The 71,766-nt window shown below is 46.6% G+C and overlaps 1 protein-coding gene and 2 pseudogenes across 1 annotated transcript; all 3 read right to left on the minus strand.

The window, feature by feature from the left end:
• Window positions 1–16,272: 16,272 nt before the first annotated feature.
• Window positions 16,273–16,391, minus strand: LOC120604007 (uncharacterized; annotated as a pseudogene).
• Window positions 16,392–24,418: 8,027 nt separating this feature from the next.
• Window positions 24,419–56,141, minus strand: TGM2 (transglutaminase 2). Its single transcript, XM_039864315.1, has 13 exons — window positions 56,029–56,141; window positions 53,447–53,626; window positions 48,696–48,938; window positions 45,211–45,329; window positions 42,390–42,518; window positions 41,202–41,379; window positions 37,391–37,526; window positions 36,640–36,743; window positions 34,761–35,003; window positions 33,099–33,371; window positions 28,277–28,437; window positions 27,046–27,182; window positions 24,419–26,362 (listed from the first exon to the last, which is right to left on the minus strand). Exons 1-13 carry the CDS (start codon window positions 56,036–56,038, stop codon window positions 26,212–26,214), a joined length of 2,064 nt encoding a protein of 687 aa, XP_039720249.1. The 5' UTR covers window positions 56,039–56,141; the 3' UTR covers window positions 24,419–26,211.
• A 13,941-nt stretch (window positions 56,142–70,082) lies between these two features.
• LOC120604180 (uncharacterized) lies at window positions 70,083–70,201 on the minus strand (annotated as a pseudogene).
• Window positions 70,202–71,766: the final 1,565 nt, after the last annotated feature.

Consider the following 71,766-nt stretch of genomic DNA (forward strand, 5'->3'; position numbering starts at 1 on the left):
GGAGGTGGACTTCTGACTTGCCATGCTGAGAGATGAGCAGAAAGTAGAGAGCCAGAGACACAGGCACCATCGCTGCGAGATCCCTGGTGATGGCGGACAAAGGTGGGATGACTGGGAGGAGGGAGAGGATGAGCCGCTCTGAAGAGCGTTGGGGGAGCCCACGTGAGAAAGGATTAGTTAAACTCTTGCCAAGCCAGGGCCCAGTCGCCACAGCACCTAAATAAGGCTATTCTCTTGCTTTGCTTTCCTTTCCTCATTCCCATTGTCCTAAACCTTACTAAACAAGGAGGCCTCCCTTCCTGATGCCGGCTGCCCACCTGCAGCAGGCCGAGAAGCCTCGGCTTCAAATAATAAGCCATTTTGATTATAACATGAGAGTGGACATTTTCTGAATTGAGACTATTTTTTACCTTAAGTGACTGGGATTTATTATTATTAAATAAGATTGACTAGAGAAGTTGTGGAGGCCTGAGTTTTCTTCTCGAGTTAGGGGATGCACTGCTCCCACAAACTGGATTTTTCAACAGGCAGTAGGAGACTCGAAGGTGCACTGTGAATCCAATTCCACAAGCCTGCTTATTTATCGCGATGGTTACACATGATTTATTTTAGAATCTTTACTTCTCGCGTCACTGTTTTAGTTTTAACTTGAAAAGTTCATTTCCACAACTTTGAGTTGTTTGTTAGTGAATTCATGAATCATCCTTCTGTGTGTATGTGAACAATCTTTTTTTTAATTGTGGCAAAATACACGACATAAATTTACCATTTTAGCCATTTTAAAAACATACAATTCAGTGGCATTTAGTACACACATCATGTGCAACCATCACTACAATCTAGTTCCAAAACGTTTTCATCCTCTCAAAAGGAAACCCCATATGCACTAAGCAGTCACTCATTACCCACCTGCGCCTCACCAGCGACCACTAACCTGCTTTTTCTCTTTGTGACATTGCCTGTTCTAAATACTTGATATAAATGGAATCTACAATATGTGACCTTTTGAGTCTGGCGTCTTTCACTCAGCATAGTGTTTTCAAGGTTCATCCTTGTTTGTCAGAATTTTATTCCTTTTAATGGTCGAATATATTTCAGTGTATGGATAATCCACATTTATCCATCAGTTGTTGGACATTTGGATTGGTTCTACCTTTTGGGTAGTGCTGCTGTGAACATTCTTGTACAAATTTTTGTTGGAACACCTGATTTCAATTCTTGTAGATATATGTCTAGGCGTGGAATTGCCAGGTCATATGGTGACTCTGTTTTACTAATTAAGGAACCACCAAATGATTTTCCACAGTGGCTAGATCACTTTACATTTCCACCGCCAATTTCTCCTCGTCCTTGCTGTGTTAGTCAGGATTCTTCAGAGAAAGAACCAACAGGGTGTTCATATATATAGACAGATTTATTTTAAGGAATTGGCTCACGCAATTGTGGAGGCTTGGTAATTCCAAAGTCTGCAGGGGAGGCCAGCAGCTAGAGAGACCCAGGAAAGAGTTGCAGTTCACATCTAAAGGCAGTCTGCTGCCCAGAATTCCTTCTTGCTCAAGGGGGATGCCAGTCTTCGTTTTAAGATCTTTGACTGATTGGATGAGGCACATCTACATTACTGTCATCCAGAAAACACCTTCACAGAATAACGTTTGACCAAATATCTGGGCACCATGGCCTTGCCAAGTTGATACATAAAATTAGCCATCATGCTTGCCAACACTTGTTATTTCCATTTTTAAAATTGTACCTGTATTAGTGTCCTAGGACTCTAATAACTCTGTAAGAAAGTTCCACAAACTGGGTGGCTTAAAACAATCAATTTCTTGTCCTAGTTCTGGCAGCTAGAAATATGAAATTAAGATGTTTGCAGGGCTGTGCTCCCTCCAAAGCCTCTAGGGGAGGACTCTTCCTTGCCTTTTCCAGCTTCTTGCAGCCCCAGGCATTCTTTGGCTGTGACAACTACTCTAATCTCTGCCTCCACCTTCACGTGGTCATCTTCTGTGTTTTTGTCCAAATTTCCCTCCTTTTTATAAGTACACCAGTTAGGTTAAGGTCCATCTCAATAATCTTAGCTTAATTAAATCTGCAAAGACCTTATTTCCTAATGTCACATTCACAGATACTAGTGGTTAAGACTTCAACATGTATTTTTGGGGGGGAGGGGACACAATTCAGTTTATAACAATAGCCATCCTAGTGGGGATGAAGTAATATCTCCTTGTGGTTTTGATGTGCATTTTCCTAATGACAGAGGACATTGAACATTTCTGTGTTTATTGCCTATTTGTGTATCTTATTTGAAGAAATGTCTATTTGAATTCTTTGCCCATTTTTTATTTGGGTTATCTCTTTTGTTGAGTTGTAAGAGTTATTTATCTATTCTGGATGCTAGACCCTTATACATACATGATTTGCAAATATATTTTCCCATCCTGTGGGTGTCTTCATTCTCTTGATTGGTTTTTTGATGTATGAATTACAATTTATTTTTTTTCTTTTGTCACTTATGCTTTGGGTCTCACATCTAAGTAAACATTGCCAAATCCAAGGTCATAAAGATTCTTCTATTTTCTTCTAGAATTTTATACTTTAACTTTTATATTAAGGTGTTTGATCTATTTTGAGTTAATTTTTGTACATGGTATGAGGTAAGAGGTCAACTTTATTCTTGCATGTGGGCATTTAGTTGTCCCAGCACCATTTATCTCAAAGAGATTATTCTTTCCCCTTGAATGGCTTTGGTATTCTTGTCAAAATTCTTAACACTTTAAAAAGTGAATTTAAAAGTTAAGTACAGGCATTGTGGTGGGAAAGTAAATACGGCAAAGTGAGTCACACAAATGTTTTGGTTTCCCAGTGCATTTAAAGTTATGTTTACACTACACCATAGTTTATTAAGTGTGCAATAGCATTGTGTCTAAAAAATAATGTACATACCTTAATTTAAAATATGCTCTATTGCTAAAAAATGCTAACCATCATCTGAGCCTGTTGGAAAAATGACACTCATGGACTTGCTCGAACCAGGGTTGCCACAAAACTTCAATTTGTAAAAATTGCATTATCTGTGAAGCACAGTAAAATGAAGTGCAATAAAACAAGATTTGCCTCTATCAAGTTACGTCTTGATCAGTCAGCTAAGCTTTGAAGATTTCTTCCCAGATCAGCATTTCGTAACAATCTTGACAGAGCCTGGCTTACTGGTAGAATTGTAAAACTCAAAAATATTCATGAACTAACTCCAAATACAATTTTCTAACAACCTTTAATAAAGTCGCCATCTATTAGTTAAATGATATTTTAAAATATAAACCAATAATAAAAACCAGTGTAGAATTCCACCAAAGGATTAAGTGCTATGAGAATTGCCCTCCACCGTAAACAACTAGAAAATATATTTTTAAAATGTTTGCAGACATTGGACATCAGGAAGCACAGAACTGTGATCCCCTGAGAGGCAAAAACTAAACAGAGAGAAGTGATTGCCCCATCTTACTCATTGAGGGTGCTTTCAGTCTGCTGCACAGAGATGAACCCAGAAGCCCACTATATCACTCAATTGAGGAGACAGAGATCAGAGTTCAGGAAGACCGAGGCTAGAATGTGCAGGGAGAAATGACAGACGAGAGGTAGCTGCCCAGAGACAGAGCTCAGAAAATCTTGACTTTTAGGTAAGTTCTGTTCAGGACATTTGTTGGATGAAACTCCATGAGAGATATGAGGGAGAGAACAAACAGAAAGCAGTAGACCAAATAATTCTCAGAGCTCACATAGATCTGGGAATCATTGCAGTTTCTGCTAGCTGGAGTGGAGAGACCTTGTAATACACAGAGCATTGGGTAGAATCCCCAAAAAGGTTTTATGCTTTTGTAGTGGGGCTAAATTAGCCCTAGTGTAAAGGTTGCTCTTAGTCTGTCGTAAAAAAGCTTAATAGTAAGCCTCAGACTGATCTGCAAGTAACTTAACTGCTTGGAGGAACAAAGTCCAACATTGTTTGAAGAAATACAACAAAACCCAGAACTCGACAATGTAAAATTTACTGTTTTAGCATCCAACAACAACAACAACAAAAGTCACTAGGCATGCAAAGTAGAAAAGTATGACCAGAGCCAGGAGAAAAATAAATCAATAGATCCAGAATGACACAGATGATAAAATTAGCTGATAAAGACCCTAAACAGCTATTATTCATATTATAAGTACTCAAGAATATAACAGAAAACATGAACATAATAAGGACAGACATAAGATACATATTTTAAAAATCCAAATCAAATTTTTAGAGAAGAAATTACAACAAATTAAACTGGGATTAACAGCATATCATATATTGCAGAAGAAAAGGCACAGTTATAGAAATTATTCAAAATAAAGCATGGAGAGAAAATACTAGAAAATGAATGAACAGAGCCACCTGTGATGAGAAATATAAAGCCATAAACCCAAGAAGCTCAGTAAATCTCAGGAAGAATAAACATGAAAAAACTATCCACGCTAAGATATATCATAGTCAAATTGCTGAACTAGTGATAATAAGTTAAAAAAAAAAAATACACAGAGGAACAAAGATCACAGTGGCAGCAGACTTCTTGTCAGAAACTATGCAAGCCAAAAAAGAATGGCATGACCTCTTTCAAGCATTGAAAAGGGAAGAAAACTCAATCTAAAATTCTGTATTAAGCAAAAATGTCTTTCAAAACTGAAGATGAATTAAGCTTTTTCAAAGCACCAAAAATGGAAAGAATTCATCACCAGTGGTCCCGAACAATAAGAAATAAAGTTTTTCAGATAGGAAAAATGATATCAGATGGAAATCTAGATCTACACAAAGGAATGAAAATTACTGAAATAATAACTACATGCAGAAGTATATAATATTATTTAAATCTCTTTAAACAGATAATTGACTTTAAACAGAAATAGTGTATTTAAGATTTATAACACTAAAGCAAAATGTATGACAATAATAGCATAAAAGTCAGAAGAGGGGAAAATAGAAGTATATAACCATAAAGATCTTATAGTATTTGTGAAGTATTATAATGTCACTTAAAAGTAGAATGAGATAAGTTAAAGATGTACACTAAAAAGTCTAAAACAACTACTAAAATAACAGGGTTGTTTTATAAACCAGCTGATAAACCAACAAAGGAGAGGCGATGAAATTATAAAAATTATTCAACTATTCCAAAAGCAAGCTGGAAAAAAGGACAGATGAGACAAATAGAAAACAAATAGCATGATACACTAAAACATGAATCATATCAGAAATCAAATGTAAATAATCCAAATATTTCAATTAAAAGGCAGAGATAGTAGGATATTTAAAGTTCATAGTTTCAGGTGTCGAAGTCACCAAGGAAGACACGACTCACATAGGCACTGGACAGAACGATGCTTTACTTACAGAAAGAACTGTGAGAACAAGATCAGCTTCCACAGTGAGCATCGGTACCCTGTGGCCAGCGGGTCCCATCCCACAGCTGACATAGTGAGATGGTCTGCATGTGCCTCTCTCGTGCTGCAGGTGGAGGACCCTGTTTCCCACTGCTGGGAACAGATACAGCAGTAGGGTTGGACAGGTGCCATATAATGCCCATGCTTAAGCAGAAACAAAGAAGTACACAGCAAATCCGTTAGTGGGGAATGATATTTCCAAATGAGGTGATACACCCAGCACAGGCAGTGAGGACTCCTCATTTTCCTATAATGTTTCAGGCCCCACATACACTCTATGCAACGGTGCAAGGGTCACCAGGCTGTGCATGACTGCCTTTCCCGACATATTTACTATCTGACCCTACACAAGGAAGATTTTTCCCATCTCTGGGTTAAAGTAATGTGTCCTTCTGCCAAGCAAAGACCATAATGACTTCTAACTTACTGGGCTATGAATTAATGAGGCCTCCATGTATTTCCTTACGTGTGCACTTTCAACATATCAGATGCCTCTAGGTCAGGCAGTTCTATCCCTGGCCCAGGGACATGTGGCCTGTCAGGTATGCATGTGGCTTCAAGCCAGCCTAGAATGCACTTCCCTAGATAGCATCTTTGCTGCCCGGAAGGATTCCCCTTCAAGTAAACCAGATTCAGCCACTCAGCATGCTCTAGGCTAGAGCAAAGAGCCCTGAATTTGGAACCTAGTTGCAGTTCCAACTTTATCACTGCATAATGGAGTGCCCTTAGACAAGTCACTTCATGTCTCTGGGTGGGGCTGACTTACCAGAAAGACTTAGTATTTCCAGATCTCCCCGGAGGCCTTCATCCCCACGTTTAACCTTGCCAGCTCCTTGCCAGCTACCTAGAAAGGCAGCAAGGGTGACGAGCACCAGCTCCAGACTCCAGTGATCTGAATTTGAGTCCCAGTCTCTTCATTTAACTGGCACTTTGACCAAGTGACTTCACTTCCCTGTGTCTTGGTGCCATCATCTGTACACTAGGGATGATGATAATGGACTCTCTCTCTCAGACGGTTACAGGGATTTAATGACTCTATTGCTAAAGCAAGCTGAGTTATGTTTTTATTAAATAAAAGCTGTTTGCTGATACAGAACCATCTGTGCAAACTCTAGCCATGTGAACCTAGGATGTGGCACAGCTGGACAGAGAAGAAAGTTCCTGGAGCGAGAACTGTGTCCTCTTAAAGTCACAGCTATTGTGAAGCTACTGAAGAGGGACCCTAGCTGATTGCAGGAGGGTGGTCAGGCCTCAAAATCAAGGCCTCCCAGGAAGGAATAGATGCCCTGGAGTGGTTTAGTCCGCAGACAAGGGGAGGGCAAGTACGGTGGTGCCCAAAGGCTATAGATGAAGACGAGCGTAAAAATGGTTCTTACCTGGAGAGCAGGAGATGGATGTTTCAGTGGAGAGGGCTTCTGACTCATCAGGAACACTTGTTGCCTCCCAAGGCCGCTGGCCCTGCGTGTCTGGGGTGCTGTAGGGAGCCTCTCGATGAAGGTAGAGAGTTGAATGAGATGAAACATACAAAGCCTCCCCCCGGATCTGATAGTTCTGGACTCTGGCATTTTGTTGGCTTTGAGATTTGACTACTGATAAGTGTGGTGGGAACAAAGCCATTGCTATTTTAAAATTCCAAAGTTTGAAGCTTGCCAAGAACTCTATAAAGACGCCCGGATTCCCTAGGCCGCCTCTTGATGAAGTGTTCAGCGGCCCAACATTGCTGGAAGACCCTTCCCCCCTACTCCTCCCATAGATTATGAAACATGGGTGATGGCGATAGCTCCTGGCAAGGTCACAGAAAGGCAATTTGAGAGCTGTCATTGCTCAAGAGCCCAGAGATAGACCTCCAAACCTTGTTTTGATATCAGGGTGGTTGCCTTTGAAACTTCAAAGGAGCCTTCCAGACCTGCCCCTACTTCACCTGGAATGCAGTGGCATCTGGACTTCATTTTAATGGCCTGGAAATCTATGAAGTCATTCCCAAGAGTAGCTTTCTTACCTGCCTCAGCCAAAACAAGCATGGAGAGTCCTGGTTATGAGGCGATTAAAGTTTATTAGGCTCTGGAATTACATTATAGCATGACCTGTCAAACACGGATTCAGATTCATCACATTTCACATTACGCTCTCCCTCCCCCACCCCCATCTACTTGAACAGCCATGGAACACGTTGGTAGTGAACTCTTTGTCCCTGGAAGCATCAAACAGAACCAACAGGACCACTTAATCTGGGGAACAGCTTATAGAGGGAATTCACAAATCCAGCGGAATAGATACTGCAAGCTCTAATGTATTCACGGCCTGGGAGGGCAATGGAAAGAAGGGAATTTGGCCAGCTGTGGACTAGCGAGTGTGACAACTGCTGTGCAGTTCAGCCAAGTGTTGGCATGCCAGGAGGCAGGACCACTATTACCAGACTGTCTGATTTTTCTATGAGAAGGTGGAAATCTGGATTTGTATGTCAAAATCTCTCAATTTTTTATATACTGGCAAATAATTTGAATACCCATTGGGAAGGTTTTTTTGTTTTTGTTTTTGGTTTTTAATACTAGTGTTTTTGTTGGTTTGTTTTTGCAATACCAGTTTGTTTGCAGTATCTCTTTGCTCGCTCATTTGGTTGTTTGCTTGGGAATGCCACTTTTGCAAGTCGAGAGTTACTCTCTGCTGAGGACCTGTGAAAGGAGTTTGCAAAGCTGACCACAATCTGAGGAAGGCTCCCGGTTCTGAGAAGAATCTGTTAGCCTGGGAACAGAACTTGCAGGTGGCTTCAGGTAATCCAATCCGGCTATTCGCAGCCCACCACAGAGACAGGAGCACTGGCCTGAGAGTGGGGAAGCCTGGGCTCTGGTCCCTGCCTGTCACTGATTTGTTGTGTGATCTTGGGAAAGTCTCTGGCCTTCTCTGGCCTCAGTTTTCCTTTCTGGAATTGGCCCAGAACATCTCAGGTCCCTACCAGCTCAAATGGTCTAGGGCTTCACTTGGGAGGAATCTAAAATGGAGACTTTTCAAAAGTAGGGCTGGTTTTTTATTTGGAGTCAAACAGCTGTTTTCAGAACTGATTGTGCATCTTTAGGTAGATCCAAAACCAAGAAAAGAATTTATCAGAAAGGAGGCTTTGCAAGCGGCTTCTAGAGTCTTCATGCCAAGGTCTTAGGGCTGACGGAGGTGATTTGTTAGCATTTGTCAAACACCAATGGTGAAGTTTAAGTGGTTATAGAAGGCGAATGGGTCTAATGACAGATGGAAAATGGCAGATGAGGGGTCACCAGAGGCCTGGCTTCTCCTCTCTGTTCTCACTCACTCTGCAGCCTGGGAAGTTATTCCCTGTCTCTGAGCCTCAGTTTCCTCTTCTAAAAACAAGGAGATTGGCTGGCTGGTTTCTGAGTCCCTTCGAGCCCTGGAGTTCTGTGATTCTAATGAATTTATCTTTTCAAAGTTGTGCCTTCATCATCTGCACAAGAACTTTAATTTTTCTTTAAGTCGACAGATGTTTCTTAAGCACCCACTGAGGTTAGGCACTATAGATACAGCTAGCAAATCCAGATACGGTCCCTCCCCTTGTGACACTTACGGCAACGGATCAGAGAAAGGAACAATGTGCCAGCAAAACGCTATGACAAGGGGACAAGTTTTCAACAGGACTGGAACAGAGTCAGGGCTGATGGGGACAGGTTTTGGAGGAAATGATTCTTGAGCCAAGATCCAAAGGGTGGTGAAGGGTCAACTAGGTGAAGGAGACAAGAAAAGCATTCCTGGAAAGGGAACGCCATGTGCAAAGCCTGTGCCAGGAGGACACAAGGCATGTTCCAGGCACCGGATGCAGCCAGCGTTGTCGTGAAGTCAGGCCATTGAGGTCCTGGATGAGCCAGATACTGCAGAATCTTCTTGTCCCTGGAGAAGACTTGATTTTCACTCAGAGAATGTGCGAAGCCTCGGATGGGTTTTCAGCGCAGAAAGACAGGATCATATCTGCGTTTTGAAAAGACTCCTCTGAATACTATTGGAAAGAGACAGGTGAAGGTGGAAAGGATTGATAGATGCAGGGGGACCAGTGAGGAGGTGGTGATGACTTCCTGGTGAGATGCAATGGAAGCCTGGCTGGAGCCGTGGCAGTCAAGAGTGAGTGGTCAGACTTGAGGGCTAGTTAGGTGTTTGAATCAACAGGGCTAGGAGATAGATAGAATGAGGAATTGAGGCCAATTCCTGCCTCTCTGGGAAGGTGCACCTGAAGGTGAGCCGGCCTCAGATTTATGTGTATGTCCCAGCAGCAGCCCCCCGAGGTAGGCAGAGGCCCCCAATGATCCTCTGCTTCCTGGTTCTCATACCCTGTATGACTTCCTCCCGAGTGTGGACTGGGCTTAGTGACTTGCAGTGAACAAATAGAATGTGTCGGGAGTGATGGGTGAAGATGTTGGGTTATAAAAGAACCGTGTTTTCCATCTCGGGTGCTTTCTCTTGCTCTCTCTTCATTGCTCGCAGCGGGGGAAGCCAGTGAGGCAGCCTTGTGGTGAGGCCCATGTGAGCGAGCTAAGGAACGGATCTTCGGAGGCCTGCCAACAGCTACGTGAGTGAGTTTGGAATCTGATTTTCCCTGAGTCAAGCCTTGAGTGATGACTGCCACCAAGGCTAACGTTTGAGGGCCTAGTGAAAAACCTTGAGTCCGAACCACATAGCGAAACCACTTTCAGATTCCCGTCCCACAACATCTGAGAGGTAATATTTGTTATTTTCAGCTGCTAAGTTTTGGGTTTGTTAGGTGGCCATAGTTACTCAATACAGCCCTTCCTCACACAAGCTGTGCTCTCAGTTTCCCTGGAGCTGGGAGGGGAAGGGTTAACCCAGGGCCCAGGCCTCCAGGTAGGCAGCAAGGTTAATGCCTCCAGCTTGAGGGACAGTTCATCACAGAATTATCTAGCTACTCAGCCAACATTTGGTCTGCTGCCAGCTGGGCCTCAGCCTTCTTGTGGTGCCTGTCAGAGCAGGGGCCCTGGAGTCGGGGCATCCTGGAAACTGACAGATTTATTAGCAGCCTGGCCTCTCTGCATCTGCCTACGATGTGCCAGCTGTAAGTCGAGCCAGCGAGGCTCTATGGCTGTGTCCCCGAAGGAGTCAAGGCTGCCACAAATCCTGGGCTGCAGCATCTTCTAGGATTCATGGCTCCAGCTCTACTAGGTTGAGAGTTCAGAGGTTGATGCTGGGAGCGGGGTACCCCAAACCCCAGAGACTGCCAATAACCACAGACAACATGGATGGAGCACCTCCTATGTGATGAACCCTTACGTTCACCATCTTGTTTAATCCTCACAATAACCCTGCAAAAGAAAGAATGCCTATCAACCCCATTCTGCAGGCGAGGAAGGTCGTGTTGCTGGAAAGGGCAGAGCTGGCCGACTCCAAAGTCTGCGTGCTTATCCACTCTGCCTCCTTGGCCCCTCTATGGGGAGGGTTATGGCTGTGGTTTGGGGGAGTTGCTTGGGGAGAGGAGGTGGGGGAGTGCAGGAGGCCGGGATGCTGTCCTCCATCCCTGCTCCAGAGAAAGCAGCTCTACTGTTCCGTGTTGTGCCCTTAAGGACCATGTAAAAGTTCGTTTGAAAAACAGTTACAAAAACAAAACTAAACCAAACCCGATAGCATGGTGTTTCAGGATGTGTGGTTTGAATTGAGAATGTTCCATTCCCAAATCCCTACTTACTGTGTGACCTGAGGCTCTAATAATAGACCCTACCTCATGGGGATGGATGAGAGATTAGGTGAAGTCAAACACATACAGCTCTGAGCCCAGTGCCTCCTCCTTACATTACCTAGGAAGGATTTGCCTTTGCAAAGGGGTCTGAGGTGCTGAAGGAAAATACGACACTTGGCCATAGGGAGCCTTTGAACAGAGTGACCTTGCTCCTTTGCACTGGAGGAGAAACCCCCAGCCCAACACCCACCACACTCAAGGAGCCGTGCACCCTGCTGGAAAACTTGAACTAGGAAGATAAGTCTGGTGGGCCGGAGGCAGGGGAAAGAGGAAGAGAAATAACCAGTGTGGCTTTTCTCTGAAAGCAGAGCCTAGGAGCAGGGAGTGGACCCTAATAAGATCAGAGATTGTTGCAGACATTTCCCGGAGCTGTAAATCCTGGCTCATTTTACTAGCGGGATTAAGTTGACTGTAAGAGGAGCCAAAAGAGAGGACAGGCCACCTCCAGGGTTGAGTGTAAGAAGAGCTGTGGACCAGCCTGGGGAGGGCCCAGCCTCTTACTCTGAGCACGAGTTCTTTCTCCCGTCTGGACGCAGCCCATCCTGTCCTTGCTTGAACCGTTCCAGTAACAGGGAGCTCACTCACATATAAAGTAGCCTGTTTCCACAGGTTCATCCTTGAATGTTCAGAAGAGCCTCTTGCCCCACCGGATGCAAATCTTCTCCTCAGCAGCTTCATTCAATCAGGTTGTTATGTAGAAGTAATGTAAGGAGGAGGCAAGAGAATTAAAATGTTAATCAAGCCACAATTGGAGACTGCAGTATTCTGATCAGCCCTGCACTATGCTGATCAGCCCTGTGGCCAGGCCAGGAGGACACCTTCAGAACACAGGAAGATTTCCCCTGGAGTGCTAATCCATTTCCAATGGATCGCTAACAACCCATTTCCCACATCTGTGAAGGGGATCCAGGAACCAAGAGTCTTCTCTATGGCTAAAACCAATGGGAATCTATGGATTAAAGGCTGGGAACTGCCAGCAGGCCTTTCGCTCTACATACTCTTTCCCTTCCTCACTGTCTGTCCCTATCAAAGGAAATGGGAACTAAAGAATGACATATAAACTGAATTCCCTGAACACTGAGACACGGAGAGTCCCTCTCAATGCCTTTACTTCTCTGTCTCTCTGTCTCTCTGTCTCTCTCTCTGTCTCTCTCTCTGTCTCTCTCTGTCTCTCACACTGTCCCTCTCACTCTCTGCCTCTGAGAGGAGACCACACTCTGTGGAGTGTTACACCTTTTCTAATAAACTTTTCTGTCGACCCTAACTTTGACTTGTGTGTCGAATTCTTTCTACATCCTCTGCCAAAGAACCCTCTCTCTCTGCACAGGTCCTTGTCTCCCCCTACTTGGGGGAAATTTGACCTGTCCTGCATCAGAAATATTATTTATTTTGCATCCCATAAAAACACTGAATTTTCTTGTTAATTTAAATAACACAGTTGCAGATTATTGTGCGTTTTCTCTATACATAATTTTTTCACCTTTGTCGACATAAGAAACATCTAAACCTGTAGACAATTTTTATAAGAGTTTCTTTGAACCCGAACTAACGACAATTGCCAGGAAGCAAGATCTCAAATACTCCGGAGAGTGACGACTTTGCAGTTTCCCCTACGCTTTTGGAATTGAGGACAGAACGTAAAGATTACACAAAGGTGGGAAAAAGCTAGGTGGGGATTGGATTATAAAATAGTTAACAAGATTATGTGCTTTCTTGAGGGTAGTTGCTTCCCAGGGGTCTGTAAAAAGAGAATTACTCTGGTATTTTAAAGGCGTGTTACTCAGATGCACAGAACAATGGACAGGGCTCGCTTAAGGCAAAGATAAGCCTTTTACTAAATAAATTATAGGCCTGGGAAGTGACTTCTCACCATGACCCACCCAGGTAGGAATTTATGATCAGATCCCTGTGAGGTTACTTTCTGTAGAACCCCTTTTTCGTCCACACCATTGAATGAGGACTGCTTTATTTCTTCTTCAAATCTTGTCCCTTTTCTTTCTTTTTCTTGCCTTACGATACTGGTAAGACCTCCAGTAAAATGCTGAATGAAATGGTGTAGTTGGCATCTTTGACCTGTCTCTGGTCTCTAAAGGAAAAGCTTGTAACATTTTACCATTAATTTAACTGCAGACATAATCTTTATCAAATTACAGAAATTCCCTCCTGTTCATAATTTTGTAGATTATCATTTATTTTAGTTTTAAAATCATGAATAAATATTAAATTTTTATCATATGGTTTTCGGCATGTTCATTTTTATTCTTTAGTTTATTCGCTGAATTACATTAATGGATTTTCTAATATTTAAATCAAACTTAAGTTCCTAGAATTAGCCCATGTTGGTTTGTGGCACTATTTTAGAGATTGATCAATTTTTGTGGTTAACACTCTATTAAGGATTTTTCGTTAACGTTTACAAGCAAAATTGGCCTCATATTTTCCTTTTTTGTCACATCTTTGTTCTGTTTTGGTATGTAGGTTATATTAGCCTCATGAAATGCATTGGGGATTATTCCTTTTCCATCCTCTGGAAGAGATTGTCCAAGACTAAAATTGTGTCTTCTTTGAATGTTGCGTGAAACTTGCCAGTGAAGCCATCTAGAGCAGAAGTTTTCTTTATGGAAAGGGTATCTCAATGTCCTTAAGTGTTAAGAGTATTGTTTAGTTTTCCTGTTTTGTCTTGAGTCAGAATTATACCTTTCTAGGATGTTGTTTATTTCGTTTAAATTTTCAAATGTATCGACTCAACGTTGTTTAAAATATTCTTTTTTCTTTAATGTTGGCAGCATCTATAGTGATGTCTCACTTTTTATTCCTAATATTATTTTCCTTGTGCCATTTCTGTTTTTCTCTAGAGAATTTCATTCAGGAGGGTGTCAATTTTACTGTCCTTTCAAAGAATAAATTTTTGGCCTTGTTAGATTAGCTCTTTTAATTTTTGCTTTGTTATTTTATTCATCTCTATTCTTGCCCTTATTACTTACTTCCTACTTTTATTGAATTTCTTTTGACATTCTTTTCCCAACTTTTTGAGGTCAATATCTACTTTATCAATTTTCAGCTTTTATCTTCTCTGACATATGCATTTAAGACTATAAATTTCCTTCAACATACTGATTTATTTGCACCTACAAATTTCGATATGAATTTTCTTCATTATCAATTGATTCAAAATATTTCTTGGCTTCATTTATGAGTTCTTTAACCCATGGATTATTTAGAAATGTATTTTTAAGTTTCCTAGCATATGGAAAATTTTGAATTATCTCATTATGATTTATACTTTAGTTATAAGGAATAGCCGTTTAGATAATATGTCCTATGTGGCTTGGGTTCTTTGAAATTTGGTGAAACTGGCTTAATAGCCAGGTTAGAGTCGCATTTTATAAACTGTCTTATGTGCTTGAAAATAAGGTGTTGGATTCTGAGTTATCTATATATGTCTCTTAGGTCAAGTTTATTCATTGTTTTGTTGAAATCCTTTGAGTAGAGACAACAAATGCTCGCTCCTGCCTGGTTCTTCTCCCTTTTCTGGAAACACAGGCAGACTGTACTTCTCAGTACTCTTAGAGGTAGGAGAGACCATGTGACCAATTCTAGCTAAAGAGATGTGAGTGGAAATGACACATGTAAATTCTGGTCTAAGGCATTTAAAGCCAGTGTGCCACTTACACACTTTCTCTTCTTGAGAAGCATCAGTAGAAACCACACATTGAAATGTCAGATGCATGTGATGAAAACTTGGATCCATGGGTCACTGCCTGGAAGAGAACTCCCCTGAGAATTACCTAACTCCACGGGACTTAATGTGAGTGAGAAATAAACCGGTGTTATATTAAGCCACTGAGACTTTGGATCTTTCTTTACTGTAGCATAACCGATCTCTATCTGATAAATACATCTTCTATAATCATACTGACTTTTTATTTTCATGTTCTGTCAAACGCTGAGAGAGATGTATTAAATCTTTCATTACGTGTATTTCTCCTTAGAGCTCTATCAATTTTCGTTTTGTACATTTTGATCCTATGTCATTAGCTGTATAGAAAATTAAAATAGTCATTGTTCTAGGAAATTAAAACATTTACTATTAATATTGCCCTTCTTATCTCTAGGAATACTTTTAATGATAAAGTCTGTTTTATTTTATATTAATGTAGTCATATCACTATGTTTTTGCAAGTTATGTTTTATTCCATCCTTTTGCTCTCAATCTTTTTATATTATGTTTCCTGTATGCCTCTTATAAACCACATACAATTGGACTTTTCTAATCCAACCTATCAATCTTTGTCTTTTAACTGGAGCATTTAGTATTGATATTTAATATAATTTTTGATGTATAGGGGTGTAAATCCACTCATTTATTTTGTGCTTTCTCTCTATTTCACCATTTCTATGTTATTTTTTAATCCTTTTGTGCTATTTTGAACTGATTTTTTAAATTCTATTTTCCCTCTCCATTAGTTTGGAGATTATACATTGTTTCTATTTTTTTTTTAAAGATTATCCTTGAAATTACACCATGAATATTTAACTTACCAAAGTCTTAATAATCAGTACCTTGATATTTTTTCAAGCTTAGAACACAGCAATGCTACTTTGACATATATGTCATAATTTTCATATACTCTAATTCTATCAAATAGAAAAGAGGGAGAAACTCTATAAAACATTCATATTAGTGTTTATCTAGCCAATGCTCAAATAGACGTGCAGGTGTATTTATCAGTTTTTTTGCTCTTCATTTCTTTCTTCTCAAGCCTTTCAGCACAGTTCATATTCCCTCTACATGAAGTATACCCTTTAGAGTTTTCTTATACCCTTTAGAGTTTTCTTTAATGAGGTTTCATAAGCAGAAAGCTCTGTTTTTGTTTGTCTGAAAAGTCTTTATAAGCCTTATTCTTGAAGTACGTTTTGGTGAGTGTAGAATTTCAGTTAGGTTGTTCTGTGCTTTGAAGACAGCATGTCACCACCACCTAGCTTCTATCATTGCTTTTTCGAGGTCAGTGTCACTCATTCTTTTGAAAGTCCTCTAAGTGGTCTCTCTCTCTCTCTTTTTTTTTTTACGTCTGCAGCACCTGGTCTTCCTAGGTGGTCTCCCATCCAAGTACTAACCAGACCTGACCCTGCTTAGCTTCTGAGATCAGACAGGTTCAGGCGTGTTCGGGGTAGCATGGCTGTAGACTAGGAAGGTGGTCTCTCTTATTCTCTGATTGCTCATTAGATTTTTCTCTTTGTTCTTTGTTCTTCGGCTATGCTATGTGTCTAGATGTGGGTTTATCATTACTTTGCTTAGGGTTTGTTGGGACTTTTCATTTTGTGGATCATTAACTCTCATTGAATGTGGAAAGTTCTCAGTCATTATCTCTCTAATTATTGTGTCCGTCTTTTTTCCTCTCTTCTACCCTTCTGAAACTCCTAATAAAAATTTTTTGACTTTTTTCACCGTCTTCTATGTCTGTCCACTTCTTTTATATATTTTACTTCTATTTTTCTGTGCTATGTCCTTGATCATTTATCTTCTACTTTACTAGTTCTCTCATCAGCTCTATCTAATCTGCTACCAAGCTCAATTATTGAATTTTAAGTTTAGTTATTAGATTTTTCCTTTCTAAAAGTTCTGTTTTGTTCTCATTTAATTCTTCTTGGTGCATTTTATGGTGTTCTGTTCCCTGCAGATATTTGCAAGATCACGCTCCTTACTTTCTGCTGTTCCCTATCTGAAATACAAATTCTCACTTATCCCTATCCATATTCCAAACCTGGAGGTACCACTCAACTCCTTTCAAAAACTTTGACTGGACAGTTATTGTGGGAACTAAAGCCATTTTCATCATCTAATCATTTAGTGTTTACTCAACAAAAAAACCTACTAAGTGCTAAGCTATTTCTCTGGGGGATACGATGATGAATCGGACCTTGAACCTGCCATTGAGGAGCTGTTTCCTGGGAGAAGGCTAATGTGAGAAAAAGAAAATTTAGAATGAGTTCTGCATACCTCCTTGAAAGATGTCTGTGTTCCTGTCACATTGCTGGGGTCTAGGTACACAGAAGGGAACAAGATATAATCTCCTCTTTCCAGAAGGTTACAAAATCGTACAGAGATGAGATGGGTCCTTAAACAATCATATGAAATGTAATATGTGCCAGACACATGATAGGTACATTATAAATCATCTCTGAGTAAATGATGTGAATTGCCATGGGAATTCAGAAGAAAGAGAAATTACTTCTGATAGGAGTGGATCAAGGAAAGCTTTGGAATAGCATCTGAGTTGGGCATTAGAAATCAGGGGTTTTTTTGTTTTTGTTTTTGTTTAGACATTCAGAGAAATAGGAGAAGGTAGGGGGCAATCCAGGTACAACATGAAAAAAGCATGGACTGTCTTTTTATTTTTAAACAACTTTATCCAGACATAATTTACAAACTATAAAGTTCATCCATTTAAAGTACGCAATTCAATGTGTATTTAAGAATTGTGCAACCATCAACATAACAGAGTTTTAGAATATTTTCATTTTACAACAAAGAAAGTACCTGTTAGCAGTTACTCTCTACCCTCTATACTTCGCCCCCACTGTTCCCCTCCCCCCTGGCCCTTGGCAACCACTATTCTACTTTCTCTTTGTCTATTCAGAACATTTCGTATAAATGAAGTCATATAATATGTGGTCTTTTGTGACTGGTTTCTTTCATTTAGCATAATATGTTTTCAGGTTTCATTCATGTTGTAGCAAGTATTAATACTTTATTCCTTTTTATTGCTGAATAATATTCTATTGTATGGATATATCACATTTTACTTATCTATTATGAGTTGATAGACATATGAATAATGCTGCTATGAGTTTTGTATACAACTTTCTGTGTGGATATATGTTTTTATTCTCTAATTTCACTAGGAGTAGAATTGATGAGTCAAATGGTAACTCTTATGTTTAGCCCTTTGAGGAACTGTCAAACTGTTTTCCAAAGCAGCTGTACCCTTTTATGTTTCCAGCCACAGAATATGAGGATTCCGATTTCTTCACATTCTTGCCTACATTCGTTATTATCTGTCTTATTGGTCATAGCCATTTGGTTGATGTGAAGTGGCATCTCTCTGTTTTTTTTTTTTTTTTCCATTTCCCAAGGACTAATGATGTTGAGTACCTTTTCGTTATTAGCCATCTGTATATCTTTTTTGGAGAAATGTTTAATTCGAATCCTTTTCCTAATTTCAAATTGGGTTACCTGTCTTTTTATTGAGTTATGAGTTCTTCATATATTTCAGGTACTAGACCTTTCTCAGATATATGATTTCAAATATTCTCCCCATCCTGTTTGTTGTCTTTTCACTTTCTTGATGCTGTCCTTTGAAACACAAAAGTTTAAAATTTTTAAGAAGTCCAATTTATCTGTCTTCTCTTTTATCACTGATGCTTTGGGTATTATATCAGTTGTTCTATTTTTTAACCTGGGTGCTGCTCCCACGGGCTGGTTCAGTTTGTGAGCACTCACTGGGCTATTATGATTTGTGCCTATTTTTGCGTATGTATGTAAGACTTCTTTAAAAAAAATTTTAAGGGGGTGATAATAATTGTAGCTTCCTCCACTGGGTCTTTGTGAAGACCGAATGGGTGCGTGAATGCATGCACAGTGCTTAGCACGGCATCTGGCGCCACTTAGCATTAACATGTGGCAGATGCTTTTGTCGTTATTGTTAAAATCTAGCTCTGCCCCTTATTGGGTGGGTGATCTTGGCTCCAAGTCACTTTACCTCATCAAGTCTGACTTTCCTCATCTGTAAAATGGGTTAGTACCACCTCCTCCACAGGGTCACCAGGGGTCTCAATGACACAAGATACACATTGTCAAGCAGGAAGTCAGCCCCAAAGGCTTGGGTCAGGAAAGAGGAAAAACAAAAACCAGAGTCATGACTGAGAGAGACAAACTGTTAGTGCTGTAAAGACCTGGATGATTGCCAAGATCTGGCTGTGGGCCCCTTAGAGTTTCCATGAGCAGGGCTGGCCAGCCCTGCAAAGGAATGATGGGGGAGTTGGCTAAGAGACAGTTGGCTTCCAGGTAGAGGAGGGCCTGGTAGTGCCGGGGCGCCTGGCACATTGTGAGATAATCAGAGACCATACCTCCCTCTATCCCCAGCCCCCCACACTCGTTGCCCCTATTCCAATCTCCCCATCTTTGCCCAAATAATCCTCTCCACCCATCTCCGCCTCCTCTATACTTGTCTTTCCCTTGAGGTCCCACCGAGGAAGACTTCTCTGCCCTTCCCCCTCACTGGGCCACTCCACAGCCCCTCCCAAGCTTCCCTTTACCTGGGTGCTATTGCTCCCTCTTTGGGGCAACTTCCTAAAGCATCAGGAGATCATATCACCTGCCGCTCACATCCCTCCAGCGGGAACCACTGCACAAGAATAAAATCCAAATCCTTCTCTGATCTCAAGAGTAGGTCAAGGCTTTGAGGAACTCAAAGCTTATATTATTGAGGAAATTTTTATTAACGTATACCATGCGTGTAGATAAGGCACACATTGTAAGTGTACAGCTTCATGAATTCCCCCAAACTGAACACGCCCACGTAAACCAGCTCCCAGCTCAAGAATCAGACAATCCCCTGGGTAGAATCAGTTACTACCCAACCCCTAAAGGTAACCACGATCTGACTTCTAACATCATAGACAAGTTTTGCCTGGCATTGAACTTCATATGGATAAAGCCATTCAGTGTGTACCTGTGTCTGGTGTCACTGGCTTAACATGTTTGTGAGATTCAAGTAATTGTTACACATAGCCATAGTTTATTCTTTCTCATTCTTATACTACGACTTTGACAGACTACACCACAATTAATATATCCATCCTACTAGTATTAGGCTTTCAGGTTGTTTTCAGCTTTAGGATATTATGGGGAAAAAAACTACTATAAACATTCTTGCGTGTGGAAGACAAACGGACTCATTTCTGTTGGGTAAATATTCACAAGAGGAATTACTTCCTCCTATGCATAAATGAACATCGGCTTTAGGAGATACTGTGAGTAGTTTTCCAAAGTGGTCATTCAAGTTCTTCTCCTCTGTCAGCCACAATGAGAAATCTCGTTCTGTATCTTCACTGAAACTTTGTGCTGGGGGGTGGATGGGGCCTCTCTTCATTTTAGCCATTCCGGTGAATAGGCTATGTTAAAACACTGTGGTTTTAATTTTAATTTGGGAGGACCCTCTTTAAGAAAAAGAATAAAAAATAAAATTACGAATATAAAATTGGGTATAAACGTGAATATTTATTAAGAATGTGAAAAGAAGTCGCAACAAATGGCTGGAGACTTTCAAGTTTCGGATTCCTTTCTTCTGAGAATTTCTGAGATTTCCCAGAAGTGCTTACATGGATATGCTTCCTGTTAGCAAGCAGCCTGGCTCCCTCCCTTCCTGGAGCACTCACAGCTGCTGGAGACCCTCCTCCTGTGAACAAAGATCCTTGCACTGAGGCGTCATCACCTGCCTGGGAAATGGCTTCTGCCTGGCCCTCACTGCCACTGGCCCCCGGCCCTCCCTTTCCGGGCCTCACTCTTCCTTTTCATGGTCTCAGCTTCCACATTAGCTTCTCAGAGATGCCTTCTCTGACCTCCGTGTCAGAGAAGACCCTATCATTTTATAAGTCCACATCATGTGACAGTTGACAACAGAGCAGGAGGTTAGGAGCAGCTGCTATGAACCCAGCCTGCCTGGTTGGAGTCCTGGCTCCACTGTTTTCTAACTGTGTGACCTTGGACCCATCACATATCCTTTCCGGGCCTCAGTTTTCTTACCTGTAGAGTGGAGGAGGTAATGCTAGCTCCCACCTCACAGGGTGTTGTGAGGACCCAAGTTAACACATGTAATAATGCCTTGAGAGGATGCTTGGCACCCTTGTTCTTATGATTGTTGTGATGGCCCCATTATCCTGAGCCCAAGTCTCTTTGGCACATGTCACTTTGCACTGGCTATCTGCTTGAATGCTCATTGTCCCCAGAAGAAACCCCATACCTTTTAGCCATCACCCCATCCCAATCCCTCAATTCCCTCAGCCCCAGGCAATCATCAATCTACTTTCCGTCTTCATATATTTGCCTATTCTGACATTTCACATAAATGAAATTATACAATATGTGGTCTTTCGTGGCTGGTTCTTTCACGGAATATAACGTTTTCAAGGTTCATCTGTGTTGTGTCCTGTATTGGTACTTCATTCCTTTTTATTGTCGAATAATATTATATTTTATGGATACACTGCTTTTTATTTATACATTCAGCAGTTGATTGACATTTGAGTCGTTTCCACTTTCTGGCTACTCTGAATAATGCTGCTATGAACATCCACGTACAACTTTTTGTGTGGTCATATGTCCTCAGTTTTCTTGGGTATATATTTACCTAGAAGTGGGATTGCTGGGTCATGTGGTAACTATGTGTATGAGCCCAGCCTCCTAGCTCTGGCTTTCTCTGACTCAGGGAAGCTGACAGAGAAAGACTTGCAATTTTCATTGTCCAGGGTCTGGGGATCAAGTCCTCCCATTTTTCAGCCCCTCCTGTAGGATGCCATGGCAGAGGGTCAACTGGATTCTAACCCTTGCTCCATCATCAACTTCCTAGGTACCATTGAGTGAACTGTCTTACATCTCTGAACCTTAGTTTCCCCATTTGGGAAGTGAGATGATCATTTCTACGGCCTTTTCTGAGGGCTAGCCGAGATCGTGAAAACACAGCTTTATGCTCATTCATTCAACATATTCATTGCTAACCGATGTGCCACACGCTGTTCACAGCAAATGAGACACACAAAATCCCTGCCCTGACATTCTTGTACTTACATACGTAACATCTTGTTTAAGCCTCACAATATCTCTGGAGATATATCCTACTGGTGGCCCAGCTCCTGGAAGAAGAAATGGAAAGAACTCTGGAGCCAAGTCCTTTTCCTCCATCGCCCTTTGGACTTAATTTTAGAACCTTCGAGTACTGAATTTTTTGCAGTTTTATTAAAGTAAAATATATACACAAAAAGAGAACCATTATATGTATATGGCTGACACATTTTCACAGGCCCAATGTACCTGTTTACTCAGCATCAAAACCATTCCAGTGTGGTCCCTCTTTGGCCAGGAAAACACGAGCCCTTTGTATTTTGGCTCTTGAGACAAAATATAGGGCTTCAAGGTTCCCCGGGCATGTGTGTCAGTGTCTCTGCCCTGGGGAGGGAATTGGGGAAGCCAAGAGAGTAAGCTCACCCAGGCCTGGCCCCAAGGTGCACATGCTAACGGCAGGCCCTTGCCTGGCCCTCTACTCTCAGCCCCTCCTTCTTAGATTCTATCAACATTCTGTTATTCCAGGCTTGGCTTGAGGCTGAGGGGTGAGTTGGCAGACACCCTAGGCAAACGAGAGCAGCTGGAGAGAAGAGGAAATTTAGGGGTAGGAAGACAGAACCGATCAGAACCTCCTGCTCCATGAGGCCTGCCATCAGGGCTGGTGTGGAGGCCTCTGCCCCATGCATTCTGGAACAATATGAGAAGGGAGGGTTCAAGTAGAAATTTGGCCTCCTCTAAGCTAAGCTGTGCTCTGTGTGTGTGTATGTGGGGAGAGGGGGTGCGTAGCAGGCAGCCTGGGTTCAAGTCCCAGCAATCAATGAATTCTATAAAATGAGAGAAGGGAAGGACAATATAATAGGGTTTTGGAGGAATAAGTAACTCAGTGCATGTGATGTTTCCTCATCTGGAGCACAGTTGGCTGTTATGATTATAATGTGCCAGGAATGCTCAGTATTTCATGTGTACCATTTTATTGAACCCGTCCACTGGTCATGAAAGTAGACATATCATCCTCATTCAGCGATAAGGAAGTGGAGGCACAGAGAGGTTGAGAAACTGCCTGAAGCCACACTACGAATCCCAGGCAGAGTTAGGCTTTGATCCTGGGTCTGTTTGACTACAGAGCCCAGGCCCCTGATACTGTGGCTATGAACTGAGCTTGGATGGGGGGTCTACCAGCCCTGAGCTGCCATGTGCAGTGCACATGGGGGCTGTACTGTAGGGACCCAGACTCAGTCTTCCCATCTGCTTTGCAGAGCAGGATCTCAGTCTCATGTTCTCTGTCTGTAAAGTAGGCCTATGTGACCAGCAGAGCCTTTTTCCTTTCTGGATTCCTGGTTAGTGAGGCAGGCTTACGGGCAGGTCAGGAGAAGCCTCTGAATCTGTCCAGGCCTGGCAGACCTGAGGCAGCCCTGCCTCTGTCCTATAGTGGGTAGTTAGGCCCGGGAAGCAGAGGTAGCAGTCCTGAGTCCACCTGGTGGTCCCTTTTGGGGGGATGTGCCCTGACCCTGGCCTTAGGGTGCTCCAGAACTTGTGGCAGACACACAAACAGCTGTTCCTAATACAGGCTGTTGAGCATTTTAAAGGGCTTTCTACAATATGGTGAGGGGAACCAGAGATTGAAGTAGTTGGCTACAGTCCAAGGAGGCTTCACAGAGGAGGCCTCCTCGGAGCGGGGTTTGGAAGGCTGAGTAAGAGTTCCATAGGTGGAGATGATGGTAAGGGTGACCTTAGTAGAGGGATCAGCCATGGTATCAGCTATTCAACTCCATTCTCCCCCCACCCCCGCAACACCAGGAATTGCCTAGCCATCTCTGAAACATGGATTTACCAATTCAGCAGTTATTAGTGTCTAAGAGAGAGCTGGTTCCTGCCCTTGAATACTTCAGATAGGCAGATGAGTGGAGCAGATATACCAACATGGAGCTAAAATTCACTGATAAATGTTTGAGTTGGTCCATGTTCCAGAGTTTATGGAGACCTGAGAAGAAATCTGGGTAGGCTTCATAGAAGAGGTGACTTTGCTATGAAGCATTATAAGATGAGTAGGAGTTTATAAGATGAGAAGGAAGAGGAAGGGCATTCTAGGCTTAGGGAACTACACATGTAAAAGCTAAGAGGTTCACCAGTGCCCAGGGTATTTGGAGGGATACAGGAAGTTCATCGTGGCCCAAACACAGTTTTTTCGAGGAAGTGGCTGGAGATGGAGCCGAACCGTGTAGAGTCTTGAATACCTGGTTCTACACAGGTATTAGACCCAAAGGAGGGGCTGAGGCTGGGGAAAGGCTCTTAGGCAGGAGGTGGCCTGTCCCAATGTGAATGAGCTCACCCATCCACCCTCTTTGAAAACATGAAGAGGACCAGACCAGACATTGTTTGAATGTGAAAAATAAACTTTATTTCAGTGCTCACTCCTTGTGGCTCAAAAGCATATCTATTGCTTGCTTGGAACCCAAAAGCATTTTTAAAACCATAGAGGAAGAAAGCAATATTTATATATATATAAAACATACGCATTGGCTCATTGTGTGATTCTTCCCTGTACAAAGCAGAAAGTTCTAAGTGCATGAGCATGACTTTCCCCAGGTCCCTCTATGGGCTTTTGGGGGCCCTGGAGGCTACGACCCCACCCCAGATAGAGAACGCCCCCTTTTTCCCTCTTCCAGGCTGAGGGAGGCCCAGTCACATGCAGATTGTGGGGGATAAAGTCAGAGATGACAACCCATAGGCTCCCTAAGCTTACTCAGGGGCAAAAGCTATGTCCAGGGCCCTGGTCCTGCAAAGAGGGGGTGGCTGAGGTGCTGACCTTTTGTTGGCTGGTGACCAGCACAGGCAGCTAAGGTACTTGTGAAGTCTCAGCGTTGTGGTAGGTGGGCTCATGGGTAGGACAGGGGCCTCCAGGGTGCTTTTCCCCTAGAACTGGAGTCTGAAAGAAAGTGCCTGGGCACAGGTGGGGGACCTGAACAGGGCTGGGGGCGGAATGGTGATCCTGGTCATGGTTTCACTCTTGGAAACATCCCAGGCCTGTGGCCTAAGGCTCTGCGGAGCCAGGGTGTAGGACTTGCTGTTATTTGCAAGGCTGGGTCATATAAGACATCAGAAGTGCAGAGCTAAGAGAGCCTTGGAGATGGACTAGATCAACCACTCCATTGACCAATGAGGACACTGAGGCCCAGAGAGGAGAAGGCAGCGGCTGGCCAGACTTGGGGCTCAAACCCAGGGCTCTGATCTCTCCAAGCCCTCCCACCTCCTCACCCTGATTGAATCCTTTAAAATTGGGTCCCAGATGGCCTCTCTGACATTCTCAGATCAGGGCTGGTGTCATGGACAGGGTGCTGGACTCCGAGTCAGAAGGCCTGGGCTCTGTTCCCATGACTTAACATTACCCGACCTTGCAAATAGCCAATATCCCGCCTATATGGAGCAAGCCCCCCCCTTCTCTGAGACTAAGATTCCTCATTGAAAAAGCAGCTCCCACTCTGTAGTTTCCTGTGGTGATTAAATGGGTTGGTGGCCTCATGAGCCCCAGCAAGTACAGAAAGCACCTGGCAAAAAGTAGGTCCCTCGCAATAGTGAGGAGGGTGGGAGATTATGGGCCGGAGCTTCCAGGATGTGAGAGGAGCTTAAGCCTTGTCTATACCTGGGACCCTTCCCACCCCTACCTGCTCTGGCTTATCCCAAGGGCCGTGGGCACAGTCTGGGGAATGGGTACAAAACATGGTAGGGTGTTGAGTTCCTTGATCTAGCCAATGGGCTCATTGTCTCTTTTTTGCTTGCTCCAAGCGAAAAAGGGCTATGGAGTAGATAAGGCAATATCGGGATAGATCAGGGTGGTCAGTGGCTTTCCAAATGTCATCTGGGCTGGAAGGGGAGGCGTGGGTCTCTCCCCTTCCCTCTCAGATCCAGTCAGCCAAGGTGAAGGCTCCCACTGCAGAGGCACAAGACATTCCTCATAGGTAAGGGGGGTGGGGAATCAGGCTCAAGAGACAAGATGGGCCAGAAGTACATTCTATTCTAAATAGCCATCTCCCTCCCCAGGCAGCCCACCTCTGCCTTGGGGTCTGGGACCCAAAGAGGGGCAAATTTTGCTCATCGATTTGGGATAATTTGGGAATCAAACTAGGGGCTCTCGGCTGGCTAAGGTGGGGCTGAACATGGGAGTCCTTTAGGGAGGGCCAATGATGACGTTCCGGTAGCCCTTCACGGCCTTTAGCTTGTCGCTCTCGAAGTCCACCACCAGCTTATGGCGGCCCACAAGGAGAGGCAGCAGGTCCACCCTCGCCTTGGCTTCCTGTCCCACCTCCACGGGGTCTGGGCTGTGGAGAGAGAGGAAAAGGGTGAGGCGAAGGGCCAGGCCAGGGTGATACATGACGACTGAGAACTTCGCATGGATGTACAGCTTAATGCCAGCAAGAATAAAACGGGCCCACGTGCCGCCCTCAGAGGTCCTGGGCGTTTGCTCCCTATGTGTAGAGGGCCTGTGTGTATGCACGTGCCCACACAGAAATGGATGGTGTGCTTGGGGCTAAGAGTGGGTGTGCTCAGGTGACTGCAGGTGAAAATGCATTGAGAAGCACATGCATGATTCGTGTTCTTTATTGCATCTAAGTTACATCACAATAAAAAAAAGTATACGATGAGAAGTGGGGTTGCTCCTTGGTGTGTATGTACACAGATATGTTTCTCTGAGGCTACACCCACACGTGCGTGCATGTGTCCACATGCACGTGCAGACAATCAGGGTGCAGGTGTGTGTGTTTACTTGAGGACCCGTGTGTCGGGGACATGTGCTTAGTGATCGAATGTGTCACTGTTCAGGTTTATAAAGACGTGGGCATGGAATGCACCTAACATGGCGGGGACACGGGGTTACATTAGGCAAGTGTGTGGGTGGGTGTGTGGGCAATGAGAGGAGGGGTTTGGTGCCTGAGGGCGGTCCCGCCCCATCAGCATCTGCCCTCTGCTCCCAAGTACCCAGGCTGGAGTGACCACCACTTACATCTCCACGGTCTTCTGCTCCTCAGTCAGGCCGGCCCCCTCCACAGTAAAGATGCATCCTTCTAGGGGCACGGTGAGCGGGTTCCGCAGGGACACCTCGGCCACCAGCTTGCGGTTCTGCTTGGGCTCTCCCAGGATCTGGGAGGGGGCAAGAGGCAGATGTCAGGGGCAACACTGAGGGAGGGGGCCCAGAGGCCCTCTCGGCAGGCAAGGTGCTCGCCGGGCCATCTTTGTATTTGCTGCAATTTGGCCCAATGTTTGCTGAACAAAGTGATGCTCACTCTGCCGCTCTCACTCCCCCGCTCTGTGCCTTGGTTTTCTCATCTGGAAAACATGGGTGATAACGCCTGCCCAGGCCTCCTTCATGGAGCTGCAGCGAGGTTCACACAACCTATAGGGGGTGTAATTGCCTCCCTTGTTCTAGGGTCTGGAGTGGAAAGATCACAGGCTTTGTGGCTAGCTGATCTCTGCCCCTTTCTCACTGTGTGACTCCGGGAAAGTCACTTCCCTCTTCTTCATGGGAGAGAAATGCCAGACCACGAGGTTCTCATGGGGATTACTGAGCTAAAATGTACAAACTCCTAGCAGAGTGTCTAACAGGGTGCTCACTCCCTTCCCCTCCGCTCTTTTATCTGTAACTTCTCCATTTGGGATTCGGGGGCTGTGGCTCTGCGAAGTGAATCACTATGATGATGACGATGATGGTAATAATAGCTTTTATTGAGCCTTTATAATGCGTTGGATATGGTTCTATGTGCTTCCTGTGGGTACACATTTAATCTGCACAATATCCATCTTACGGATGAATTAACTGAGGGACGGAAGGGACAAAGTAACATGTCCAGGGCCACCCAGGCACAAACCCAGGCCGTAGACTCCAGAGTCTGTGCCCTTAACTCTTTTGCCCTCCCTGTCCTACCCGGGCCCCAAGCTGAGGGGATCCAGCCTTAAGAGTTTAGCTTTTAAGAGCCCATGATTCTGAAATCCCTAAATTCCATGATCCTATCTATCACTCTGAGATTCTAGGCTTCATTCCTAGAGGCCATGGGTCCCCAATTCTTTCTGCTTCACGATGCTTTTCTTTGATGAAGCCAGAATTTGAGGATCCCTGGGGTGTCAAAGATCTTGAGGGGGCAGGGATGCAGGTGTGTGCTGAGGCCTGTGCCCCTCCCACCTCTGGGCTTGTCCTGGGACCCCGCCCTGCCCCTACTGCTGCCCAGTTAGCCCCTTACCCGGATCTTGATTTCTGGATTCTCCAGATAGATGTCCCTCTCGGCCAGCAGGTAGCTATTTGCAGCTGGCTCAACAAGGAGGCCCCGCACCTTGATAAGGTTTGACTCGGTCAGGCAGTCACAGTACTTTTCATAGAGAATTCGGAAGGGGATGCTCTTCTCTGCAGGGGGAGGGGAGAGAGCACACGTGGCGGTTGAATCACGGCCCCCATCTCTCCTCCGGCATCTCCAGGCCCCGCAGAGAGAGAAGGGAACATGCTTGAGGTCACAGCTGGTGAATGGCTGGGCAGATCCCAGGCCTTTCTCCCAGCTGCCTCGGCTCCAGCATTCCCAGGGAGGACCTGGGAGGGGAGGCAGAATAGCTGGAAAGGGAAGCGCTGGAGCTCCAGCAGGCCTGGGTTCTAATCCTGCCTTGGCCCTTTGATAAGTGATCCTAGGAAAATCACTCCATCTCTCAGGACCTCAGTTTCCCCGCCATGAGGTTGAGGTTGTACCCATTTTACAGATGAGGAAACATTCTGCCAGTAAGTGCTCACTCAGATCGGGAGACTTTGCCCTGCTCGGCCACTGACTGGCTGTGTGAGCCTGGGAAGATGACCTCATTTCCGTTTCTCCTGTTCCCTCTTTGTTCTCCCAAAACAACCAACACCCACTGGGCCGAGCTAAGACCAGAGGTTGTTTTAGAGCAAAAGCCACATGGTGATGGGGGAGTGAGAAGGAAGGCAGCAGGGCCATCTGCTCCCACGGCAGAGAAATGAAGTGTGATTTTTAGCTCCCTTTTTCTGACAAGATCACCGAGGCCCAAAGGAATCAAGGATCTGCCTGGGGGAGGCAGGATGGAACAGTGAAAAGAGCACAGCCGTGGGCATCTGCAGGCTTGCGCCAGGCCCTGCTCGTCCACTCGGCCACAGAGAACCGGGGGCAAATCCCCTTGTTCCTTGGGCCACCCCTCTCAAACGGGAGCTCTGGAGAGACATCTTTGGGATCCCTGGAGCCCAGCCAACCTCTCAGCAGCCAGTGCCATGACAGGAGATGCTGTTGCCTTTTTTATTGCCATCTGTCCCCTCCCCCCTCCCACTAGACTATTTCCAAACTCCCGGCATTCACATGATGGTTCACACATCTGACTATACCTCGTTGTTTGCTCATCATCTTCCTTTCAGTTCGCTCACTTTGTATTTCTTAAACTTTGTTGCTTAGGGGAAATTTTTGTCATTTGCAGCAAACCAGACTCATTTACCATAAATAGAAGGTAACTGGTAAAAATAAATATAAGCAAAGTCATGCTTACTCCATTCCTGTGAGAGGGCTCTGAGTTTGAGACCCGAGTTTACTGTTAAAGAAGGGGATTAGCAAGGGTTAGGGATGCTCAGGCCAGTTAGCACCCACTGAGACATTCCCCATGAGGTCATCTGAAGGACCATGAGGACCTGAGTGACGGTCACTTTCTCTCCGTGTGAGTCGAGATCTAGGCCCTGGTGTGCACACCGATGGTCCATGTTCCACCCTTCAGAAGATGCTGCACTAGCATTCCCAGCCCTCTGGCCATTCATTCCCAGGGTGGCTTTACAACCAGATGATGTGAGGGTAAGAAAACCAAACCCTCTGCCAAAAGGAACAGAAAGGAGTGAAAATTCCTGGGTCAGAGCCTGGTGGAACAGGGTGGAAACTCTGACCAGCTCCACAGGAAAGAAAGAAAACTTCGTCCTCCAGGAGCTTGGAGGACATGGCCCCAGCTGCTGACATTTTCAGGAGGCTGAACCAGGGTGGGGCTGGACCTTCAAGAACTGCTTTCTCTCTGCCAGGGACCACAGCCCTGGCCTTGGGCCAAATGCTGGCTGAGGGAAGGAACCGTGTGTGCAGTCAGTTTCAGTCATTCCTCAGATGGTTTGCCCTGCTCTGGAAGGTGCCTGTAGGCTTGATCACCAAGGCCAAGTTGGCTGCACTCCCAGTGACCTGCTTGGATGGGTGTGGGAGGAGAAAGAGAGAAAGAGTGGGGGCAGGAGGGCGAAGAGAGAGAAGCAGGGGTAGGGGCAACTGGATTTTGTTCGGCAGCCCTAGGCTCAGCTTCCTGTCTATTAGCACATGGAAATCCCCCAGATCTTATCAAAGAATAACAAGCAACTTAGACAAAGTGCAGAGTCTCCTGTCTCAAGTTAAGCTTGCCATAGAGGTCCCAATAGGGCACCCTGGACTAGCTCTGCCTTGAAGCCTGAGGATGACACACAGGACCTCTTCCCTCCTCGTCTCTCTCCCTGTAGGCTGTGTCTCTTGTGGGTCAGTGACACAGCAGGAAGGACCTCTGTGCTGTGAACACATCCCCAGGATGAGGAGAAACACTGAGAAGCTTGGCTGAAGCCTGGGCAGAACAATGCTCCAGGGGACTGATGATATCTGGGGGCAAAAGGTGACCCAACGAAGGCCCTGGAAGTACTTATTCTGGCACCACTGGCCCGGTTGAAGTTCACTTCATGCTGTACATTCGAGGGAGGATACTTCTTCCCTTTGAAGCAGTTCTGAGTATAAGGAGGAACTGATACACACACATTTACACGAAGAGGCTGGAAGGGCTATTCAAAGATGTGAGATGGGGAATCTGAGGCCTGGAACAGAGACAAGAAATAACCAGGAGCCCGCAGCCTGTCACAGAATTACAAGAACTAAAACTTGGGTGTCCTGACCACTCCGCATACCTGCAAGAACGGTCCCCTGCCCCTGACACTCGGGGTCTGGATGCAGAGGCACGAGCTGGGTCCTTCCATGCCATCGAGGTTGACAGGGACTCAGGCACCATTGAGCCCGGCACTGAGACAGCGACCTCACACAGTAGGTGTTCAGGAAAAGCCCACGGGGCTTCTCAGCCTCCCCATGCCTCTCTGCCCTTCTGCTCGGCCCCACCACATCCAGGCACCACTTTACACTTTCCAGACATGTCCTGAGCAGATGTCTTCTCCTTCAGTCCTCACAGGGGCCCAGTAGGTGGGTGTGCTGTTGCCCCATTTAATGGGTGAGTATGACTTGAGGCTCAGGGAGCATGTTCACCTGCCCAAGGTTGTACCTGTAGTAGGTGGTAGAGGCCACGTGCAAAGCCAGTCTGGCTGACCTCAAAACACATCTTTCAACAGCGTAAATGTTGGGGCCTCAGCCCTGGTGCCAAGTGGCTCTGCTTTCAAGGACTTAGCCCCTGCTCAGGGACCCTAACAGAGGGTCTGCTCCGGGTGTGTGGCTCTAGAGTTGCCCACAGTGGGCCAAAGACAAAAACCAGAAGGTGGCATTGTCGATACTGCAGACTGCCCAGAACACAGACAGGCCTCCCAGACAGGAACTGGGAGGCTGTGACCCACATGCCAGCTCATGGAGCCAAGGGCCAAGTCAGAGCTAATGAAGGAGAGGAAACATTCCCAGTTGACCCCCAAGTGTAGAGGGAAGGCCAACAGCTTTTGTAAGCACAGCCCTGCCCTGAGCCACACCACCAGCTCTGTGTATTAGCATCCTAGATTCCAGGTATTAAGTGCCTACTATATGCTCAGCCTCTTCCCCACCGGACGGTCCCACACTGTCAGGTCATGACTCCCATGTGCCTAATGGAGACACTGCGGTTTAGGGAGACAGCCATCTGTCCAAGTGACACAGCGAGCAAGACCCTCAGAGGATAGTCAATGTCTCAGTCTCCCAGCAACATGACCACTCTGCTGTCCTTGTGCCTGCAGGCTTCCAATGCAGAAGACTAGATTGGGCCGCTGTGGGGGGTGGGGTGGGAGACCAGACGCTGTGCTGCCTCCCTAAGTGACCTCGGTGGCAGCCACAACCCCCCTCAGGGTCTCAGGCTTACTTTTAGGAAGATAATCAGGCATGTTAACATTGTTTGCCAACAAAGGGGACCAAGGAGATGACTGTGCAGGTGTCTGATTGTGAAGCTGGACTGACAGAGGCTCTGTCTAGGGCTGAGGGCTGGGTCATCTACTGACATTATTTTACCTCAAAACAGGGGAGACCTGGAGCCAAGGAGTGAAGAGAAGATGAGCTGCCTCACAGTGGGGCCAGGCCAGGCGCTGGGGACATTTATGAGGGGAGGAGCAGGGCTGGGAGGAAAACCCTTCTTCCCACAGAGAACTGAATAGTCTTCCTATCACTAGGAGAGCCACGCCGTCCAATATGGCAGCTTCCAGCTGCATGCACCTCTTTAAGTGAAATTAAAACTTTAGTTTGGCAGTAGCACCAGCCACATTTCAAGGGCTCAGAAGCCACATGGAACTAGTCACACCACTCTGGACAGCCCAGATATACATTTCCATCATCGCAGAACGTTCTATGGATAGCGCTGGTCTAGAGCCTCTTCTCTCTGAGGCTGAGAATCTCCAGAGGAACAGAGGGTCTCACTAGGCAGCAGGGAGAAGATCCTGTGAGTGTGACAGTTACTGGAGACAGAGGGATGGAATTAGCTGTGAGAGGGCAGTAGAGAGTCTAGGAAGGCAGCTAGGGTCATGTGAAGACGAGATGAAACAAAGCAGTACGGTTGCTAAGAATACAGGTTCAAGTTTCAGCCTCGTCTCTTCCTAAATGTGTGGTCTCGGGAAAGTTACTTCACCTCTCTGTGCTTAGTCTTCTCATCTGGAAAATGGAGGCAATAAAAGACTCTCCCTTCTACCTTTGTTACAAGAATTAAATGGGTCGATATTTAGAGCACGCTTAGAATAGGACCTGACCTGGAGTAAGTGCTATGCAAGTGTCCGTGAGGTAAATTGCACACACACAGTGCTCAGGACACTACCCAGCATGTCAATCGGAGACCCGTAACTGATCCAGGAACCCAGGGCCTTACCAGAGAAGGGCTCCACGGAGAGATCGAGCAGTTCCTTGGTGCCGCACTCGGGCCCCAGGATCCCGTTGTAGCTGACAGTGCAGGCACGGAGCAGGAGGCGGCAGGTGTGGTCCTCAGCCGTGTCGTTGGTAATATGGGCAAAGACGTCAAAGTCGCTGCCCATTTTCATGCTCTCGCCCACACGGATCCGCATGGCCACCCCCGTCTCCTCTTTATCAGCCAGCTTGTTCATGTGGTTGGCCCTCTTGAAGGCTTCTCTCTCTTCTGAGGACCCTGTGGGGATAGAGAAGGGAGCTTGTTCGTGGCTGGAACCTACTGCAGTTGAGAAGGAGGCTGAGGCACGGCATGCTGGCTTCTGAGTGCTGGTGACTCAGAGTGGCACCAAAGGAGCCCTTTCTCTACAGTTCTGTGCCAGGAGGAGGAAAGAATATTTTCTTTACTTTCCACAAGTGAACTCCTGTACATCCCTCAAGACCCTGCTCCCAATGACTCCTCCTCCGGGAAGCCTTCTTGACCATGCCTTCCCCAGGATGAATGTGTCCCAGTGTCTTCTGGAGTGTCACAACAATGCTTGGTTCACTGATACAACTTGAGCTTTCTCACCTGCAGGGATTACTTCTCTCTGAATTCCTTTCCCTCCCCACCCAGCCTGTGAACCTCTCCAGCAGGAATCACTGCCCCCTTTTTTACATTCTGTTTACCTCTCTCTGATGCTCCTTTCATCCCCCACCCCCAAGTGTTGTTGGGTATACATCTATTTCTTCTATCAAACCATCAGCTCTGGATCTTTCAGAGGCCAGGAGAAGCATCTTTTTCTTTTGTTTTATCCCTTTCGCTCAGAGCATGACCACTTAATCCTCACCCCAGCTCTGGAAAGTCAGCGAGGGTCAGATGTGGGCAAGGCTATGGTCAGTCAGGCCTCTCTGTGAACCCCGCTGTGCTTGCTACACAATAGACACTCAGAGAATATCGATCACATCGGATTGGCTGTTGGATGTGTGCAAACCCAATTTTTAAAGTAAGCCATGTCCTTTGCTCCCCTACTGACTTAACACTAGTAGCAGAAGGAAGCCTTATCTTTATGTCTGATTGAACCCTTCTTATCTTTAAGTTTCTCTTTGTCCATTGCTCTTTTATTGAACCCTTCCCCATCTACCTTCAGGCTCACTTCCCCAGCGGCATGGGAAACATCGCAAAAATAAACACAACCAAGTTCCAGGAATTCCTCCTCTCTAGTATGAATATGTTGCAGTAAAAAAGTGTAGAATTGCCCATTACCATTGTAGGTCCCATTGCTGATAAGTACTGTTAATATATGACGTGGACATCATGAATTTTTTGGCCTTTCCTATATAGTCATCTCCTTCAGTTTTATTGAGTTGAACCAACCAAAAAAGTGAGGCTTAAAAACCAAATGGAATCCTTTTGTGAAGTACAGAATTATTTTCCTAAATGAATAATCCTCTACCACCATCTTCCTGTGTGTTTGGTAAGTCTGCACCTGTTTCTAAGGAATTTCTGAGAATGGAGAGTAACCTATAGGTCATTGTTGTGTGCAGGATGCCAAATAAAACACACACAACACACGCCCACTGGGGCTAGTAAAATGGGTGACTTATCTGCAAGGCAGTGTTGAAGGCTCTGAACAAACAGGGCACCTACCCTCCGGGTACTTGTAGGTATGGGTGATGTCCTCCCGCTCGTCACGGCCCACGCTCTTGGTGCTGATCTTCAGCCCCACGACCAGGGAGTGGTTGATGGACTTGTGAATGGACCCGTCATCCTGCCGGATCCAGTCCACCACATCAGCATTGACCTCCGCGTAGACAAAGGGTGCGTCATACTTGGTACTCAGGTCACCCTCCTTAATGGCACGAACTGGAACCGGGCCACAGCAGTATGTCCCTGGTTAGGGGAAAGAGGAAGGAGAGATGGGCCTGGGCTGAGCGGTCAGTGGCATCCTCCAAAACTTTCTGCAATTCAACCACAAATGGCAGAAAAAAATCTCAAGACTGGACAGCCCTTTGACTCAGGGACTTCACTTCTAGGAAGGCAGCATAGGGTAAGAACTAAGCCTGGAGACTCTGGAGCCCAACTCCGAGGGTTCAAATATCATCAGCTCTGCCTCTTATTAGCTGTGTGAACTTGGGGTAGTTACTTAACTTCTCTGAGCCTCAGTTTCATGGGGGGATGATATTTATACTGACTGAATGAGGATTTGCATATATATAGATGCTATGTAAGTGATAAATAAAATAGAAGAATATCCCAAGGCCTCCTAAGGAACTGAGGGAGCCAAGAAGGCAGTGCATTGGTCTTGTTTCCTGCCCGTACAGAGTTGCGGTCAGGGCTGGACACATACTCAGGAAGCGTATGTTAACTGAATGAACCTGCGGGCTGATGTTTATCTCAGTGTGGTTTACAACTGTCTCGGACTGATCACAAATTTAAAAGTTGAAGATTGGAGGCTAGGTAACTATATTACAGTGAATCCATTTGATGGAACGTGGTAACAGCAAATTAAAATTCAAACCACAGAACACTACCTGACAGAGAAATGCTAATGACGTATGGAGAAGTGACAGCGCCAGCATAAAAGGCCACGTGCAGCCAGAGTTCTTAACCCAGGGTCGACTGCCCCCCCCCGCCCCGCAAGGCACAGCAAATGGAAATCAGGGGTCCATGAACTTGGATGGGAAAAAAATTAAGTCTTTATTTTCACTGTACTTTGAAAGCACTTCCTTCGATTGTGAAAGCAGACAAACCACAGACTTGGGTGCACTTATGACTCATCGCCCATAAAATCCATCGATATCTTCATGTCACTTTTCCTCCCCTCCCTGCTTGTGCAGCTCTCCAGCAGGAATGTCACAGATAACTGGAGATATCACTTATGCCCATCTCTACCAAAGTTATCAAATTTATTAATTCTACTACTAGGTCTTGTTATATAAGGTATATATTATTATATCACAGATTTATCTTTAAAGTTTTTGAAAACTACATTTTGATGTAATTGGTTTACTTTGTAACCCTAACCCTAGGTACTATATTCTATGAATTTAACAATATCATTCTGAGAAAGGATTCATTTGGCTTCACCGATTTTGCCTGGTTCTCCACACCACCACCACCACCACCACCCCCGCCCCGGCACCGCCCCCCCTCACACTCACTCTCTCACCTACACACACACATATACAAACAAGTATATAACTGGAAGTTAATGGAAGCTATGTGTGAATGTAAATAATGCTTCTTTTGAAAGGAAAGGACGAAGATGCAATTTGATTTTTTTCTCCATGCTACTACTTATTTTCTGTTTTCCACGATAAGCGTGGATGGATTTTCAAATGATAAAGAAGCATATTATAAAATACCAGTGAGGTCCCCCACGCTCGTGTGGACCAGCCAAATGGCCTTTGGAGTCATCCAGACCTGGATTAGAATGCCAGCTCTGTGCTCCCCAGCTGAGGGACTCTGGGCAAGTGCTCTCCAAGCCTCAATTTCCTCATCTAGGTAAGGGGGCCATGCTACCTACCTTCACTCTTCTCTTGGGGTGTGGGGTCCAGGGCCTGCCATCCTTCATACCCCGGCTGCAGGTCTGGCCTGGTCATCCATGACTCTACCCAGCAGTGGAAATTCCTGTTGGGAAACAAAGCAGAACGTTGGCCAGGACTCAAACTCGGACTTCCGGTCACCTCCCCTGAGTCCACACTCGCCTTGTCCTAAGCTGAGCCCAGCATGTCCCGCTGACACTTGTCTGTGAAATGTCCCCCGTGGGCCTTAGCTCCCTCCTGCACTGGAAGTCATTCTCAATGGCTGTCCCCTTTCAGCGGCTCTTCAAGTCCAGCCGATGTCACTTTCTAATTTCTCAGCTCTGTCCTTTCTTTTCCGGTCCAGAGCTAATTTCTCAGCTCTACCTTGGTTCAGGCCTCATCACCACCTACCTGGACCATACCCCAGCTCCCACTCCAAGCTCTGCCCCAGACCTCCTGCACCAGGTTCATCAACATGTTCCTTTCCCAGTTTGAAGCCTTTGGTGACTCCTGGAAGCCCAGACCCTCTATCCTGGCCTCCCAGACTCCTAAAAACATATTCTTCCTGATGCCCTTTCATGTATCCTGTGTTGGCTGTCCCTCTTGGCCTTTGCTCATGCTGCCTGGAGAACCCTCCCCAAGCCCTGTTTCCCCCTGTCCAAATACTATCCAACTTTTAATCCCAGTTCAAATGTGACTCCTCCGAGAAGACTTCCCAGGTTTCCTCTCCCAGGACCCTGGGCACCATCTCACCAGATCATCTCACTCTTGTCACCCTGGATCTCCCCAAACTCGTTGCGGAAGTACTCGATGAGCAGGTTGCTGTTCTGATCGTGAGCTGAGTTATAGTTGGTCACGACTCGGGTGGGGATACCGAGGCACCGCAGCACTGGAGGTGGGGAGACACGATGGAGAGAGGGGTTAGGGGTTAGGAGTTGGGTTGAGGGTCTGAAGACATCTGCCCTGCTTTGGGCTTCCACATGTCCATGTGGACCCCAGTGAGCACTGTACCAACTGTCCAGGTGGTGAGGATGTGTGTCATCCCCTTACTGGGACAATGGCGCACACCTTGCTGGTTGCCCCATGTCCACTCTATCCCTTTCATGTCACAACTAGTAGAAGAAGACTCTAAAATGTGAATCGGACAACACTCCTCTGCTAAATCTTCAGTGGCTCCCCATGGCCCTCAAAGTCAAGGCCAGAGCTCCAGGTGTCGTCCTTTGGCCTTGTTAGGATCTAGCCCCTGAAGACCTCCTGCACTTTATTCCAGCGACACTGGCCTCCTCGCTGCTTCTCCGGCACGCCACGTTCCCACCAGCCATAGGCATTTGCCTATGCTGTTTTCTCTTCCAAGAAAGCCACCCACTAGGTTTAGATTGCCCCATCGTTTGCGTTCATGGCAAGGCTAGGGTCTCGTCATCATTCTCAGTGTAGAGGCATGTGATGGGTTCTCTAATTAGTCCTCTGAGGGCAGTGAGGGATCTGTATTCTTTTATATCCCCAGAGCCCAGCATAGGCCTGACACAGACCATTTAGTCAATGAGATGAAGGTGTGGGTGAAGTAGAGCGAGTAGGAGGAAGAGAGGAAGGGAGAGAGTGAAGGAATGATAGAGAGTCAGAGCAAGGAGCAAACAGTGGAACAGGAAGAAGAGGGAACAGGGCTTAGAAGACCTTCCATGCAGGCCGCAGCTGCTTCTGGCTGTGTGACCTGAGAGGCCAGCCCCTTCGCCAATCCAGGCCATGTTTCCTCCTCTATAAAACAGGGTCAGGGTTCACGTACAGTGTCGTCAGACGTGTTGGGACACCATCGTGGAAGAGGAGGGCTCTGCATTCACACCAAAGAACAGTTTACAGAGAGGTTGTAGTAACTGGGAAAGGGACTGGCGTTGCGATGACAGGTGAAAAAGAGACAGGATCAACTGGCATCAGCCGACCGAGAGGCAGAAAACCCCGGGCACAAATCTCGCCTGAATGGTGGTGCCGGGTGCTCCTGGCAGATGGAATTATGGATGTTTTACTCTCTCTTTTTTTAAATGTGCTTTTTAAATGTATATTATAAAAGTAACATATTCTCAGGGTAGGATAAAGAAAGTAAATATCTTAAAAAAGGAAGTGAAATGAAAAGGCCCTACTAGATGTATCCTATAGGACTTTCGTTTTACTTTTAGTTTTGACTGCGGTTGAGTCTCTCAGTCAGGGATGTGACATTTACCCATCATCAACTAGGGCAAAAGCCTCCCAGATGGCCTTGGATTCTGGCCAGAAGATCTAAGCAGGGAAGGAGCAGCTTTGAATCTCTACCTCTTGCCTGGTTCCTGTGCTCTAAGGCCTGGGCAGGGGCCAGATTTGCTGTTGCCCTTGGCAAAGGATGGTGTCCCAACACCAGGCCTTTCCCTTCCAGGCCTCTAGCCTCCTGTCCCCAATGCCCAAAGAGCAAGGCACCACTCCTGTCTCAGGGATGGTGTCCCAAGAAGCCTCATCGACACAGTCTAAGGCCAGGAGGCTGCCCCAGAACCAAGCACACCTGGTTCCAAGCCCAGCTGTGCTATTCACCAGCTGCGTGACCTCGGGCAAAGAACTTCCCCTCTCTGAGTCTCCTTTTCCTCCCCTGAGGAGAGCTAATAATAGCAGCTTGTTGGGATGCTGTGATGATTCAGAGAAGCACTGGGTGTGGGCAGTCTCATCTGCTCAGTGCCCAGGGTGGAACAGTAAAGTGTGTCACAGTGCCCATCACTGCAAATGTCTGTCTAGGCAGGGTCAGCCAACTCACAGACATTGAGAAAATGCTCCAGGATCCAGCCGAGGAATCAGAGCTTCCCATGGGAACCCCTAACCCAAACCTAACCTGAGCCAGAGACTGTGCTAAGGGGCATCTCCCCGGGTCCTACAAGCTCCCTGGGAATTAGGTCAGTCTCCACTGTCTCCATTCTACAGGTGAGGAAACTGAGGCCTGGAGACACCAATTCTCTTGCCCAAGTCCGCCCAGGGGTTGGAGGTGGAGCTGGGGTCAAGCCAGGCAGTCTGACTCCAGCCTCCATGGACCCACCTAGCATTTGGCTTCCCGAAGAAACCACGGGGCCGGGGGGTCAGACAGCCCCTTGTTTGACCAAGTTCTCCCTGGCTCCGTTACACACCAGGCCTTGGAGGAGGCTGCAAGGAGTCCAACTCAGCCCTGGCTTTAGGAAGAAGACAGTCAAAGGTAAGATTTGCAGCTAAATCTGCAGGCGGTTACAGCCCAGGGTGCAGAAGGTATCTGCAGGGGAGCTCAGGGACCCAGGCCATGTAGGTGGGGTTTCTCTAGGAAACCCACAGGGTTCTCTGAGCAGGTATGTTTTAGGCCTTTCAGCAGGAAGGGCCTAGGATGGGGGAGTTTCCATGAGAAAGGAAAGGTCATAGGTCACAGGGGGCAGACAGTCATGGAGGAGCGGTGATGGGGAAGGGACAGCAGAGACAGCCTAGCTGGGAACTGGGGCCAGGCTGTCCTCACTCGGCCTGTAGTGTGGAAAATGGTGCTGGGGCTCCTGGAGGCCCTTCCCTGGGCCTGAGCCCTGGTCTCAGAATCAGAAAAGCTGGGAACCCGAGATAAGCCTCTTAGATTTCCTGAGCTTGACAACGACGACGATGATCATGATGATGATGATAGTAATAATAGTAATTGGCAGCAGCACTATATAAGTATTTGCAGTTATGCACATGAAATCCTTCTAAACATCTTACATATGTTAACTCATTTAATCCTTACAACTACCCTAGGATAAAGGCACCATTATTATGCCCATTTTATATATAATAGAACTGAGGCTCAGAAGAGTTAAGTGATTTACCCAAGGATACACAGATGATAAGAAGCAAAGCCAGGGTTTGAATTCAGGCCTTGACTCCAGATTCTATGTTCTCAATTAGTATATGATGCTAATCCATTCTCATAAGCAACATTATCAGCCCTGGAACAATCTTTCACCTTTTTCTGGGCTCAAATTTTCAAGATTTTTTAAAGAGATTTGTTTTCTCTTTTTGGTTTTACATTGCTTTATCTTTTTCTCCTCTGCATTTTAGAATGTGCTTTCTTAACATTGATGATATTATCAAGTTATTAATAGGTCATATTTAGTAAGAGCTATACTGGGCCAAGTTCTGTGCTGAGCAGCTTTATGTCACACCCACCCTAGGAAGTAGGTCCTGTTGTTGTCCCCATTTTACAGATGAGGAAATTGAGCTTCAGAAGGAAGAAGTCATTTGCTTAAGGTCACAGAGCAAGTGAGTGAAAGAGTGGGAATTTTAACTCAGGTGTGCCTGTCTCCAAAACCCATATTCTCAACCCTGAGCCCATACCACCTCCCAAATGACATCCCTTGATCCTAAAAACCACTTGAGGGATAGTTATAAAAAAGACCAGAGAAGGGTAGCCACCAGCTCCAGGCAACACAGAAGGTGGGTGGCAGAAGCAGGAACAGACCTGGGGTCTCCTGTTTCCCACTCCAGGACTCTCTGTGCCCCACTTCCAGGGCTCACGGAGCTGAGGAAAGGTTGCTGGCCCTCCCCCACATCCCAGAGTGCAGCTCACCTGTGCAGGCCACAGCAGCGAAGACCCAGCACTGGCCGTACTTGACATTCTGGCAGCCATAGTTCTTCCAGCGCCGCAGGATGTCCACACTTCCGATCCAGAACATGGGGCTGATGCCATCCTTGTAGTTGTTGTCCCAACGTCCCATCAGCACACCCTGGTCATCATTGCAGTTGACCTGCAACCAGCAGGGCATCAGGTGGACCAAGTATGGGAGGAGGGGGTTGGCGCCGCCAGAGTGAGCATGGGCTCAGCAGGTAGTGAAAGGCAGGGAAGGGCATTCTAAGATGAGGGAGCAGCAGGTACAAAGGTACCAAGCTGTGACAGACTGCTATACATTGGAGATGGTTGGGGCTGGAGCCAGGGGTGCAGGAAGAGAAGAAGGGAGGAGGCGAAGAGGGGTCAAGGCCACGAAGGCGATGCTGGAGACGTGAATTTGTCGACTGCGTGGCAGGGGAATGACGCTGTGTGATCTGAGCTGTACGAAGACCAATTCTGGGCCCTGCCCAGATTGTGTCATTCCCCGCAAACTCCCATTCCCTCGAGAATAAAATCCAGCCTCCTGACCACAGCCCACAAAGCCTCTGCGGTCCGGCCCCGGCCCATGTCTGCAGCCTGCTCGCACCCTGCCCTCTCTTGCTTACTCCACTCCATCGTATTGGCCTCCTTTCTGCTCCTCGAACCTGCCGAAGTTGGTCCCTCCTCAGGGCCTTTGCACAAGCTGTACCCTCTGCTTGGAATGCTCTTCTCCTCTCAGTTATTATATCATCTCAGAGGGCATCTCTCAGGGGAGTCCTCCCACCCCTCGCTGAGGTTAGGCACATGTCTGGGTTCCTTCAGTGCTCGTGTCATGATTTATGACTGTGCGCCCATTCCCGTGACATTTTGACTAAGGTCTGCCTCCTCCCACCCTCCCACTAGAACATAAGCTCTATAAAGTTAGAGACCACACAGGTCTTATCCACGACTGTTTCTCCGGTGCTTGTGACACAGTGGCCCTTGATAAATAGTTGCTGAATGAATGAATGAATGAATGAATTGCTTTGAGGGATCACATGGCATTATCTTCATCTGGGTAAATCTTGTCTTTCTAAATACAAGTTCTCTTAGCTGAGACTTACGCATCTCTTGGATCCCCTCACTGTGACCTGTCATGGGCCCCTGGGGTGGGCCCTGCCACTCACTCACCATGCCGCTCACCACCCGGCCCACGTAGACAGGGCTGCTGCGGCGGGAGCAATCACGGCCACTGTCCTTCAGGAACTTGGGGTTGATGTCCAGGAGCATCAAGCAGATGTCCAGGATCCCATCTTCAAACTGTGTCAGAGGAAATAAGAGGAAGATGAAGGGGGTGAGAAGCCACCTCCTCCAGGATGCCTGCCTTGAAGCCCAGCAGCTGTAAGACCTCTCTGCTGTCTCACATGCCAGACTGGGAGGCTTGGGCTAGGTCTGCCCTAACTCCGTGATGCCAGGCCCGGGACAGGGTGGGATAGGACAAAGACTGAGTGTGTGGGAAAGGGAAAGGGGATGTGCCTGCATCCAGGGCCTGGCTGAAGGGTCCTGGGAATTTGGAGTGAAGATTGCAGAGTGGGGAGCCCAGTGTCCCTGTGGCTTCCCTCCCCTCAGAGTTACCTCAGGCCCTGTCACTGACCCTTTCCCTTCTCTGCTCAGCCAAATCTCCCACTTCCCCTAAGGCCTGACTCACCCTGCAGAGCTGAGGAGTGTCCCTTTCTCTCCCACCCCAACCCCACACTCTGCTCTGATTGGAGCTGAGGTAGATTATATGCAGGATTTTTTTTTTTCAGGCGAGGCAACCGTTGGTTGACCTCACAGATTGCAAGGATCTTGTCATCTTACAATCCCTTATTTTTTTATTTTTTACGCCTACAGCACCTGGTCTTCCTAGGTGGTCTCCCCTCCAAGTACTAACCAGGCCCGACCTGCTTAGCTTCTGAGATCAGATGTGAGGTAGATTATAAAAATATAAATCTAATTTTATCACCCCTCTGTTTCTACTGCAATCGGAGTAAAATCTAGACTTTTTCCTGTGGCCTGCGAGGCCCTTGGTGATCTGTGTCCACCTTCTCTTTTACCTCATCTCTCATCAGCCTCAGCCACACTCACTCTGCTCCAGGCTCACTGCCTCAGGCCCTTTGCACTTGCTATTTTCTTTGCTTGGAATGTTCTTCCTGCCGCTCTCTATATGGCTCACATCTTTTCATCCTTACAACTCAAATGTTATCTTTATCAAAAGTAGGACTCCCTCCTTATCACCTTCCACCAGACCACCCATCTGTCGCGTTCAAAGGCTCTTCCGTCTGCCCTCTGCTCCCCATCTCTGTGGTCTTGTCTCAAACCAGGCCTTGTCACAGATTTCCTTTCATGTTACAGAACAGACATGGCTTCAATGCTTCTGTGTCTCTCTATTGCCATCAGTCTGACATTCAGGCTGGTCACAACCTGGACACTGCTGACTTCTCCCACTTCATCTCCTGGGGTTCCTTATAAGATGCTCCCCAAGCTACAACAGACTCCTTAGGCATAGATTTTCCTGCCTCCTAGCTTTTGCTCATGTAGTTCCCTCTGCCCCAAAGACCGTGCACCCACCTCCTTCAAAGCCTAGCTCACATTGTGCCTGTGTCAGGAACTGCTCTGACCCCCTGGGCAGTTATCTCTTCCTTCCTTTAGGTCTTATCATCGTGGATTGTGATGACTTCCGGAAGCTCTGAGAGGGCCATGTCCCACGGCCTAGTGCAGCTTGGACACAGGAACTCAGAACAGAAATTGAAAGGGCTTTGTTCTGTTTCTCATGGGAGAATACAGAGCGCTGGGAAATCAGAGCTGATTCCTTTTTGGATGAATTTTAGGTAACCCAGTCACACCACCATTTTATTTATGTCTCACAAAAGGCTACAGGGTTTGGGGGCAGATATTTTTGCAGTTATTACTCCCAATATTCAGATCAGAAAAATGAGGTAAGAGTCCCAGATCACATGGGAAGGACTTTCCTGTGGTCCCAAGGCAGGACACCCTATGCCTGAACATGGACCCTGATCCAGGGCTGCTGGGAGAATTCTCAAAGTGAACCCCACCCCGCAAGCTAATACCCACTAACACACCAGGATATTGAGGGACCAGGAGTGTGATGGTTCTTGCTTCATGACTTTTCTTAGCAATGTTTCAGGAATTTTTAAGAGGGACTGGATGGTAGAGGAAATTAGGGCATTTGTTTGGAGAACCAGCCCAGATTGGCCTACTGGGGGATGAAGAACCGCCTGAAACAGAGAGGCGCCATCCAGCGGAGGTCAGCCAAGCCCAGCCTGGACATCCATGCCCTGGCTGACCCAGAGATTTCCAAGAAATAATAAATGATTGTTGTTTTAAGCCTCTAAGGTTTGGGCTTGTTTGTTATTCAGCAGGAGCTAGCTGTTACATCCAGACCAGTGGGTGCTCAAAAAATGGGTACTAGACCAGAAGCATCAGCATCACCTGAGAACTTGTTAAAAATGCAAATTCTCAGCCCAGACCGAGACCTGCTAAATCAGAAACTGGTGGTGGGCCCAACGATCCATGGTTTACATACTTTTCTGGTGATTCTGAAGTATATTCAGGTTTGAGAACCACTGATCTCGATACCAGTTTAAAGTCCCCTCTCAGCACATGCCTAGCACATAGTAAGCGCTCTTCAAGTGCTGTCTATTATTTTGATATATGGCCTTGAATGGTTCCCTTCTCCCTTCTGAAACACCTGTCAGCCTACAACTCCTAAAGGCTTGAATATCTGGGGCTGCTGCTCCCATGGTAAGTAGGGCAACCCTTTGCTGTATGACTTCAGGCCAGACCTAGGCTGTCTCTGAGCCTCCAGACATTTTAAGGCCCTTGAATCCTGACAGCATGGGGTGAATGACCTTGAGACCTACTCATACCTTTGCAGCTTTAACCGCTTCAGACCCAGGGCCCAGCACACAGTGGGCCTGAGATGGTTGAGAGGGGCAGGGTGTGGCCTTACCTGCCCAAAGTTCCAAGGTATGCTCTTGATGAACTTGGAAGAGCCCTGGTAGATGAAGCCCTGCTGAGTGAGGACGTACTCCCGTCGCTCCTCATCTGAGTCCAGGTATACAGCATCCTCTATGGGTAGGAAGGAAGGGGTCTCAGCTCTGGGTCTGGTGAGGCCCAGGGTCCCCGCAGACATGGCAGCCAGGGCACCAATTTCCCGGGGCCAGGTCGGCATCTCAGAGGCCTTTCTATCTTTTAATAAAAAAAACTAATCATGAATTAGTAATCCCATGTCAACGACATAAGGTGTTATCAGTTAGTGGCAACAATGGCTGCCTTTTATCCAAAACTTGCCAGGTGCCAGGATTTGTTTTTAGTGTGTGGTATATATTAACTTGCTTTTTTCCACAAAAGCCCTATGTGCAAGGGATTCAGGAAAGCCCCACTTACAGACGGGAGAATTGGGACTCAAGAATATTTTACAGATAGAAAAACTGACGCCAAAACAGGAGACAGCAGAGCCCTGGACAGAAATCAGGTGCCCCCTACCTCAGATCCTCACTTGTTGTGCGACCCTGGGCAGGTCACTTCTCCTTCTCTGCCTACCTCTCTTGTTCCCTGTGAGTAAAATGTTATTGCAGATTTGAAAGGTGCTCTTTGCAAGCTGAAGCCCTGAGCCAGCGTGAGGAAGGAGCATGATGCAAGGTGGAGAGAAAGCCAAGAAAGGGTGACTGTGGCTCTGTGGAGGTGGAGTTCTGTCCACCTGGAGGTGGCGGGGAAGGGAGCAGGTGGCATCTGATGTCTTGATGACATTCTAAGCAGAGGACCAGAGACAGAAAAGGTGCAGCTGCTGGAAAATGCAGGGCGGTTAGTTTTCTTTGACTAATAAGGACAGAAAAGGGGGCTGAGGTAGTTGGGGCCAGATGACAGGAGGTCAAAGTCAGGCTGATCTTTACCATCCCTACTTCACAGATGAAGAAGCTGAGACTGGAAAGGGGAAATTCAGAACCTTTGGTGGGCCCTGGGCATTTTTGCTTCCATGGGCCCCTTCTTCTATTAAAAAATATATTAAAAATATATTTTATAATGACTTTGGTATAACGATGAATGTATTAATATTACATATTAAAAAATATTATCTAGCCTAAATGTTCAGTTTTTAATTCTGGTTTTCAAATAAATTAACACATTTTCATGGACCCCTTAAAGTATGGTGGGCCCAGGCACTGTGCCTACTGAAGACAGTTTGGAAAAGCACATCCAGAAGCTGGCAAAGCTGAGCCTAGAATGCAGCTGCTCTGGGCTCCGTGGGGGCCATCTTCAGTGACCAGCACCCCCACTCTTATTGCATGGAGGAAAGCAGATGTGAAAGTGGCTGAGTGTCTTATGTATCCTGCTCTTCAGTTCCAAAAAAAGGTGTAATAAAAATTAGCCTTACAATAAGTGATCTACTTGGTTATAAATCAGCTGGCAGTGTAGGAGAAAGAAAGAAAGAGAAAGAAAGAAAAACCCATGGTATTTCCCTGTTGGAATGAGAGTGTCAGCACACTGGGACTGACGTCTCCAGCTCAGGTCACCATCTGGTAAAGGTAGGTGCATTGGGAACAGAAACTTCGCACGTAAACGGTGCTTGATCCTGTCCATGTCGGAGCTCAGGGACAGGAGGGTCCCATTTCACAGGCTGATCCTGCCCACTCCCCACAGAGGGAGAGCAGTGACCTTGCCCAGCGCCTCTGCCCCCACCAAGACCAACTTCCTGCCTCCCCATCACCAGCTCCACCGCCTCCTCAAGGCTCCCACCCTGGGATATGGGTCACTTTAGTCACTGTGCTGCTTGGCTGACCGCCACACCAACCCACTGAGCAGGGAGGGGACAGTTCCGGAGGGAGGAGGACATCCCCCAGAACCTTGCTTCCCATTCCCTGAACTCTGAAACTTTGCCGTGTTTGTCACGGGGACACTGGCACGTTCCTGCTCCACAGGCCAGACTGCCGACCAGCTGTAAATTCTGCAGATTGTCAAAAATCAAAACAAGCAAACAGCAGGGCCAGCAAAGCCACTTCTGTCCTGAGAAACCATTCCATGTGGCCACGGGAGCAAGAGTGCTCGTCGTCACTCCCTCCCCGTGATGAGCCACTGGGGACAACCTCATGTCCATGGGTGGGGGGCTAGTTGAATGAACCATCCACATGAGCAAAATGAGGGACACTTGGGCTCTTAAAAAAAATGAGCAGATGTATGCAGGTGATGTGGTAAGACCCTCAAGATGTATCGTAGAGGGAAAACAAACCCAGTTGATGTAGACTGTGGGATCTTTTTATGCTTAAGAGAGACAGAGGAACCCAATAACACGGCAATGTCTCCAGGCACGTGCACCCGGATCTAAATTGCCGAGACCCCCGAGATGGCGTTTCCAAGGAGGGGAGTCGGGGGTCTGTTTCTCTCTAGTGCTTGAAGCTTTTTACAAAGGGGATGTCTTCTTCTCTTACTGCTATCATTAGAAATAAAAGCCAAAATATGTAAAAAGAAAATAAAAAATCTTTCTGCTCAAGTATGTTATAAAATGCCCCCAAAATGAAAAAGAAAAAAGAAAGCAGTAGCCCTGTTTTTCTGATGCTGGAGAGGTCACGATTTCTGCCCCAGACCCAGGCTTTGAGGGGGGACCCCTCATTCCCAGTCTGGGACCTGCCCACAAGGCCTCTTTCTCTGCATTGCTGTGTAGGAACAAGAAGGAAACAGATCTGACCGCCTTGGTAGTCAGATGGGGAAACTGAGGCCCAGGAAGGGGTGTGGCAGCCCCTCCCTCCTCGGTGCTTCTGACTTTCTAGTTTTGTCCAGCATTGTCCACTTACTTATTGAAGGAGCTGCCAAAAGCCACTTAAGCACCCTGAGCCTCAGTTTCCTGTCTGTGAAACAAGGACGCTGACCTCTACCCCTGGCATTGTTGAGCGGACTAATTGAGAGAGCATATGAGGAGGCACTTAGGTAACCAGACTGCTCTTGCCCACCTCTCCTGGCTACCGCACCTCTCCTGGCTACCGCACCCCTCCGCCTCCCTCAGTTTCTCCTCTCAAGCCAAGCTGGTGAGAGTTAGAACAAAGCCCCATGAAACAGAAACAGGTGTGGAGCCACGGCCCCGCGTATCCGCTGGGCACCCCGTTCCTGAATGGGGCTTCTGAACGTGGGCAATTTCTATGTACAGCTTCCAGTACCATGGGAACATATGGACTGACACATGGGTTAAGATCGCTTGGTAGATGTGTGGCCTTGGACAAGTTATTTTGCTTCTGCGAGCCTGTCTCTTCCTCTGTAAGTTGGAATAGCAGGAGTCCTCACATCACAAGCTTTTTGAGAGGCTGAGCACAGAGCTGCACAGAGTGGGCCTCGCTCAATCCACTTTGATGTCTCTTCTGCCCCATTCCCCCACCCTCAGTGGTCCCCATGGGTGGGTCTAGCCCTGCCAGTCTCCCACCTGACCATGGATGGAGTGCGGCTCACCTGGGCACCAGGTGTTGAAGAGCAGGGTGAAGTGGCCCAGCACAAAGCTGGAGCCCTGGTAGCCGGTGGAGGCCTCCAGGCTGAGGCGGTACAGGCCGATGGGGGCATGGGCGGGGGTGCTGAGCTGCAGCGAGAGAGCATTGTCCTGCTGGTCCACCACCGAGGCTGTCCAGGCACCCTCCTCCACAGCATCAGACAGGGGGAAGCGGGCCTTGGTCCCAGCTTCCTTGCTGGGGGCTGGACCTGCAGAGGAAGAAAGCAGGGGCTGTGAGCCAGGGGTGGACAGGGAGGCAGGGAGCCAGGGATGGCAGGGGCCAGGCACATGTCAGGGGTCCATGAGCCTGTGTTCGAGATCCAGTCCTGCCACTAACCACTGAGGGAACTTGGGCAAGAAGTTTCCTCTCCCTGAGCCTTGGTTTCCCCATCTAGAAAGTAATAATGAAAACTCAGCCTTGCAGGGTGGTTTTGTGGGAATGCATGAAAAGCTGCAGGCACACAGCAGGTCCTCAACTAGACAGATCCTCCTGGGAGAGGGGACAGTGCAGCCTGGGGCAGGGTCTCAGTCACACTGCTCTGGGCTGGCATAACTGGACAAGACCATCCCCCTCTCCATCTGGAGCACAGACAGGAATTAGGCAAGTGTTCCCCAAGGGTCATCCTTTCCCGCTGAGTTCTTTTACCAGCTAGCATCCTTACTTCCATTTCAGAAAAAGAAGCCCCAGCTCTAAGTGAGATAGCACCATGGTCCGCTGACAACCCCTGGGGGCTTGTCTGAGAGCCCCCTTGTTGTTGGGTGCTGGCCCATACAACATCTTATGTGTTTATTTCCCCCCATGGCTCCTCCAGAGGCAGCTCTTAGGATTGATCATAGCCATCCCTCACCTCCCTACAGCTGTTTACACTTTATGAAATGCCTTGACACTTTTTGCTTCCCCGAAGACTCCTTGTACAGGTGAGAAGACTGAGGCCTGAAAGAGAAGGGGTCTCCCGAAGATGTCTCGGGGTTCTGTGGCAAAGTTAGCATCTGAGCCCAGGTCTCTAGGCTCTGGGCTGACCCCACAGCACCTCTCATTCCCAGAGGATGCTCCCCAGCAGGGATCTAAAGTCTCAAGAAAGTGGAGAGCCTGCCTCAAACAGCTTCTTTTTCAGGTGGAGGGGAGGGCCTGGCCCACGTAGGCATGTCTGAGTCATAGGGAGGGCGTGGGAGGGCTGGTCACCCTTTCTAGACTTGGGTGGTGGAGAAGAGAAACAGAACCTTCTCTGCTTGACTGGCCAGCTGCCCAGGAAGTTTTATTTTTATTCTTCCATCTCCCTCCCTGTAGCCATGCCCACCACTGCTGACAATACGGGGGCCTGCTCACTGAGGGGCTCCCTCCCAGTACTTGACCCCTGCTCCCCACCCACACCCAGGCCCAAATATAACCATGAACTAAGAGGCAGGGTGCAGGTCTCCGGGGCCCTGTCTGGGTGCCAGGAGCCAGCTGAAGGCCTTGAAACGCTCCCTGTCTTTCAGAGTCAGCATTTGAGGGAGGCGATCGGCAGCACTGGAGCCCAAGAGACAGCCTGAGTCTGGCTGTCCCACTCAGGCCCTGAGCTTGTGTAAGCTGGCCTAAGTCACTAGGCTTCTCTGATTTGCAATTTTCTCATCAAAGAAGAAAACAGGCTTAGACCACATGCCTGGGAGGTTCTGATTCCAGGTCTGAAACTGGCTCTGTAACCTTGGATGAGCTGATTAGCTTCTCTGTGCCTCAGTTTCTTCATCCGTAAAATGGGGCTAATTGCAGTACCTCATCACACGGTCAGTGTGAAGCTTAAAGAAGGTGAGGCATGAAAAGCACATCACAAGGTACCTGGCACATAGTAAGTTCTCAGCAAACCATAGTTATTGTTTATTATCACCGCCACCTCCTAACGCTCTTTAAAAGATTCAGTGAGAGTTCTTTGAAGGCACTGAAAACAGTGACTAGTATGTAGTAATTATGAAGCAAATGTGAGTTATCCTTAGTGTCACCAAAAGGGACCATTAAAAATCAGAATTCTCAGGCCAAATCACAGATTTTGAGGACTGGAGTGAAATGGAAACTAAGGCCAACAGGGGTAATGTTAGAGTAGACCAATGTCTCAGTTTGCTTGGGACAGTTCCAGTTTATGCCTGTGGTTTTAGCATAATTATTAATGAAGTCCCTTTCATTCTCGGAAATGTCCCTGTTTGGATGATCAATGATCTGGTCACCATGGTCACAGCCTGGGCCAGGTCCCACAGCCTTGGTCACTAGTGACATTCCACCCCCAGGGAAAGGTCAGGAAACACACTTCCCTTTCTCTCTGTCCTGGGGCACTGTGTATATATATGTGTGTGCACGCACACACACGCCCCTTTCTTCCAAGGGGTCCTGGAGGGTGGGGTGAGAATGGGCTGTCCCCACTCCCACTGGCCCTACCGCTGCTTACGTAAGCTAGATTTGGAAATTCCTGGGCTGCGGTTATACACAGTACTCTCTGTGGGGCCAGAGACACCACAGGGACCCCTCTGGGCCTAAATGACTCTGGGGACCTGAAAGATCCTATCCACTATGCCAGACCATGGTGGTGGGGGTCCTGGTTGGGTGGGTGAGGGGAACCTTCCAGAGCAAAGCCTTCCCTTAAACTCATAAGGGTTCTTTTCACTCTTTCAGGCCGACCTCACTCCCACCCCTATACTCCCAAATCCAGACTCCCCTTGGAGGGAAGCAGAGCTTAATCCTGTAACAAGGACAGTGCTTATCTACTGTGGGCTGTACCCTATAACAGAGCCTGTCAGGTCATCTGGGTAACCTTAGCCAGCTCTCTCCCCTCTCTGGGGCTCGGCTTCCCTGAAGAGGTAGGACAGGCCGATCATAAGCTAGAATGTTTCAACACAGGAGCAGAGGGCCCTGGCCAGGCCCCGGGCTGGGCGTTGACATAAGCCAGGCCTTGAAGTGAGAGGCCTGGCTTCCCGCTATTGTTCCTCAGGCTTCCCCAGCCCTGGGAAGGTTCTTGGTTGCTCAGACAGGGAAGCTGTGTACATTCAAAGATAGAGTGTCCTTCGCGGCTACCCATAGAGGCTGTGGAAGTGGCCAGGACAGGCTGGCTACAGTTAGGGATAAGTTGGTGAAGACTGGAGAACAGAGATTAGTTGCTGGGATAGGAAGGCCAGTTGCCTCCACAACCCTAAACTTGGGGCTTTAATTATCTAACACCAGGTTGCCTAGATAATTGAGAAGGGGAAAGAAAGAGGATTCCTTGAGAATGAAAGAAACAAAAAGAAAGTGGGGAATTATAGGCTACCCAAGCTCATCTACCATTCCAAACCAGGATCAACAAACCAAAGCCTGGCAGGTACTTGTGGTTAATAGGTAAAGGTGCCTGCTGTGGGGTCACAGTGACAGAAAACATCAACTCTGGGGTCAAGGTTTGAAAGCTGCTTTTTCCCTATTCACTGTATGACCTGGGCAAATATCTTGACCTTCCACAGCCTCAGTATTTCCATTTGTAAAATGGGGGCTCCTTATGCTTCAGGGATGAGCGGTTTCCGTATGAGCATGCAAACAGTAGGTCCTCCATAGATGTGATTTTCATTATCCTAAGCCTGACTCTTCTCAGAGCACCAACTGTTATGTACTCCCACCTTCCATTTCTTAGAAAGGAAACCAAGGCTAGAGACATGAAAGACTAGCAGGAGGCCCCTCTGCTAGAAAGGGCTCCATGAGTGCAGGGTGAATGGGGCGGGTGCCCCTGGGTAGTGGGTGTGTCCCTGCCAGAAGGGGTGGGATGGGAGGAAAGGGATGAAGGGATATCCGTGACGAGTCTGCGGGCATTGTGATAAGCCTTATCAAACGGCCTCGCAGGTAAATGCTGGCCTCAGCCAGGCGGAGCAGTTCCTGCTTGCTGCTCTGTCTGCCCTCGGGGACCTCAGAAAGAGCTGACCTTTTCCACATAGGTGGCCCCTCGCTGACTTCGAGGGAGTGGTTCCCACCAGAAGCCAAAGCAACCGATTCAACATTAAAGGCCATTTTCCCAGGGTTGGCTGGGGCCCCAATGTCCCTTGGCCCATCACTGGAGCCCCTGGAGCAAGACCAGCAACAGCTACTGACGTCTACATGGTACTCCTTCAAGTCAGGCCCTTCTCAGTTAAGAACCCTCCACCATGACTGCCTTTCATGTGATAAAACTCAGTCTCAGAGAGGCTAAGCGACTTGCCTCAAGCCACACAGCGGGTAGGCAGCCCAGGTCTGCACCAGAACCCGGAACTGTCCATCCAGCCCTTCAAGCCTGAGGCAGCCTCCCGAAGGGTGGAGCCGGCTGGGTTCTCTCCACCACCCAGACCCTATCTGGGCCGGATCCCAGAGGCCTGGTTGGGTTGTATGGATTTGGGGAAGTAGCTGTTGAAAAGAGCTCAAAAGTCATTTTGAGGTAGGAAAGAGCGAGCAAGATCTTGATGAATCTGTGTGGTAGAAAGCTGACCCCAGCTGACCCCCGCCCTGGTGATGACAGGTTTTTAGGCATCCAGGTGTCCAGCAGCACAGACTTGTTTACAAGGCTGGGTGGCCTGAGGTGACATTTCTCGGCTTTCTATGCCTCAGTTCCCTCATCTGTGACATGGAGCTAGTGACTGCTGGGAATTTCCCAGGGGTGCAAAGAGGAATGAAGTCACCTATCCCCATTGTCTGTCAGAGGACAATGAAATCACACAACAGGACAAGTTAGGGTCGAGTAGGGTGGCAGGTACTCACCAGTCACGACACTGAAGGTGAGGCTGTCCACACCGGCCTCGTAGTTTCTGCCCTCAAAGTACAGTGTCAGCCGGAAGGGCTGGCCCCGCCGCACCACCAGCCTCTCCCGGCAGAGGTCTGCCGTGTGGTGGTCACGGCCATTGGCCTCCAGCTCCAGGTCGCATCTCTCCAGAACCAGATCTACAGAGACAGTGAGGGACATGAGCCATGGTGCATTCAGCCAACTGTGACCCCCACTGCCACACACCTGCACTCCCTGGACACGGGGGCCTCCAGGGAGCCAGCCCTTTCTCGATAATGGTGACCAGTCCTGGATGAAGGTTCTGCCACCTCCCAGGTGTGCGACCTCAGGCAACTCAACTTTTCTGGGCCTCAGTTTCCCCATATAGCAGGATCTACCTCAAAGGGCTGTTGTGAGCCACTTAGCAGCACAGTGACTGGTGCATAATAAACACTTACTAAACGTGAGCTGTTCTATCGTCCTTGGAGAGTTAAAGCAAGCGCAGTATTTGGTAATAGGTTGACTACGTAGGCTTTGCCTTTTAGGTTCAATTTCCAATTTACAGGAAATACAGAGGATTGACGAACATGTTAAACAAAGAACAATGACATGATCAACAAAACTCATTCTCAGGGAAACTATAGGCAAAGGATTTGATTTCTTTAACAACTAAATTATAAGGAAAAAAATGAGAAAAAAAATGTTGAAGAGAGAACCTATAGATTAAGAGAAATTTAAGAAACATTCCACTCCATTGTGCTGTGTGGGCCTTATTTAGGTTTTGATTTAAAAAAAAAAAAAAAACTATTTAAAAACATTTACATGTATGAGACAACTGGAAATTTAAATACTGATGGACTAATGGTGATATCAAGGAATTTTTGTTAATTTGTTTATGTCTAATATATATATATATATATACTCTTTAGAGATATATATATTGAAATATTTACAGATGGAATTATGTGATGTCTAGGATTTGCTTCCAAATAATGGGGCAGGAGTGACATGGAGGTGTGGGAGGCAGGAGTAACGATAGGTTGTTGGTGGTTGGAACTGGGTGATAACGTAGGCATTTAGTATTCTATTCTCTCTACTATTATGCATGTTCGATATTCTCCATAATTAAAAGGATTTTTAAACGACAGGGGTTTTGGAGTCTGCTGGACCTGGGTCTCAGTTCCGCTGTGCTCCTAGACAGGTGTCTCTCCCTCTCTGTGCCTCCCTCACTGAAGCCTCAAAGGGCTGTTGTGAGTCCCAGGAGTGGATATTGAGACACCCTTTTCCCCAGGGCCTATCCCAGGGCAGGAACTTGATATGTGAAAATTTAATTTATAGTTTCAGAGGGAGCTGAAGACCAAGGCAGGGATGGGGGTGATGGGGTGGGTGGAAGTCAGAGCAAAGCACAAACCTTTTCATCTTGGCAAGCTCAAGGTCAAGATTTGGAAGCCTATAGGGTGGGGGGAATGGGCAAGCCAGACTCTCAGAGCCCTGGGACCCTTGAGAAGTATGTGGTCCAAATGGGGCCCAGGGGAAGGATTTGCTGAAAGTCACCCAGCACGTCGGTCCTTCTACTGGGACATCGATCCAGGTCTCCTGCATCCTGTCATGGATATCTCAAAAGTGAGGTGTAAAGTGCCCAGTGACTGTAGAAAGAAACACCTGCCTCATGTCCCTTTCCACATTCCCTCTCCTCACACCTTCTTCCCGGGGGCTGCAGTGGTACAGAGGTCATCTGCAAATGGACATGACCCAAGAGGCAGCTGAGATGCTGGGTCCAGCAATATTAGTACAGGGACACCCTCCACTGTAGAAATCCCTCTCCTGGGATGGTAACACTGCCAGCGTGTGTGTGTGTGTGTGTGTGTGTGTGTGTGGGGGGGCCGGTAAAACATTAATTGAGCCCCTTCTCCACTCCTTTCAGCCTTCACAGATGTACCAAGGGCTGGCATTATCATCCATGTTTTTCAGGAGGGGAAACTGAAACTCAACAAGTGGCCAAGGACTAGAGTCGCAGAACTTAAGGGCCAGAAGAGATCTAGAAGAACATGTCTGCTCTCAGCTCACTCCTCCTGCATAGGATGCTGAAATGTCCTCTCTGGCCCTCAGGGCCAAGGAGTCAGCCATGGCCGACTTGAACATCACCAGGGACAGCATGCATGCCTCCTTCCAGCTGGCAGGGACTAACCAAAGCTAAGTGTTCTGAGGCCAGGCCAGCACTCCCTGTACAGCGTCACACCACCGGACACACAGCAGGGACCCAGCCTCACTAACTGACTGAAGGCAGGGACAATGGTTGACTAGCACAATATTGTACAGTTTACAACATGATTTCATGTTTCATTGCCTCATCTGATCCAGGGAGGCAAGGGTTAATGTCCCGGGAATGGGGAAACTGAAGCCCAAGCCCACCCAGGACTAGGAGCCAGGCACTTCTCATCCAGCCCAATCCTCCTGTTCTCCAAATCGGGGACTTAAGGATTGAGCCCAAGCCTGTCCTGACCCCTACTGCACTGAGATCCCTGAGACAAGGCAGGAACAGCCAGGCACAGGGTCGTGTGGTGCTGACCCTAATACTCACCCTCGGCCATGGTCAGGTGGTGTTAGCAGCTCCTCGACTCGACTCGACTCGACTCGACTCGACTCGACTCGTGGTAGGACACTCCAAGTAACGACCACTGGAGGCAGGCGCTGCAGAGGCTGAGAGCTCGGGAACTTATAGCCGCTTTGGGGCGGGCAGGGGGCGTGGCACGAGGGAAGGCGGGGACCTGGGGAGGCTACTATTGCCCAGTCTGGGCCACGCTCTGGACTGGCCGGCTGGGGCAGGAGCTCAGGGAAGGAAGGGAGCTGTGGCCAGGCAAGGGCTCCCCCTGGGGGAGCAGACTGAGCACAGGGCTGAGACACGAGGGCAGGGGCACACGATTAGACCAGGACACACGGACACACCTGGACCCACAGCATCGGACCTTGGGTGACAGAGACACCTGGACACAAAAATACACACACGCAGATACAGACACATGTGGAGCAGACAGGCACACAATCAGAGACATAGGGATGTGGCTACACAGAGACGCAGGCGTGCTCCCAGAGATACAGCAGACAAACCTGGACATACAGCCACAGTGACATGGACACAAAATCTTAAAATTTTAATCTTAAAACCACAAAGACATGCCAGGACATAAACACAGCTAGACACACAGGTACCCACCAAAAGTCACACACAAATAAACAGGCGTCCAGATGCACCCAGCTCACAGACACACACGGACAGACCTCACAGACACCGACACAGCATCGAATGTGGACACCAAATCAGACTGAGACACCCACAGACACGCAAAGATGGAGATACTCAGAGGTGGGCCCACATACAGACTCAGACTCATGTACCGATACGGACATACTCACAAAGGCAGGCACACTCACACCTTTTCTTGGAGCAAAACCCAGATAATGTGCCAATCTCCTCTATCCCTCAATCCATCTAATCATCTATCCATCCATCCACTCATTCACTCATCCTTCCCTGCACTTACCCCTCCCTTCACTGATCTTCCCTGCAGACCCACTGTGTGCCAGAAGAGAACAATGCCAACTTTCAAAGGACTCAACCTCTGACCCCTCACACCTAGCACCCTGGGGAGGTGCCATCACCCATCTTGGTACCTCTGGTCCCCTTGCCTCCTATGCTTCTTACCTACCATGAAGCCTGAGCAGGAAGTGTCCCTGGAGAGACAGGGGCCTGTGGACCTCCCCCAGTCCTTTTTCTGGAATAAGTTCTGTATCTATTGATGTATTTGGGCTACAGAGCTGGCCCCAGATTCTATTCCTGTGTGACGCAGTGCGGAGAACAAACTCGCGTTGCTCTAGTGGATGTTTGTCCTTGGGTCAAACAGGCCCTGCCTGGGGTCTTAGTGAACAAACTCAGGACAAAATGGCCCCACAGGTGGACTTTGTAATGGCCCCATTTTACAGATATTGTTCCAGAAACTTTCCTGAAGCTGGTGGGAACACAGAGGAAGAAGCAGAGTAAGTGAACATCTAACAGGAAGCCAGGGTTTGAGTGACTACTCTGCTCTAACCAGCTGTATGACCACAGATAGGTATTTCCACTTTCCAGGCCTCAGTTTCTCCCTCTGCAAAATGGAAGCAAGGATTCATCCCTCATGGGCCTGGAGTAAGACTCAACAAAATGATCGAGGCCAGGTATCTAGTACACAGTGAGCACTCAATAACTGGGGTCCCTAAGTTTTGGAGCAAAAATGCCAAGTGTCCCAGAACCTGGCCATGAAGGACAGGGACCTCAAAGAGAAATAGAAGGCAAGGGGCTAGTCAGGCTTCGTAGGCTGTATGTGGTCCATAAGTGCCAGCCCTGCTCCAAATGAAAGAATGGATTTTGCCTTCATCCATCTTTTTCCATTGAGAATACTATGTTCTCCACTTGTACTAATTTTCCTTTATAACCCCTGCCTGGGATCCCCCTGGGGGACAGGATGCACGCATGCCTTTTTAGAATACCGGTCAGGTCATTTCCAGTGCCCGGCATGGGGCCTGGCACAGAGCCACCGCCTGTCTCTGACCCAACTGGCTACTTCGTCTTCCTTCCTCTCTCCCTTTCCACAGAACTGTGGCCACCTGAGTGACACAGTCTCTTGAGTAACCCCAGGATGATAGGGCCAGTCAGGGTCGGGACTGACTTCCGAAAAGTGGCAGGCAGAGGCCAAAGGTCTAGATTCCAGGCCCGGTGACTGGAGACCTTTGCCCCACATGGGCCTCGGTTTTCCCATCCGTTCACAAGTGCTGGGAAACCCTGCCTTGTCTTATCTCATTGGGCGAGTAAAGATTCAAAATCCTGGTTTACTGAGGGGAAAACAGGCCCAGAGAGATTGGTCATGGGCTCAAAGTCCCCAGACAGTGCAGGCAGTGGCCCTTCATGCTCCTGTGCAGGGTAATTGCTGTGGAATGGTCTCTCTTGACTGTGTGACCCTGGGCAAGTGACTAGACCACTTCCAGTGTCAGTGTCCTCCACTTTAAAATGAGTATAAGAAGAGTTCCCACCCCTGGGGGTTAGAGATAATGACTATTCAGGGCCAGGCACATAGTAAGTGCTCCATAAATGGCACCTAAAACTTTTTATGGTGATTTTATCAAGAGTCAGGACTCTCCTTCCCCAAGAAAGGGAGATTCCTATATGAAGGTGAAGCAGGTTGCAGACAATGCAGAAATGTGGTGGGAGGTGCTCAGAAGAACTCTCTGCCTTCTGAATAAGTCTTGTGCCCAGGGTCACCACCGGAGAGATCTGTCCTTCACTTCCGTAAGCATTTCCAGGCCTCGAGATGGAGACAAAGGTGAGTTTTTAGAACTTTTGAATAACCCACTACCAGCCAGATGTTCCATTTAAATCTCACGATGTGATTTTTGTCATTTGTTAAATGAGGAAACCAGGGCTCAGAGAGGTGATGGGACTTGCCTAAAGTCACATAGTTAAGAAGTCGGACGTGGAGACCAGGGTTGGTTCAGAAGCCTGTACTGACTCTTCCATGGTTCAGGGGTCAGTCCTATCTGCTACCACCCCCCCAAGGATAGGGCCTCAGGGACCTGAGTCACGGTTAGTCCTATAGCCCTCAGCAAGTGAGGCCTCAGAGGACAGTGGCTCATACTTCCGACCCAGGGTGTCTGGTGTATAGCAGATATTCGATAAATGTTTGTGTCGTGAGAGAAAGAAAGAGGGATGAGTCAGAGAGAGTTGAAGAAAGAATGGAAGGAAGGAAGGAAGGAAAGGAAAAAGATTAAGGTTCAAAGAGGTTGGGAAAACTGCCTGACCTGAGGTCACACAGCACGGCTGGGCTCCCAGGGCCTGGCTGGCTGAACCATTCCCCAAAGACAAGGGGCCCACAGGCCAAAGATCACCCTCGACGGCTGAGCTGGGAGGAGAGGAAAGATGAGGCAGTAGTGGGACCGAGATAGGGCATTTGAAGCCCTCAGCCTTTCTACCAACTGGTGACTAATGGCAGATGAGCAACGTCTGACCTGAGCAAGTCCAGGAGGGCGGGGCCAGACTCCCCTGAGGCAGGGTGGGCTGAGGTAAAGGTAAGGTCTGGAGACTTGGGGAAAAGTTCAAGAGGTAGGTATGAACTTTCAGGACCTTCGAAAGGGAGTGTGGCTGGTGGCCGGTCCGAGGCAGGATCTGCGTGTCCCAGGTTGTGGGGAGCAGAGAACAGGCACCCAATTGGGGTGGCCCTCCCCATGTGTCCATTTTGCAGATGGAAAAACCAACCTGGTCATGGTGTCCTCAGCTCCACTGTCACAATGCATCCCCTCTCCCCACTGCCCCTTCCCCGGGGTAGGATCTCAGCCCCAGCCATGCTGCTTAAGCTCTGTGGGCCACGGGCACTTTATTTCACCTCCTTAAGGTTTTGGTTTCCACTTCTTTTAAAGCAGAATCACATCCCAGACCTCACGGGGTTGGTGAGAATATGAGAGAAGCTGTGGGGCCAGAGGGAGCTTTTTGAGATGCAGTCTGAGCTCACCCCTCCCCCAATGACACCCCTCAGGGGCGAGTTTGAGCTCCTCCACCTGGCATCTGGCTTGGCATCTGAGGCCCTGCAGGTCTGGCCCAACTTACGCTCCGATGGCCTCTCTCACATTTGTACCCTCCAGGCTCGCCAGCCACTCTACCAGTTCCCTACTGCATGCTGCAGCTCCAGGCCTTCACTCAAGCTGTGCCCTCTTGGGATGCCCCTTGTCACCCATTAAAATTTCACTTGGGCTTTAGCCCCACTGAAAACGCATCTCCTCCCAGAACCCGCGCAGAGCAAAACTTCCCTCTTGCCCCCAGCATCGTGGGACACGGCCATAGTCTGTCTTGTCTAAGGACCAGTGTATGTGCTTCTCTGTCTCCCTCCACCCACCTGGCTCTTAGTGTCGACTCAATAAATGTTTGTTGAATGAGTAAGTGACCTGTGGCAGAAATGGGGAGAGAGAGGGAGAGGCAGGCCTTGGTTGGTAAAATTTTTGGTGGCCGATTGCCCATGGCAGGACCAGGAGCCAGGGTATGGTGCTGGGTCTCTCTCAAGTTTCATTGCCTCCATCAGAAATGACAGATCTGGACCCAGCTTACTTTCCAATCACATTTCCTACAATACTAGGAGTAGGAAGACCCCCTGCTGAGCCTCCGAGGGGGCAAACGATTTCCCCCAGGTCACACAGCAAATTAGGGCAGAGTCTGGGTGCCTCGATCCCAGGGTGGAGGACTTATTATGTGGGGGATGAGTTCACAAGACTGTTCGTTTTCTATGAGAACAAAAAGATAATAAAGTTTGGAATAACCTTTCCAAATTGATGACAGACAGTGGTGAGAGGGGTGTTGGAGGCCATGATTGGTGAGGGCAAGTAGTGCTGAGTAAAGGTGGTTTCAGTATTCCCTTGAAGGTGAGAAAAATTCTGCGCTTGAAGCGGTGTTTTTATGTATTACTATGGTAATTAAAGATTAATTAAAAAGAAAATAATAACCTGTTTTACATTTAGAATTAAGCTTTTGTAAAAATGGAAATACTCCAAAATAAAGAAATTCTGGCAAAGTAAGCGGAAAAAATATAGACATACAAAAGAGAAAATAAATGTGTCCAAACAATCCATAAAACTCTGTCAATATTGCCACAGTCTTACAAACCCAAACCCACAGCACAGCACAGCACACGAATAAAGAGGAAATTCATGTGAGGGTTCCCAGAACTGAAATTCAGAATTTCGAGGAATGTACGCTGAATTTTGGTTTATTTCACAACTCTATGTCTTAAAATGTTTCTGAAGCAACCCTCCACACACACACACACACACACACACACACACACACACACGCTCTCCAAGAAAGTGCTTGAAAAATCTTTTACTTTGTTAAAATGAGGGTCAAGGAGAGGAAATGACTTGCCCAAGTTCACACAGCTTGGGAAGGGCAGAGTGAGTGCTCCAATGTCCGTGCCTGCCACCGATACTGCTAGAATTTCATGCAAGGTGAATAAAGCCTTGGGGTGGGTGCCTGGCCAGGCTCCCTTGGCCATTCAGGGCTGCTGAAGGGAGGCAGAGGAATGAACCACGAACGCTGCAGCATCCCCTGCCTCTCCCCACCTGAGGCCGAGTCATGAGTTGTGTCTGCCTGACACACCCAGTTCAGTCAATAAGACTCAAATACACTTTCATGGAAATAAATGACCCTCTAGGGCAGTGGCTCAACACATGTTTGGATGAACTGACCACTTATTTCTCCTGTCTGTTTGATGAAACACTCGAGTGACTATCCGAACTGAATGCTTATAGATCTGAAGCCACACTCAGCTTGACTCAGTTAGTCTGAAATCCAATCTTCACATGTCCCAATGTCACAGAAGATGGGAAGATTGGCCTCATTCCTGGAAAGGCAGACCTCAATATCCATGATAATAAATCCCAGCACCTACAGGGAATATCCTCTGCAGTTGATGGAGCCTTCTTTGCAGAGACAGCTTGTCTACCATTTTGCTTCTGGGTAAGGGCCCTTTCTACAGGCATGATGGGGTTGTCAATCAAGTGGCTGCCCAACTCTGGTTAAGGACGGGCCTGTGACCCAAACTCAGCCAATCAGATTCTCTCCTGGGACTTTGAATCTTATGGTTCCAACACAAATTCTAAATACAAGCGTACCTTGGTTTATTGTGCTTGGCAGATATTGCATTTTATTTACAAATTGAAGATTTGTGGCAACCCTGCTTTGAGCAAGCCTATTGGCACCATTTTTCCAACAGGCTCAGATGATGTTCAGCATCTCTTAGCAATAAAGCATTTTTCATTAAGGTATGTACATCGTTTTTTAGACATAATGCTATTGCACACTTAATAGACTACAGTATAATGTAACCGTAACTTCTATATGCCCTGGGAAACCAAAAAATTTGAGTGACTTGCTTTATTGTGACATTTGCTTTATTGCAGTGATCTGGAACCAACCCCACGATACCTCTAATTAGGCAGGTACACAGCCTAATGAGTTAACAGACATATACATATCATGTTACTACTTGGACAATTATTTTATAGAACATTTCCATCACCCTCAAAACTTCTCCCCTTCTGTTTTGCAGACAATTCTCTCCTGCCCTCCCTCTGTCTCTGGCAACCACTGATCTGGTTAATGTTTCTATTGTTTTGTCTTTCCCAGAATGTCGTATAAATGACCTCCTACAGTATCCAGCCTTTTGAGTCTTGCTTCTCTCACTAAGCATAATGCATTTAAGCTTCAACCATGTTGTTGTGCTATCAGGAGTTCATTCCTTTTTTATTGCTGAGTAATATTCCATTAAATGGATGTACTACAGCTTGTTTAGACATTAACCAGTTGAAGGACATATAGGTTTTTCTAGGCAATTATAAATAGAGCTGTTGTAAACATACAGGTACAGGTTATTTGAGTGGACATATGTGTTTGTTTCTTTTGGACAAATACCTGTGGGCCATCACATGTCCTTCCAATTGATATTTTGGATATTATTAAGCTGCCCTGAGCCTGCTTGCTTATGCCACCAAAGAACTGAATGGAGACATCTACATTTCCCTGATTTAACTCTCTTGATGACTCTATGGGATTTAGAGTTATTCTCATTTTTGCTGAGGGAAGCGAAGCTCAGAGAGCCTAAATAACCTCTCCGAGACCAGATGGTGGGAATGTGAATCCAAATAAAAGTCATGAAGATGTCCAGCTGCCTTTCAAAGCCCCTGGTCACCTTGGTGGGAGGCAAGCAGCGTCATCTTGAAGGTTCTAGCCAACGTTTTTTGACGGACGGTTGATCAAATGAATGCTTCACTTCCTTTCTTTGGGCCTCAGTTGCCCATTTGAGAAATGATAAGGTTGGACCAAATTATGAATTTCTGATGCCCTAGGGTCTTCGATTTTGACATACTGTGACTGTAACTGTGGAATCCGCAAGGCCTTATCTCCTGATAAACAATTGCAAGAAATGGAGCAAGTGGGAGGAAGGAGCCCAGCTCTCACCTCACAGCCGCCCCCCTCCCATGGATGACTTCCTGAGCTTGCACCCTAGTTGGTTGACCCCTAGAAGAGCAATTTTCAGTCTCAGCTTTTCTAGCCTAAGAAAAAAATACCCCTGTCACATTGGATTAGCATCACCTCTTCTGCTGAGAATCTTCTCGGGGACGCCAGCCCCCTTTCTTCATCAGTATTTTCAGAATGTTCAGGTTTCTAAATGAGACCTGACAGATAAGGCTCTTCTTCTTCTTCTTTTTTTTTTTAAAGCTTTTAAAAAATAAAATGAATCATCCTATGCATGTCCTGGAGACTCAAATTAAATTAACCCTGTCCTTTCCTAAGAGGCAGTAGGGCTGTTGGCTTGTTGGGGGATGGACAGATGGGAAGAGGGAAGTGACAGATATCTCATCTTGGATCAGGACAAATTCTGCATCAGGATCCACCATCTTCCCAGGTCACCACCCTCCCTGAGTGCTCAGGGCAATTCCTAGGCTTATCGAGAAGGTCTGGAGGCAGAGTCGATGGAGGGCTTCAGGTTTGGACAGCTCCCATCTCTGTGCCTCAGTTTTCTCATCCAAATAATGGAGACAATGAGAGCACCGACCTCCCAGACTCAAGAATGAATGCGATATTGCATGGCAGAGCATTAGGCGCAGGGAAAGTGGCACGAATGCTGGCTGTTTTCATGACTCATTATTTCTAAAGGCGTCAAGAACCTCAATTCCATTTGCTCCCTCAAGTTAGCTCTGGAGCATGAGTAAAGGGAAATATTAGTGTCTTCATGCACTTGTTGTGTGCCAGCTCTGTGTAAAAGAGATTTTTCTTGTTTTATTTTCAGCCCCATCTGGCCCCACAAGACCCTAAGCTGTCATTTTCTCAAGTAGTGCTATGTCTGCATGATGAATGGTTTTGTCACCCAATTTCCAAATGAGAAGAGTGGTTCAGAGAGAACACGAGCTTGCCTGAGATCTTTGGGTATCACTCCTGGAGTTGGGATAGGCCCAGGGGTCAGTCAGACTGTATTCACGCTCAGTCTGTCCCGTCCCTGTGGATCCCAGTCCTGTGTTCTGACACATCCCACCTGCTGAACCCAATGGGCCACCTCCATTCCCTACCCCCACCATCACTCCTTCTTGACTGCCTTCCAGTGGCCCTGGGAAAAGTGCATCTCTCTAGAGCAGCAGCTCCAAGACGTGCACCGGGATTGCCTTGCTGGAGCTCAGATAGACCATCCATTGGGGTATCCAGAGGAGGCAGAGGCCGGCAGGACATCAATTGCTAAGCGCTTACTGAGACCTGCACTTTACATCCGTCATCTCCTTCAATACACACACCAGTCCCGTGAGGAGCTCAGCCAGCCTCGTGACTTTAGATGCTGTCTGTGCATGAACGACCCCCACAATTGCATCTTCAGGTCCGTCTTCACTCCTAAATTCCAGACCCAGGTGTCCAATCACCTCCTATGCTCTCCCGGTCTCCCCCGTCCCCAACCCAGTCCTCCCACAGTCTCGCCATCCCAGTGAAAGGCAATGCTATTGTTCTATCCGCTCGGGCCTCAAACCTTGGAGTCAACCTTGACTCTCTTTCCCGACTCCCTCACTCACGCCAGCCCTCAATATGTCAGCAGATTCTGATAACTCTGCCTTTAAAATATCTCCAGAATCTGACCCTTTCTCACGACCTCTACTGCCACCACTCTGGTCTAAGCCACTGGTGTCTCTCACCTAGAGTAAGTCTCCCTGCTACCTGCCTTGCCCCTCCCTGTCACCCCATCCACACAGCAGCCCTTTGAAATGTCAGATCATGCCACTTCTCGGCCCAAGAACCTGCAATGGCTCCCCATTTCACTCCAATTAAAGTCCAAGTTCTCATCAGGCCCCCAATACTGTCATGGTCTGACCCTGATGTTCTTTGACCTCCTCTCCTTCATCCTCTCCCTGCGCACTCAGTTTCCACCATGCTGGCTTCCCTGCCCTTCCTTCAGCATGCCAGACATGCTCCCAGCTTAGAGCTTTTCCTTCTGCCTGAGATGGTCTTCCCTGAAATGGGGATGTGGGCACAGTGTGGGTGCCCAAGAAGTACGTGCTGTGTCTGCATGACAGGCTGAGGTGAGCTTCGAGGCAACTCAGAAATGAAGGGGCGAAGATTTGGCCCACACACATTAGATGTCATGTGACCTTGGAGATTGTTTAACTTTTCTGTGTCTCAATTTCCTCTTTCGCTGAATTAGCTCTTAAGTAAGCCAATAGCATCACTGGGGTCTCGGATTTGCACAGCTTGTGGGAAGAGAGATAGTGTGCCCTCAGAAGCCAACCGGTTCAGCCTTGCCATTTTACAGCTAGGGACACTGAAGCCTAGAGATAGCTAACCTTGTCTAGAGACCCAAAAAGAGTTAGAGACAGAGCTGTGTGGGCTTGTTTGTTTGTTTGTTTGTTTGTTTTTAGAGATTACATATTGGATAATTTGTTTATTGAACATTTATTGAGCGCCTACTGTGGGTCAAGTCATGAATAAGAGAGTTCCTGCTACAAAGGAACTCTCAGGTCAGTGGAGGAAACAGACATGGTACGAGGTGCTCACTATGTAAACAAATTTACATAAACTGTGTTCAAGGTTGTGGTGGAGATGAGCTTGGGACCTGATGGAACCCAGGCGGGAGAGGAACTCTCTCTGTGGAAGATCAGGGCAGGCTACATGGAAGAGGTAACATTTAATCTGGGTTTTACAGTATGAATATGAGTTCAGCTGATAAAGCAAAGAGAAGCATTTGATGCGATGGGACCTATTTGTGCATATAGGGGTAAAGTCACGAAGGTGAAGAAGAGTGTAAAGAATTTATAGGATGGGGGTGCCAAAGAGTGTGGCTGGAATACAGGGGTAATTGGAAGGAATGTTAGGGCTGGAAAGCTTAGTGGGGTCTAGACCACAAAAGGCCTTGAGTGCCAGGTTCAGGTTAGGCCACAGGAAGCCATGGGAAAGCTTCGAAGTGGCGGGGGAGGGGGATGATGTGGTTAGGGCTAAGTTTGGGGAAGACAATGGTATAATCATTAATCATGGAATTTTAGAGCTTGAATTTAGTGATCACCATAATCCCTGAGCCCTATTTTAAAGAGAAGCAAATTGAGGCCAAAAAGGGAAATGGTGCCCGTAGCTGGTCAGGGGAGGAAGCATTTTCTCCCACCTGGTCTCACAAGGCAAACGGAGGCTGAGGCTGGAGCATGTGTGCAGGTGCTATGTAGGAAGCTGTTCCCAAATAGGACAGGGTCCCATTTCTGTTATGTCTCCCTCTCCGTTTCTCCCCTTTGGTCCTGCCCTGGAGGCTCTGAAGAACATGGCTGACCTGGGAGCTCTCTCCTTACATGTTCTTGCTCTGGTTGAGTGACCCTGACTCTGTCCCTTCCCCTCTGGAGCCTCAGTTTTCCCATCTAGCTAATGATACATGAAGTGATGGCTGGTGCTGACCATCAAACCTTCTGGGGCCTCACTAAAGCAATCAAGGAGGATGTAGGTCAGCTGTTACCAGATCTCACATCCACTGAGCCAGTTAGAAGCTGGCTCTTGGTGAGATGGGGAACCCAAAGCTGATCCTCTACCTCACTAGCCCAAGTGTGACTCTGGGTGGCAACTGGGATTCTCACTTTTCTCATTCTGGTCTCTACACTTCTTCTCAAGGTGACCTAAGACCTCAACATTTGTGTAAAGGAAAGAGGTAAACACCATCCACAGAGGGGACTCTCCCAATACTGAGGGGCAGCCCTAGAGAAGGACAGATACCCGCACTTGTGGTCCCCACAGAGCCTTTGCCTGGCTGAGCCCTGCTGGTAGCAGTGATGTCAGGCCTGCTTCCTGGCTTGGCAGGCCAAAGCCACAGTGGCCTCAGGGCCTGGCGGGTACACAGGAAGAGCAGGGCGGAATCAATGAATAGCTCTTAAAGACCCTTGAACATGACCTCACCCTGGCACAGCCTCCACAAGCACTTGAGACTAGCACTTGGGAAAGGTCACATGGCTTTGGCATTTGGCCAGTTTTAGCTGGGATAAGCCCTACTGTGTTAGAGTCAGGATTATCTTAGAAGCTCAGCTCTACCCCTAGGCTTAAGAATGACCTAGAAATCCCTAAGGCAGTCATTGGTGATGCACTCCCTTGGTCACCAAGCATAAATTGGTGCCTACTCTGGGCTCAGCCCTGGGTCAGGCCCTGTGGGAGACAGAGAAATGAGACAGGCATGTTTTCTTTCTGTGGCTTTAACAGAATATCTGTGGTTTTTCCTAATTGATAATGCGTGTTCGTAATTTGTAAAATACAGAAGAACCAAAAGAGGAGAGTAAAAGTCACTTCAATTATCACCACTAAAGAGAATAACTGTTAACATTTTGTGGTATTTCTTTTAATGTTGCTGTACCATATGTAAATAAATGTATGTATATAAATGGTTTTGATTTCTAAAAGTGCAATATTAATATCTTTTTAATTTCTAAAAATAGGATCACTTTCAACCATCCAACAAATGTTTATCGAGCACCTACTCTGTTCCAATCACGTACCAGGCAGTTTGATACACGGGTGGACAAGACAGAGGTGGTTCCTGCTCTCATGAAAGTTGCCCATAAGTACTATTTTGTCACCTTTTTTCAGAGTATTCTAACACTTTTCAAGTCACAATATGTATTTCTACAATACAAATTTATTCATTGTCTAGAATTCCACCAAATAGATGAGGCTTACTTTATCAAATTCCTTTTGTTGCATAGTTCAGTTGTTTCTCATGTTTTCACTATTGCAAACAGTGATCATCCTTGCAGCCATTGGTTATGGGGGTTGGCTCATTCAACATCCATTTTATCCTCTTTCTATGTGCCTTCCTGTACTGCAGGGGCTGGAAGGGTGCAGATTGCATTTCCCAGACTCTCTTGCAGCTAAGGTTTAGAGACCAATTAGGTCATGCCTGTTAAGTGCACATGTGTAAGATTTTGAAGACAAAAGTAAGGTGGAGTTCTATTCTTCCTGCTTTGGTTTTTCCTGCTGGTTGTAAAGGCATAAAGATTTCTGCAACCATGGTCTCAGCGTCCAGTCATGAGCCCATGAGTATCCACAGATGGTGATGGGGATATCAGCAACATCTGATTTATAGATTAAAACTAAAGTGACAAATCCCTGAGGATGACAGTTCCCAAGATTCTGGGTTGTCACAGAGGCAGCAGCTTCCAAGGGTTGCATATAGTGACAATGTTCTGAGAATCATTCCTGGAGTCCCAGCCCACTCTCAAGGTCTTTCAATATTTGCAAGAAACTAACTTTCTATATTAAATCTCTTTCTGTTTAAAATAATAAATGTAGTTTCTGCTTCCTACAACAGAACTCTGAATGATATCAATTACATTTTTAAGTCCGTTGACAATTACTGCCTCGGGATAAATCTTAAATCATGGAATCAAGGATTTACCCTTTGTTTGTTTAAACAATTTTATTGAAATATAATTAAAGTACCATAAAATTCATCCATTTAAAGTGTGCAATTTAATGGTTATTAATATATTCAGAGTTGTGGATCCATCACCACAATATAATATTAGAACATTTTTTTGCCCCCAAAAAGATCTCTATACCCATGCGTAGTCACTCTCCTTCTTTCTCTCCCATCTTTGGCAACCTCTAAAATTTATGGGTTTGCCTGTTCTGGACATTTCATATAAATAGAATCATAAAATATGTGGTCTTTTGTGACTGGCTTCTTTCACTTAGCATAATGCTTTCAAGATTCATCCATGTAGCAGCATATATCAAGATTTCATTTCTTTTTATTGCCAGATAGTATTCTATTATATGGATATTTTATTCATCCATTCATCAGCTGATGAAAATTTGGGTTTTTCTACTTGTAACTTATTGTGGGTAATGCAACTGTGAACATTTGTGTGGGTGTTTTTGAGTGAACATATGTTTTAATTTCTCTTGGGTAAATACCTAAGAGTGGAGTTGCTAGATTATATGGTAACTCTATGCTTAACTTTTTGAGAGACTGCCAAACTGTTTTCCAAAGTTATTGCACTATTGTATATTCTCACTAGCTATGTATGAATTTCCATTTTCTCCATATCTTCTGCAACACTTAATATTGTCTCTTTTTTTATGATAGCCATTCTAGGGGGTGTAAAGTCGTATAATTATGGATTCTATTTACACTTCCCTAATGACTAACGATGCTGAATATCCTTTCATGTGCTTATTGGACACTTGTATATCTTCTTTGGAGAAATGTCTCTTCAGATCCTTTGACCATTTTTAAATTGAATTGTCTTTTTATTATTTATATGAACTGTAAGGGTTATTCATATATTCTGGATATGTATTTACAAATATTTTCTCCCATTCTGTGGGTTGTCTTTTTACTTCCTTGCTGATAGGTTGCAGCACAAAAGTTTTTCCTTGTAATAAAGTTTAATTTATTTATTTTTTCTTTTGCCCTTTGTGTTTTTGGTGTTATATCTAAAAAGGCTTTGCCTAACCCAAGGTCACAGAGGTTTACTACTATGTTTTCTCTTAAGAGTTTTATAGTTTTAACTCTTACATTTAGTTTTTATTTTATTTTTTTAATTAATTTATTTTTTTAACACCTAAAGCATCTGGTATTCCTAGGTGGTCTCTCATCCAAGTACTAACCAGGCCCGACCCTGCTTAGCTTCCGAGATCAGACAAGATTGGGCACATTCAGGGTGGCATGGCCACAGACTCTTATATTTAGGTCTAGGATCCATTTTGAATCTAGTTTTTTTGTATTGTGCACACATGGATATTCAGCTGTCCTAGCAGTATTTATTGAAAGACTTCTTCCTTCCATTGAATGGTCTTGGCATCTTTGTTAAAAACCAATTGACTATAAATGTAAGGATTCATTTCTGGATTCTCAATTCTATCCCCTTGATATGTACGTCTATCCTTAATGCCAACATACATTATCTTGATTACTATAGCTTTGTAGTTAGTTTCAAAGTAGAAAAGTGTGAATCCTCCAACTTGTTCTTCTTTTTCAAGATTGTTTTCACTATTTGGGGTCCTTTGCAATTACGAATAAATTTTACAATCATTTTGTCAATTTCTGCAAAAAAAAAAAAACCACCTGGAATTTTGATAGAGATTGCATTGAATCTTTAGATCAATTTGGAGAGTATTGCTATCTTAACAATATTAAGTCTTCTGATATATAAACATAAAATATCTCTCCATTTATTTAGATTTTATTTCTTTTCTTTCAATAATATTCTGTAATTTTCAGTATACAAGTCTTGCACATCTTTTATTAAATTTACTCATAAATATTTTATCTTTTTTGATACTATTGTAAGTGGAATTGTTTTCTTAATTTCATTTCAGATTGTTCATTGCTAGTGTATAAAAATACAATTGCTTTTTTTTGTATATTGATCTTATATTGTGCAACCTTGCTGAACTCGTGCATTTGTTCTAATAATTTCCTAGTTGGTTCCTTATGATTTTCTATATATAAGATTATGTCAGCTACGAATAGAGATAGTTTTACTTCTTTCCAATCTGGATGTCTTTTATATTATTTTCTTAACTGATTGCTTTGATTTGAACCTCCAGTACAGTGCTGAATAGAAGTGGCAAGAGTGGACATCATTGTCTTGATCTTAGGGGAAAACACCTAGTCTTTTGCCAATAAGTATCACGTTAGCTGTGGGTTTTTCATAGATGCCCTTTATCAGGTTAAGGACTCATTCATTTTTTAAGGCTTTTGCTTCGTTATGTGAATCATGCCCCTTTGACATGTCTATTATCTTTTTGTCACTCTTAGCCACATCATTCCAGTGACAATCTGGGTCACTATGAAGGAGTAGCATCCAGAAATGACCCAAACTCTCCAGGTGATGACTGATCAGCAGATATATATGAGAGGAGGAGAGAGAAAGGGAGAGAGAAATAAATCACCTTTTTTAATCTAGTTACAATACTCTTGCTCATGCAGCTTAATGTAGACCTGGCTCCATGGTGGCTGTAATCATAATGTGGATTCCTAAATTAGTAATTCTTGACCTTGTCAGTCCAGAGACCCCTTATCCCCCAATAACTTTTTATTGAAGTAAAGCATTGTTATGTGTTAACTTGGCTGGGCCATGGTACTCAGATATTTAGTCAAACGTTATTCTAGAAGTTTCTGTGAGGATATTTTTAGATGGGACTAATATTTAAGTCAGTAGACTGAGTAAAGCAGATTACTCTCTATAATATGGGCGGGCCTCATTTAATCAGCTGAAGACCTTAATAGACAATAACCGA

This window comes from Pteropus medius, unplaced genomic scaffold, assembly GCF_902729225.1.
Source record: "Pteropus medius unplaced genomic scaffold, Ma_sr-lr_union100, whole genome shotgun sequence".
Lineage (NCBI taxonomy): Eukaryota > Metazoa > Chordata > Mammalia > Chiroptera > Pteropodidae > Pteropus > Pteropus medius.

Excerpts from the sequence above, each read along its gene's own strand:
- TGM2 (XM_039864315.1), bottom strand. Across the intron at positions 42,519-45,210 it reads TACCTTGGAACTTTGGGCAG|TTTGAAGATGGGATCCTGGA; the intron begins GTAAGGCCACAC and ends CCTCTGACACAG. Across the intron at positions 28,438-33,098 it reads CTCCGTGGAGCCCTTCTCTG|AGAAGAGCATCCCCTTCCGA; the intron begins GTAAGGCCCTGG and ends CTCCCCCTGCAG.